The sequence below is a fragment of the Populus alba genome, chromosome 1 (genome assembly GCF_005239225.2).
Source record: "Populus alba chromosome 1, ASM523922v2, whole genome shotgun sequence".
NCBI classification, from domain to species: Eukaryota; Viridiplantae; Streptophyta; class Magnoliopsida; order Malpighiales; family Salicaceae; genus Populus; species Populus alba.
Window position 1 is genome coordinate 48,944,278 of NC_133284.1, and position 72,089 is coordinate 49,016,366.

Below are 72,089 nucleotides of genomic sequence, written 5' to 3' on the forward strand. Positions count from 1 at the left end.
CTCCTCCTGTTCTTCGGTATCTTTTGCAGCAGGTTCCTTCATGGATCATGACTCCCACCATTCACAACAGATGGTGAAGAAGGTTCAAAGGATAAAAGAAATAAATATAAAGTAACCATTGCAGCAGCATGGCATGAAGAGGTGTGCTGGACCCAACGCAGAGTCTACTAGGTGTTCTCTGTTCTGCCCACCAATTCTGACAAGACAAGCACTCGAGATTTTATTCGATTTTATCCTGGTGATTTGAAGTGTGCGATTTGATCGAGAAAAAAACTGAAAAGTATATTATAAAAAATAATAATTAAAAAAATCGTATGGGACAGGGATAAGGAATCGCGGCGATAAACATACAGAGGAGGCAAGATAATAGATATGTAAAACCTTCCCCTTCCACCAACAGGGCATTCCGTAATCTTGCCATCAATTTAAAGAATCGATTAAATTAATTAAATTTTTTTTAAAAATAAACCGGTCTACTAGGCGTTATCTGTTCTGCCCACCAATTCTGACAAGATAAGCACTTGAGGTTTATTTGCTTTATTTTTATCTTTATCAGTTTAACAATTTTATTTTTTAATTATATAATAATATTATAAAATTAAACTAAATATTATGAGAAGTTTGATTAAAACTAAACAACTTTATAAAATAATTCTTGAATGGATAATCTGAAAACAGCAATAATAATTCAAGATTTTTACTGAAACTAGGACCCGTTATGCATGTTGTTGGTTATTAGGCTAGATATGTTCTGTCCATAAGAAATGAATCTGATCTAAATATTTAAAAGAATTATTAAAAAAATTAAAACCATATATATATATATATATATATATATATATATAGATATAGGGGCCCATCAGAGATGGGCCTGGTTAGGTTTCTGGCGTTATCGCGCGATCACACGCGAAAATCTACAAAGCTCGAGCGGAAGACTGGAGAACTTCGTAGATTGATTATAGATCTGACTCCTCTTATAAATGAAGAGCACAAATTCATTGTAAACACAACCTTTCACTTTCAATAGAAAGGAAGTCAGTCAATACGGGCGTCTGCAGCTATGGATTCGATCAAGCCTTTAGCCCCGAGCCGCAGTGTTTCCAAGTCCAAACACAGGAAACGATGGGTACGAACCAAATCTAGTTATATTGCTATGTTTTTCTTAAAAAAAAGATTATTCTTGATGCTTGTTTCTTGACTTGTTGTTGCTATATTTCATGTCATTATCCCCAGAAATTAAAAAATAATTATTATTCTTATACATGTTAAGAAGAACAAAGAGAGGAGGGAAAAGATGGAACGATTGAAAACAGATATGGTAGAGATCGGCGAGGGACAAAAACGCATAAGAGAAGGGCAACGAGAAATAAGACAAAAGTTTGAAGAGATAGAATCTGAATGCCGCAGCCTCAAAGAGGAGACGATGAACATAGCCAAGCAGAGTGATTACAACCAAGTCAGGATCAACCTAATGCTTAGCATCTTGAAAGCCCGTGAAGACAACAACTTTGCCCATGCTGATCACCTCACTGGGCTCCTCCGGTTGGTTAAATTCCCTTCGCCATTTCTTTTCTTAATTTTGGGATTTCGGATTCGATAATTAATCTTGCCAATGCTATTTCATGGAGGGAAACATAAGCTAACGAACTCAAAATAAAAGAATCAAAATGCACTGTTGATAATTATTTTTCTCCCAATCATTGTGTTTCATATTCGTTGTGTTGCCAGCGAGGAAATGGAAAAGCAGGAACAAGGAAAGGCAGGCCTGGTTGGCTGACTAATGATCATGGAAAACAAGGAGCAGTTTGCCTTTGCAGTGACTCCTGATCGTCTTTTCTTAATAAAATGAAATCATCAGTCCTAAATCTAGATATGTATCCTTCTTCCTTGATGAAGTATTCATTTGATTAAGGATTTGCGTTCTCTTTCCGAATTGAATGTTTTGAGTTATAGTACATACTATGTTTCCGATGCCACCGGTTGTTATATAAACGGTATAAGCATTCGGTTGAGTAGAACCTGAGGTAATCGAAGAAGAAGATAGGCAGACATAATTGAACAAAATGCAACAAAAATACCTAAAGCATGGAGGTTAAACAATGCTTTCTGTTAAAGAATCGTAGCAGGCATTGTTTAAGTCTCAAATGCAGAGCCACATGTGCAGAACAAATCGTAAGTCACCTAGCTGCAGAAAAAAAAAACTAAAAGAGCTCATGCCCTTTCACCGCGCAGTTACATTTCAACTATTTTAGCTTGATTTTAGGGGTTAGAAGATGTTTTATATATAATCCATTAGTCATTAACGTTTCTAATGGGGCAAATAAATTGTGTAATTGAGCTCCTGTGAATATTTTTCTTTTTCTCTATCTTTTCTCTCTTCTAGCCTAGAAATTCATGTTATCTCTTTCAAAAACCAATTATATCTTCCAATTTGTTTTTATCTATTTTAGTCTTCATTGTTCTTTGCATTTGCTTTTGCTTTTATAGGGACTTTGCTTAATGAATTTTTTAATGTTTGTCTTCAATGAGCTATTCTCGATCTCATGAGTCATGTTTACTAGATTCAAGGATTAGCCTAAATTATTTTGGTATTTTTATGCTTTTTTATAAAAATTAATTATTTTTTAATTTTATCATTTAACTCATTAGGCCTTAGTTTCATGGAACTTATTAGGCCTTGAGTTTCATTGTTTGTCCCGCTTTTCTTTATGTCCCGTTCATATATTTCAAATTGCGGGTTTTTTTGATTAATCCAGTATAATTCAGGTTTTTTATCAAATTTTTTTTATTTTTTTTTAATTTGAATTTTTTTTGATATAGTCCTTTAATATTAAAGTTATTAAGTCATAAGCTTCGTGGCTTTTATCATATTCATTTCTATGGAGTTTATCATTATCTTATATCTTTTTATCTTAAATTTTTTTCTGATTGTTTTTAAAATTAGTTTTTATTTTCAAATTTTTTATTCTAAGTCACGTTAATCAAGCTACCCTGCTTGACTTGAATTATCATCTCTCGAATATAGTTTTTATCTGCGTAGCCAACTGTGTAGCGTTAGAATATGAAACAGCAATTTTCGTCGTATAATCACAGCATGAAGAGATGTCGGACGGATAAGAAAGAGTGTGATTGCAAAGCAAAAGCAGTGGCGTAGCCGCGTTAGCAAACCAGCGAAGTAGGAAAGAATCTACGTTTAATGGACAGCAAACGTGCTCACAAAGTGTTTGTGGAATTTCTTTCTGTATACTTCCAAAATATGACGAAAGGGATTGAAAAACCCACCTCTCAAGTCATCGATTTTCGAAAGAGAAACCCTTAATTTGTCCTGTTTGAGTTTCAAAACAAAGTGAGATCATGTGTAGCCTTGCTGTGGGGTCATTTCTCTGTGTTCATGGCAACATCATGCAACCAAAAATCTATATCTGGGATTGGCCTTTTATTCTGATAAAAACAGAAAGTTGATTCTGCTGTGAACCTTGGGTCGATTCTCTTGAATACAACAGAAGCCGAGGTTTTCCATATATGATTGGAAGAACGATAATCATGTTGCTTTTGAACAGATCATGGTGAGGAAAAGGCCAAGCGAAGAGTATTTGCAGAAAAACATAAGAGAGATGGATCTTTGGTTACGAAGATGCTCTGATACACATTTATTTATGAGACCTGGGCAAACTATCATGGCTGAAACCAAAAAGAACCACCACCCTGCAAAAAAGTATGAAACCCAGTGAAAGAAAGGCTAGAAAAATTAGAAATAAGAGAGCAGGGAACTCGCAAACGCAGCTAACCATGAAAATAAACAAACTTGTGGTGAAAAAAAGGCAGATAAATCCTCTCTGACACATATCATTTGATAGTTGATATGAAAAGTAGCAAGAAAGAAGCTCAGCACCCCCTTAACAAACCAAAAAACATGGAAAGCGGTGAAAAATTGAAAGGATAGGAGCTTAAGCAACTCGATCATGGCCAAATAAAATAGGAACAGTGTAAACTAAAAGGGAAAGCGAAATAGTATCATCCCGCTTTTCTTGTTGAGAGTCAACACAACTGTTGGTTCCAAAAATATCATAAAACTATCAAATAAAATTATTTAAGTGTATTTAGTGTTAAATAATATATTTATTTTTATTTTATTTATTAAAAGTAAAATATTATTTTTCAGTTTAATTTATATACAATCTCTTTATATTTAGGTTAACTTGAACACTTTAGAATAAACAGAATAATGAGAATTTTAGTCTTCTTCTCTTTTATGTTTATATTTCTTTTATGGAACAAGGTTTAATCCCGAACACAGCTTTCGTGAATTCAAATTTTTTGGAGTGATATTTTGTTTTCTGCTTATGCAAAATCTGGTATTTCTTCTTTTCTTCAGCTTCTGTAATTTGATATTTGCATTTAGTTTCTGCAACTTATGTTGTGTTTTAGAAAATAATCGTATAATTTTGAGAAGATATTTATTTATTTTCTATGATATCTATTCAGTTTCTGTAATTTGGCACTTTGTCTTTTGCTGCTTTTGCATTCTGGTTCTTTTTGTTTGTTAATTATGGTTACCAGAAGAGATTATTCACTTCAGTTTGTGAGTGTGAGGTTGGATGAAAAGAATTATTCATACCGGAGTTATGTAATGAGGAATTTCCTTAAGGGTAAGAAGTTGTGGGGATATGTTAGTGGAACTTACGTTATACCTAAAAATACTAAGGAGAGGGATGTTGTTCTGATAGATACATGGGAAGTAAACAATGAAAATATTATTACTTGGATCAACAATTATGTTTAGCATTCCATAGGTACGCAGTTAGAGAAGTATTAGACAACAAAGGGGGTTTGGGATCATCTGCAAAGGTTATTCACGCAATCAAATTTTACAAAGCAGTATCGGTTAGATAATGACATACAAGCTATTCATTAGAAGAATATGAGTATTCAAGAGTTTTATTATGCTATGATAAATCTTTGGGATCAATTGGCTTTTACAGAATTGATAGAATTAAAGGCATGTGGTGCCTATATTGAGCGTAGAGAGCAACAACGATTGATATAATTTTTAACAGCACTTCACAGTGATTTTAAAATACTTAGAGGTTCAATTCTGCATTGTTCTCCACTGCCTTCTGTTAACTCTGTTGTCAGTGAGTTATTAGTTTAAAAAATATGTCTTTAGTCTTATTCTGAAAAGGGAATTCTTTTTGCTTTGAATCCTTCTAAATTAATAGTACCCTCTAAGTCATTCTCTAATCATTTGAATAAGCCTTACACGAAGGTTGATTCCAACGAGTGTAATTTTTGTAAGCAGAAAGGTCATTGCAAGGCTTAATGTCCCAAGTTGAGACAACAAAATCAAGCTTGGAAGCATGACAGTGAGTTACAATCTAATGCTCATAAACCACCTCATAGTTATAGACCTCCTCACCACAATACTGCAATAGTATCTTCATCAGGCTCTATCACAGATCCTAGTACTTTGGCTGAGCAATTTCAGAAGTTTCTCTCCTTACAACCATAAGCAATGTCCACTTCTCCTTTCATAGGTTAGTTGCCTCATAGTTTCTTAGGTATGTCACGTTCTAAATGAGTCTTAGATTCTGGTGCTTTAAATCATATGTCTCCAGATTCTTTATCTTTGACCTTTGTATCCCCTTAGCCTTCCATTCTTGTTATGACTGCTAATGGCACTCTCATGCCCTTAGTAAGTGTTGGTTCTGTTGTCACACCTCACTTATCTCCTCCCAATGTTTATCTTATTCAAAACCTCAAATTAAATCTTGTTTCTTTGGACCATTTATGTGATTCTGGTGATTATTTAGTCATTTTGTTCTCTCCTTTTTAATGTGTACATGATTTGCATTCTCAGAAGTTGATTAGGACAAGTCGTAGGGAGAATGGACTATGTATATTGGATGAGTTAAAAGTGTCTTTTACCGCTGTTGCTACTACTACTGTTGATTTTTCTTCTTTTCGTTTGAGTCATTCATCTTCTAGTTTTTATTTATGCCATTCTCACCTAGGTCATGTTTTGTCTTCTCATTTGAGATTTTTGGCATCTATAGGAGCTTTATGAAATTTGAAAACCTGTGATATTTCTAATTGTAGTGGATGTAAACTGGTAAAATTTTTTGCTTTACCTTTTAATTGAAGTATTTATGGTTCTTCTTCACCATTTGACTTGATTCATTTTGGACCTTCTCTTGTTGCCACAAAAGAAGGGTCTCAATGTTATGTTTTATTTATTGATGATCATACTCATTATTGTTGGGTTTATTTAATGAAAAATCATTCTAAATTCTTTGAGATATATGCAGCCTTTCAATCTCTTGTCAAAACTCAACATTCTGCTATAATCAAATGATTTAGGTGTGATTTGGGTAGAGAATACGCCTCTAATAAATTTTGTCAGTTGCTTGCCTTAAATGGAACCATCCACCAAATTTCATGTATAGATACTCCTGAGCAAAATGGAGTTACTGAAAGAAAACATAGGCATATTATCAAAAGTACTCGTTCTCTGTTGTTGTTTGCTTTTGTTCTTAGTGAGTTTTGGGGGAGAAATTGTTCTTACTGCTTTAAGTTTGATTAATACAATTTCATCATCTTATAGTTCGAGTTTGTCTTCTTTAAAAAAGTTATATAGGTATATTCCTTATTATTCTCCTTTAGAGTTTTTTATTGTACCTGTTCGTTCTTAGTCCTCATGTAGAATGCAATAAATTGTCCTTTTGATATGCTATTTGTATCTTTCTGGGTTATGGTGAAGATAAAAAGGGGTATCATTGTTTTGATTCAATAACTCAGAAACTTTATGTGTCTTGTCTTGTTGTCTTTCTTGAGCATATACCTTTCTTTTCTATTCCATCAATTACTCATACCTTGACTAGATCTTATATTATTCGTATAGATCCATTTTCTGAGAATTCTGGTAGTTTATCATCTCAGGCTTCTAGTACCTCAAGTACTCCTTTTCATGTTCGATCAATTTGTACTCATCATCATGCAGATACTGACACTTTGCTTTCCAGCACACCTGAAGCTCTATTCTCATCTACAACCCCCTAAGCTTCTTTTGAGATTGTGGACCCACCTTTATGCCAATCTATATGCATTCATAAGTCCATAAAACTACCAGACTTTGCTTTTTCATGTTATTCTTCATCATTTAGTTCATTTTTAGCTTCTATTCATTATCTTTCTGGGCCCTTTTCCTATAAAAAGACAATTATTGATCCTCTTTGACAACAAGCTATGGATGAGGAACTTTTTGCTTTACATAAGATATATACTTGGGATGTGGTTCCTCCTCTATCTCCTGGTAAGGGCATTGTTGGTTGTTGTTGGGTGGATAAAACCATGACTAATTCTAATGGATCTATTGAGCAATACAAAGTTAGGTTGGTTGCAAAAGGATACTCTAAACAGTATGGTATGGATTATAAGGAGATAATTGCCCTTGTTGTAAAAATTGCTACTATTCGTACTCTTATTATAGTAGCTTTGATTTATCAGTGGCATATCTCCTAACTTGATGCTAAAAATGCCTTCTTGAATTGAGATTTTCAAGAAAAAGTTTATATGGTACCCTTTCTTAGTGTTTCACATGACTCTAGGTATGTTTGTAAGCTTAAAAAAGTATTATATAGTCTCAAACAAGCACTTCGTGCTTGGTTTGAGAAATTCTTTGTTATGATCTTGTTTCTTGAATTTGTTTGTAATAGTCATGATTCTGCTCTTTTTATTAAATGCACTGATGCAGGTTGTATCATTTTATCTTTATATATTGATGACATGAGTATTACTAGTGATGACATTGATAATATTTTAGTTTTGAAGATAGAGTTGGCTAGATAGTTTGAAATGAAAGATTTGAGTTATCTTCGATATTTCCTGGGTATTAAGGTAGCTCCCTCATCTAGAGGTTATCTTCTTTCTCAATTAAAATATGTTGCAGATATTCTTGAGCGGGCTAGATTTACTGATAACAAGACTGTAGATACTCCTATTAAGGTTAACGCAAAGTATTCTTCTTCTTCTTCAGATATACCTTTGACATATCCTACTTTATATTGTACTATTATTGGGAGCTTGATATATCTCACCATTACTTGTCTAGATATTACATATGTTGTTCATGTTGTTAGTTAATTTGTTTATTCTCTTACTACTGTTTATTGGACATTTGTTCTTCATATTTTGTGATATCTTTGAGGTATAGTGTTTCAAAGTCTTTTACTTCCATCTTGGAGCTGCGAGTATACTCTAATATTGATTATGGTAGTGATATCACATATCGCAAGTTTGCTACAGGTTTCTGTATCTTTCTAAGTGATTCTTTTATTTCTTGAAAGAGCAAGAAACAATCTATTGTTTCTTAATCTTCAACCGAAGTGGAATATCGTGCTACGACATTTACTACCAAGAAGATTGTTTGGTTTACGTTGGTTACTTATTAATATGAAAGTTTTCCTTTCTCATTTTACTACTATGTATTGTGACAACCAGAGTTCTATTTAGATTGCTCACAATTCGATTTTTCATAAGCGAACTAAGTACATTGAGATTGATTGTCATCTTACTTGTATTATCTCAAGCATGACACCATTACTTTGCCTTTTGTTTATTTTTTCTTGCAAATTGCAGATTTCTTTACTAAGTCACATTCCATTTCTCATTTTTGTTTTCTAATTGGCAAACTTTTAATACTTGTAGATGTGGCATCATGAGTTTGATGAGAGATGTTAAATAATATATTTACTTTTGTTTTATTTATTAAGGGTAGAATAATATTTTTAGTTTAACCTATATATAATCTCTTTATATTTAGGTTAATTTGAACACTTTAGAATAAACAGATTAATAAGAATTTCTACCTTATTCTCTTTTATGTTCATATTTTTTTTGTGTTAATCCGGATTAATTTAACATTTAGAATCTCATTATATAGATTTAAAATTGTTTTTAAAATTTATTACATAATTTTGAATATTTTATTAAAAACTAAATTATCATAAATTATTTAATTATTCAATCTCTAATAATAATCATACAAACTATAATAATAATCCATACGAACTAAACTGAAGAATGTAATGCATAATACAGAAGAACTGTTAGCAAACTGTCTAATCTAACTGCCATTCCTAGAAAAAACATTGCGAGAATTCCAAAATTAAGAGTCAGCCTTCCATAGCCTGAAAAGGCAATCATGAACACATGTTCTGGACAGTGCTTTTAATGCACAACCAAAGCAGCCAGACAGCTAAAAAGGACATAGAAATATACCAAACACATCACTAAGAAAGGGGGAAAAAGGCACAACGGGAAAAGAAGAGAAGCCAGAGCATACAAGCAACAGAGAAGAAAGAGAAAAGGGAGAAACAATGACCAGAGAAGATGCAGACTCAACGAAGCTCCATCACTGTTTGAATCTATATTATTTAACGTTTCAAGAATATTATTAAAAAAAATTAATTTTTTTTATTTTTTCTATTTAAATTAATATTTTTTAGCATTTTCATATCATTTTAATAAATTAATATCAAAAAATAATTTTTTTAAAATAAAAAAAATTATTTTAACATATTTTTAAATAAAAATATTTTAAAAAACAATAATAATAACACGAGCTCATTTAAGTCTTATTCTATAGTGTTTTCACCATTACATTTAGTTTTTTTTTTTAATTTAATAAAAAGGAAGAGCAGCAATATGTATTTTCTTTCCAATGGAGTCCATGGCACTGACAGGACTGTATTCCAAGTTGTGCACTCGTGCTTACTTCTTCCTGTATTGACCCAAAGAGAAAGACCAGCAATATGTGTTTTCTTACAACAATATTTATTTTCATTTTATAACACTAAACCCTCTTGATTTTATGAAAAGTACTTTTTTAAATTTTTTTGTATTTGTTTATCATTAAAAAAATTAGTTAATAAAAAATATTTTTTAGTCAAAGAAAAATTTAGTTTGGTTTTCAAGAAAGTGTTTTTCCTTTTATTTTGGGTGGAAAATATTTTCCATAAGTTATGAAAAATTTAGAAATATCATATTATTTGCTGATTATATTAAATTTGGTCTTTAAATTTTTGATTGCTAAATATTTTATTTTGAATTTTTTAAAAATTTTATCTCTTAGAATTTGATTTAATTTGATTTTTATATTAACTTTGGTCCTTATTTTTGTGTCTGTTATTCTCTTATTATTTTTTTAATTAAAATATTTTATCTATTAAATTTGATCTTCATTTTTTTTTTATTGTTACTTATTTTATTTGAAATAATTTATGAAATTATAATTAATATTATTTTAATTTCATCATCTTTTAATTTTTTTTTATCTGTTAGATTTAATTTCTGTTATTTTGAATGTCATTTATTTTATTTGAGATAATTTATGAAATTATATTATTATTTTTTTCAATTTTATTCTCATTTAAATTTTAAATTTTTAAAATTTATTCATCATTATTTTAATAAACTTGAAAAAAATAAAGCATTAATAAGTTATTTTCCAACTTATTTTCCATAACATAATCAAACACTAGAAAATATTTTTCAACTTATTTATTATAACATTATCAAACATCAAAAAAATAATTCACCTCTCATGAATTATTTAAAAAAAAAAAAATTATAATTTCTAGCAAACAGTATCTATATGAATTGTCGTCCTATCAATGCATGTCATTAACAAAGTTAGCATTGTTTTAAAATATGAGTCAAACCATCCAAAAAGGTTCTCCAAGTGGTCAGTACTGTAGCTCTTACCCTTAGTATTGGTTCATGTGAATCGTAGATCATCTTCTTTGTAATACGATGAACGGTGCCGATTATCCAAATTATCGGCATGTGGAAGCCATTTAAATTTGTCAGGCACTTTCAGGACTGATCTGGTTAATGGCAGACAGATTTTAAAATTCAGTTTGTTCCATCTAGCAGCCCTCGGTTCACCATGTTTAAGTAGATTAGGACACTGAGGTCCCAGAAGTGGGAACCTCTCAAAAGCCCATTTGCAGGGGACCTGAAACGGCAATAGAACCCGAAGCAGCAGCAGCAGCCTGTTCTTTCAACGATCTTAAGTTCTTATGAAGACTGGCGAGCACAGCAGGAGCTAGTGCAATCTTGGTCCCTTCAGACAAAATGGATGGCAACTGCAAAATCATGCTTTTGAATGGTATGTTCTGGAAGAGAAGGCAAGACAAAACTTGACAACCGTAGTGCAAAAACCCTATATGATCGTACTCACACTGTTCATAAAATGCTTGAGCTAAGACCCATGGCGGGCTTTCTTCAACTTGCTCCGACACATTTCCTTTCGATATTGCTTCCTCGTCTCTTCTTCAATTTTCACCGAATCCCCCGCAAGAGGCTTTGTCACCGGCTCACGAAGAACAGGAAGCCCAACAAGACTCGCGATATCTTCAAGAGTAATGGTTGCCTCTCCCCATGGGAAAACAAGAGTATTGGTTTCAGGACACCAGTATTCCAAGAGCCCAAATATTACATCCTCGTGACAACGAAGCTCATATCTAGAACTTATCATTGCATCACATATACGTACCACTTTGGTTCCAAATATGGAACCGTGATTTTTGGCAAGACGGTGGAGTCAGAATATTTTTTCAATCCTGACCTATTAAATAAATATATAATTTTTAATTATTAATTTATATACATGAATTTTTAAAGTTAGTAGTAAAGTCTTAATTCAAATACACTACCTAAAATATTAAAAAAATAAATTTAAAATTACATAAATTGAAGTGAAAGTAAAAATAAATTCACTATTAAAGTTACATCCTTCGATAATTTGTGGAATATAATTTATCTATAATCGAATCTAAATCGATATTATAACAACTCCGCAACCGAGATAAAATAACAATTTCATGTCAATTGAAAAACAAAGAATTATAGAATAGAAAATTAATATAGGATGTTGTAATTATTATAGTTACTCATGTATCTATCAGAATAGAAAAGTAATATAGGATGTTGTAATCATTACAGTTACTGCAGTGTTCTACTGCCTTTATATAAATAGAAAGGTTGGCTAAAGCACAACCTAACACATTCAATTATTCTCAACTTAGTATCAGAGCTATAAAACCCTAAAATAAATTAAACCTACTTTTCTCCCAGCATCCCAACCTCCCTTTTTCAATGGAATAGCCGCCACATACATCTTTAAATTCTGCAGCACCAGCAATCCAGCTTTCTTCTTCTCCAGCAGTGCAGCCCTCTTCTTTTGCAGCGCCTCCTCTGCTGCGTCATAGCCTGGATTCTCCTCTGCCATGGCTTGTGAACGCCTCCTCTTGTAGCCCACGTCTGCTGCCTCTGCTGCCACAAGCATTATCTCCCTTTCTTACACTCATCAAGTCATCTCCCTTAAATTAACAAAAACCAATTATTTATATTGGTGTATGTAGATGCTGTCTTATCTCCTAGGTCAAGGAGTTTTTGGTTTTATTGATGGCTCCAACACATGTCCATCAACACATGTTCTTGCTCATGATGGTATCTCTCTTCAGGTAAATCCGTTTTTTCAAACCTGAAAACAACACAACCAACTCATTCTAAGTGCTCTTCTTTCCTCCCTATCTATGAAAGTTTTGCATCTTGTTGTTGGCTATCAAAGTTCTTGTTCAGCTTGGGGCACTCTTGAGCGAGCTCTCACTTCCACCTCCAACTCTCGTATTATGCAACTTCACAGCTCTCTTCAGGATCTTCGACATGGTGATGAATCAGTAACTCAATTTATGCAAAAAGCGAAGGCTTTATTTGATGAATTGGTCGCTGTTGGTCTGCCAGTTTCACTTGAAGATTTCAATTTATATGTGTTTCGTGGTATTCGGGGAGAGTTTAAGGACTTAGTTACCAGTCTTATTACCAAGGCTAAACCTTTATCATATGCAGATCTTCATAGCCATCTCCTCACACATGAATTTCTTCACAAATCTTCTGCTGCCATACATGCTCCTCTGCTGCCCACACCCAACATTCCATCTTTTGTTCTTGTTACGCAGCGCCAGACTTTTGGTAATTCTGGCCGCAGCAGGGGCCGCTTCAACGGTGGTTGGCGTCCCAACCAGTCCAACAGTAGAGGCAACCGATTTGCTGGCTCCAGACCTGATCACCGCAGCTTCCAAAACTCCTCCTTCGGTGATAATAGGCAGGGCTCCTGGCAGCGCAATAGGGGGTAGAATCCACGCTGCCAACTGTGTTAGAATTTCGGCCATACAACTCCTCATTTCCCTCAATTCCAGCAGCGAGGTTATGGCCAACAACCTACTGCCAACCTGGTGCAGTGCAATCTCTCCTCAACCGGTTCTGTTGATTGGTTTTCGAATACCGATGCCAATCAACACGTCACACCTGATCTTGCCACCTTAACTGCTTCAGAACCGTATCTTGGTAATGATAATTTACATGTTGTTGATGGTAAGGGCCTTCCTATATCTCATCTTAGTCATACAAAAATATATACACCACATCGTTCTTTCACCTTATCTAATGTTCTTCATGTTCGCCTTCCTATATCTCATCTTGGTCATACAAAAATATATACACCACATCGTTCTTTCACCTTATCTAATGTTCTTCATGTTCCTGCAATCACGAAACCTCTGCTCTCTATTCAGAAATTTTGTCTTGATAATAATGTTTATTTTGAATTTCACCCTCGTGTGTTTTATATCAAGGATTTCAACACCCATGAAGTCTTTCTCTCAGGTTAGAGTAAAGATGGTCTCTATGCCCTGACCAAGTCTTCCGTCACGTCAGTTCCTCAAGCCTATTGGTCTCCCTGCACTTCTGCCTCTGCCGATTTATGGCATCGTCGACTAGGTTATCCTACTTCATGTATTTTTCAATTGTTAATCTCGAAAAATATCATTTGTAACAACAAACGTCTTAATTTTCAATGTCAAAGTTGTCCTTTAGGAAAATCATCGCGTTTGTCTTTAGGATTTACGGGTCACAAAACTTCTGCTCCACTTGAATTAATTTTTAGTGATATATGGGGCTCTGCTCCTCTTTTTTCTTCAGATGGCTATCGTTATTTTGTTATCTTTGTTGATGCTTATACTAAATATGTATGGTATTATCCTCTCGTTGCTAAGTCTGATGTTTACTCTGTTTTTCATCAATTTCAGACTCTTGTCGAACGTCAATTTTTATTAAAAACAAAATCTGTTCAAACTGATTGGGGTGGTGAATACCGAAAACTATCCACATTTTTTCAAATCATTGGTATTCATCATCGTCTGATTTGTCCCCACACTGATGAACAAAATGGAACAGTAGAGCGTCATCATAGGGATATTTTGGAAACAGGTCTTACTCTTTTAGGGCAATGTAAAACACCTTTTCGATTATGGAATTATGCTTTTGAAACCTCTGTTTATCTTATAAATCGCATGCCTACTCCTATTTTTGCCCATCGCTCTCCGTTTGATTGTTTATTTCAACGGTCTCCTGATTATCATTTTTTTATGTACATTTGGGTGTCTCTGTTTTCCTTTTCTGCGTCAATACAATAATCACAAATTGGATTTTCGTTCCTCTCCATGTGTGTTTTTTGGATATAGTTCCCTGCATCTTGGTTATCGATGTCTTGAGATTGCATCTCACCGTATTTATATTTCTCGTCATGTCCGCTTCCATGAACATGTGTTTCCATTTGATAATTTTGAACAGATTGCAAAGGTCTCCATCACAACCCCCACCCCACCCACTACTGTTACCCTCCTAAATTTGCTAAACCACCCACCGCCACCCACTTTCATCAGCCACCCAAACAACCCACAACACTCCGCTCTGCCACTCCAAATAGCCACCCGACCACAACCTCCACCCATCCCTTGGCCATCATCCCATGCTTGTTTATCTAACCCTTATGATGCAAGTTCAGATCGTCAATTGGTCTCCTCTCCTCATGGTCTTGGGGCACTTTCTAGTCCCTCCTCTGCTTCGCCCTCCTTGGCCAGCACTCCTGCAGCTTCAGTCTCGGCTTCCAGCCCCTCCTCTGCTGATAGTCCTGTGCTTGAGGCTGCTTCTTTATCATCCTCTCCTGCTGGTCTGCAACTTATGGTTGATTTGTCTTCTTATCAGCTGCCATAGGTCTCCTCGCTACAACCATCTTCCCTTGCGTCTCCATCAACACACATCAGACATCCTATGACTTTTAGACCGCGGCAGCTGAAGTCAGCTAATCTGGTTGCTTCCGCTGCCGCTACTTCTACCTCCACACGGGTACTGTATTCTCCCTCTTCTGAGCCTTTTTCATTCTCTGATGCTGACCGGTATGCAGTTTGGCATAATGCTATGTGTGATGAGATCGCCGCTTTATGCGAAAATCACATCACAAAGAAAGGGGGAAAAAGGCACAACGGAAAAAGAAGAGAAACAGAGCATGCAAGCAACAGGGAAGAAAGAGAAAATGAAGAAACAATGACCAGAGAAGATGCAGAATCAAGGAAGCTCCATCATTGTTTGAATCCATATTCTTTCTTTATTTATTTTTATATTTCAAAAATATTTTTAAAAAAGTTTAATTTTTTTTTTATTTTTTTTACTTTAAATTAATATTTTAAATCATTTTGATACACTGATATAAAAAATAATTTTTTAAAAAATAAAAAAAATATAATTTTAATATATTTTTAAATAAAAAATACTTTAAAAAACTACCATAACCATACTTTTAAACGGTTCATCCAAGTCTTATTCTACAGTGTTTTCACCATTACATTTTTTTTTTAATTTAATAAAAAGGAAGAGCAGCAATATGTATTTTCTTTCCCACGTAGCCATGGCACTGGCACGACTGTATTCCAAGTCGTGCACTTGTGCTTGCTTCTTTCTGCATTGACCCAAAATGTAAGACCAACAATATGTGTTTTCTTGCAGCAATATTTATTTTCATTTTATAACACTAAAAAACTTATTTATTTCATGAAAAGTAATTTTTTAGGAATTATTTTTAATTTTTTTTTATATTTATTTGTCATTAGAAAAATTAATTAACAAAAAATCATTTTCCAGTCAAAGAATAGTTTGGTTTTCAAGAAAATATTTTTTCTTTTATTTTAGGTGAAAAATATTTTTTAAAGTTATGAAAAACTTATAAATATCATATTATATTGTATACTGGAAATAGGCTTTAAACAGAATCATTGTAAACACAACCTTTCAATTTCAAGAGAAAGGAAGTCATTCAATACGGGCGTCTGCAGCTATGGATTCGATCAAGCCTTTAGCCCCGAGCCGCAGTGTTTCCAAGTCCAAACACAGGAAACGATGGGTACGAACCAAATCTAGTTATATTTCTATGTTTTTCTTAAAAAGAGATTATTCTTGAAGCTTGTTTCTTGACTTGTTGTTTCTATATTTCATGTCATTATCCCCAGAAATTAAAAAATTATTATTATTCTTATACATGTTAAGAAGAACAGAGAGCGGAGGGAAACCATGGAACGATTGAAAACAGATATGGTAGAGATCGGCGAGGGACAAAAACGCATAAGAGAAGGGCAACGAGAAATAAGACAAAAGTTTGAAGAGATAGAATCTGAATGCCGCAGCCTCAAAGAGGAGACGATGAACATAGCCAAGCAGAGTGATTACAACCAAGTCAGGATCAACCTAATGCTTAGCATCTTGAAAGCCCGTGAAGACAACAACTTTGCCCATGCTGATCACCTCACTGGGCTCCTCCGGTTGGTTAAATTCCCTTCGCCATTTCTTTTCTTAATTCTTGGGATATCGGATTCGATAATTAATCTTGCTAATGCTATTACAAGGAGGGAAACATAAGCTAACGAACTCAAAATAAAAGAATCAAAATGCACTGTTGATAATTAATCTTCTCTCAATCATTGTGTTTCCTATTCGTTGTGTTGCCAGCGAGGAAATGGAAAAGCAGGAACAAGGAATGGCAGGCCTGGTTGGCTGACCAATGATCATGGAAAACAAGGAGCAGTTTGCCTTTGCAGTGACTCCTGATCGTCTTTTCTTATTAAAATGAAATCATCAGTCCAAAATCGAGATATGTATTGACATTAGTCTTCCCTTGATATCCTTCTTCCTTTGATGAAGTATTCATTTGATTAAGGATTTGCGTTCTGTGTTCCGAGTTGAATGTTCTGGGTTATAGTATATATACTAGGTGAATTGCCGGGCGATGCCGCCGGTTGTTATATAAACGGTATAAGCATTCGGTTGAGTATAACCTGAGGTAATCGAAGAAGAAGAAGATAGGCAGACATAATTAAACAAAATAAAAAAAAATACCAGAAGTATTGAGGTTAAACAATGCAACCACATGCTCTCTGTTAGAGAAACACAAAGTCTTAACTAGCCTGTTTAGCTTCGCAGTATTCGGTTGTTTTTTTTTATTTGGATTTTTAAAATTCATTTTTTATATTAATATATTAATTTTAAAATAAAAAAAAAATTATTACAAAAATTATTTTTTTAGAAAACAACAGTGTGGCATCAATAACAAACAGTCTCCAAAAGTCTCAAATACAAAGCCACGTGTGCATAACAAATTGTAATTAATTTGGAATTTATTTTCTAAATATCACTAATTTAAATGTTATAAATTTCAAAGTAATTTATCTGATTTTTAATTTTATAAGTTTTGAAAATTTAATCAAAATATAAATAAGTTGGTCTAGACATTCATGATTATATATAAAAAAAAAAAAACAAGAAGAAAAGAAAAAATTAAAGAGCTCCAGACTTTTTGACCGTGCATTCTCATTTCACTTTGAATTCCAGTGAAATTGTTATTTTTTCTTTGGAAAAAAAAAAAACTTGTTTAACTTTGTCTCAGGTGTAGAAAGGTGTTTTCAATGGGATTTATTAGCTATCATTATTTTTAATAGGGAGAAGTTAATTTGTTTGCGTTTTAAATAAAGTGTAATGATTTAAACACTTTTAAAAGTAAAGAAAAAAAAAAACTAGTAGGAATAGTTTTATGGTTTTATAGTAAAAGAATCATACTATCATTAAAAAAATACTATAAAACTTGCATTTAAATTAGCAAGAACAGTGGATAGTCATGCTCCACTGTTCATGCTAATTAATTAGCATGAACAGTGGAGCATGACTATCCACTGTTCATGCTAATTTGCATGAAGTGCGCAGGAAGCAGGATTCGTCTGCTTTTCTTTACCCAGCGTTTTGAACGCAAAAACAATGTGGGACCCATGAATAGTAAGTTGCTTTTTATATTTACCAAACGGGTTGCATCTGTGTTTTGTTTAAAACGCAGACGCAACCTCATTACCAAACGCCCACATATGTGCCTACCCTATCAATAGTTAAAAGTTTGCGTCAATGACAATGTTTGAAACGGTAGGTCATACTCTTTATAGTGGTGGGATGCTTGTTCATGAATGAAGTGCGGTTGAACTTCTTATAAACATTTTTCTATTTCTATTTTCTCTCTCTCTCTCTCTCTCTCTCTCCTAGTTTAGAAACTGACACCAACTCTTTTAAAAATCTATTGTGTCCTCTAATTTGTGTTTTTATTATTTTTTTTATCCTTATTTTCATTTGTTTTCATTTGTTTTTACTTTTAATGCATTTTGATCTTTAATTGTTTTGCAATTTCATCCATAAGAATTTTATTTTATTTTAATTTTTATATCAAATTTGATTCTTTTTTTGTTTTTATACTTTTCTAGGTTTATTTTTCAATTTTACCTCTCATTATTTTATTTTATTTAATTTTTGTATTCAATTTTAATCCTTATTTTTTATTGCTACTTTTTTTTATTTTCTTAATTTTTTTCATTTTTAATTTTAGTCCCTCATTGTTTGTTTGTTTGTTTGTTTCATTTAGCTTTTATGCTAGATTTAGTCATTGTTGTTTTGATTGTTATTTATTTAGGCTTTTAATTTTGGATAATTAAGGATTTTGCTTAGTGATTTTTTATTGTTTTTTTATGAGGTAATCTCGATTTTATGAACCAGATCATCATTTTCGAGGATTAATCTGATTTAACTTTTATCTTTCATTTCTTAAAAAAAAACAAAATGATTATTTTTTAATTTCATCATTTGACTTTAGGTTATCAGGTCTAGAGTGTTTTTTTTTTTGCTTTCCTTTATGTGGTGTTATTCCGATGTTATATCTTAGGTTGAGTTTTTTTCGAGTTAACCCAGGTTTATTCAAGTTTTTTTTTTTTAATCTTTTTCAATTTAGTTTTTTTCGATTTAATCTTTTAACATTAAGTCATTGAGTCTTGAATTTGTTTTTCTATGAATTTAACATGTTCTCAAATCTTGAATCTCAAAATTTTTCTTTTTTCTATTTTTTATATTTTTTGAAATTAATTTTTTTATCTCATTATTTGAAGTTATGTTATTAGACATTCAATTTTGTAATATTTTTTATTTTTTTATTGTAAATTATCATGGATAGTTAGTTAGTCAAATTAACTTAGGTTAACAAAGTTTTTTTTTTAATATTTTTTTATTTCACTATCATCTCGAGGTCATTGTTTTTAAAAAATTATTTTTTTTAATCTGGATCTCCCATCATGGGTCGCATGGTAGTCCAACTAATCTGAGTTAAGTTAAAGTTTTTCTCAATGTTTTTATAAATAATTTGTTTTTTAATTTTACCAGGCTCACAACAGTGTAGCGTAAAACTAAAAGTTGTATCATAAGAAGGTTGAGGACATGTGTAGGTCGGCTAATGCTGGCCATAAATAGCCACCATGTCTGTGAAGCTATGCTGGTGTGCTAGTGGACACAAAAACACTTATGCAGAAAAGTGTGCTGAATGTTCTGGTAGTTCCAAAAAGAATCACATAAATAGTTGTGAAATTTAATATTTTAAAGTTGTTTTATGGGAAACATGATATTTCAAAAATATATTTGTTAAATGACTTCACAATTTACGATGATGAGTGAAAAATAAAATAAATACTTTAATTATACATCAAATCTATCATCAAAAAAACTCGACGATGTGAATCTAATAAAATTAAAGAAGTTCACCAAGTAGATCACACTCATTGAAGCCCTAATTATAATATTACTAGTAGCTGATGGGGCGGAATCCGGGACCGGTGATGTACTGATCATTGCTCATCGGAGGGGTAAGCACACTGAGACACAATATTTAACGTGGTTCGGCAAATTGCCTACATCCACGGGAGAGGTTCATTTTATTTAGAGATAGAGAAAGAATACAACACATGGAGGAGGATCACATCCACTCAACTCCCATCTCTCATTGCTACATGGGGCAGCAGCTGCTTAAGGCAGCAGGGCTGCTGATGGCAGCCCTTCTCTTTCTTTCTCTCTTCTTCTCTCTACATGTCTCACAACTCTCACACTTTGCTCTCTAAGATCATGCCTCTTTTATAGGCATCAATGGCAGCTCCTCTTGCTCCTTTGTCATCAATGGTGGCTGCCAAACTCATCTATTCTTCAACAAAGGTGGCTGCCAACTTCTTCTCTTCTTCAACAATGGTGGCTACCAAAGTCAAGGTTGGTGGTTGCCACCAACAAGCCTCCTTCTTTGACAATGTCAACATAATTGGCAATATTCCAACAATCACCCCCTTTGCCATTTATGTGGGCAATTGTCATCTTGCTTCTTCAGCACACACTCTATGGAGCGTTCTGAAATGGGCTCCTTTCATGGCTCTCACACCTTCTCTAAGGTGTCTCCGTTTGTCGTTATGCGACGGTCTAAACTAGGGCTCCTATCATGGCTCATAGTTTGGCACATTTAATTAGGTTAACATGTGCACCTTCTTCTTTTTCATCTCCATCGACCACCATGATGACCTTTAGATGCCTCCTGATCGGGCAATCTCTCTTTAATAATTCACCACTGTCATTTTCGGTCTCAAATCTCAAAGATCGGACCATACCATTGCATCCGGAATGATCAAATTAGTTGGAAACATGTCTTGAATCGTCCAAATCGCACTTCAGACGGCTAAGATTTGATCAAAACAATTCTGGCCTACTCAACGGCTCAGATTCACTATCAGATCCGGTTGCACGTAGGATCAGCTACACTGGATCCTATCCCTCGGCTCGCGGCTCGGCTCGGCTCCAACTCAGCTCGGCTCCACTCGGCTCAGCTTGGCTCGGCTCGCGGCTCGCGACTGATGACATGGCAGGTGGGTCCCGCTATGCTGACATGTTAGTTGACTAGTCAATTGACTTGCTGACTGTGTATGTGATGTCATCCTTGCATCATGATGACGTCATCCTTTGCATGGCACTGTTCATGATACGTCACTGTTCATGTCTATTGTTCACATGGGTCGGGTCAACTCATCCGGGTGAAGAAGACGCGTGGGGCGCGTTGGCGCGCGTGGGTAGACGCCTTGCCGGAGAGTGATGGAGAGTGCGGCCATGTCCGACGTCCGATTTTGACGCCGTTTTCACCAGTGGCTTCGTATTGTCATCCTCTACACGGTGGGATGGTCAAAACACAATTTTGACAACTTTCATTTTTGAGCAAAGATCAAACACCACTTTAAACCAAAAAGCTCTGATACCATTTGATGGGGCGGAATCCGGGACCGGTGATGTACTGATCATTGCTCATCGGAGGGGTAAGCACACTGAGACACAATATTTAACGTGGTTCGGCAAATTGCCTACATCCACGGGAGAGGTTCATTTTATTTAGAGATAGAGAAAGAATACAACACATGGAGGAGGATCACATCCACTCAACTCCCATCTCTCATTGCTACATGGGGCAGCAGCTGCTTAAGGCAGCAGGGCTGCTGATGGCAGCCCTTCTCTTTCTTTCTCTCTTCTTCTCTCTACATGTCTCACAACTCTCACACTTTGCTCTCTAAGATCATGCCTCTTTTATAGGCATCAATGGCAGCTCCTCTTGCTCCTTTGTCATCAATGGTGGCTGCCAAACTCATCTATTCTTCAACAAAGGTGGCTGCCAACTTCTTCTCTTCTTCAACAATGGTGGCTACCAAAGTCAAGGTTGGTGGTTGCCACCAACAAGCCTCCTTCTTTGACAATGTCAACATAATTGGCAATATTCCAACAGTAGCATTATAAAGTTCTGGACAAAATAAATCAAATATAAACAATAAAGATAATCAATGATAATGATAATTGAAGTGGGTCATATATAATAGGCGGAAAACATGGTGAAATCTAGGGTTAAGATTAAAAAAGATGATGGAAGGGAAGATGAAGGTGAAGATGAAGAACAACAATCAGATTAGCGAGAAGAACAGGCATCAAAATTCTGGATGGAGAAGTTCCAGTTTTCCAGACTGCAACAGTAGAAATGATAAGACCACCTGCTAAGAAGGCCAGTAATCTGTCGTGAATGAAGAAATTCATGGATGGTAGCAGCGAGATTTAGCATGAAGCATTTAACTTGTTTTCTCTATTGTAATTCATGTCGCTAGAGGCAATAGAATTGCACTTGCACCTGCTCTTCTTGCCAGCATTTATAAAGATATGACTTTGTTGAAAGGTAATACATGATGGTTTAACAGTTGAGCTTTGGTCATCAATGCAATTAGTTCAGGTTGGGGTTTGGAAGAGGTTCGGTGAACTGCGGCGGCCGGAGCCTAATCTGATTTGGAGTGGGTACCCTAGGTTTGTTTGGTGGAACAAGTTGAAACTGGAAGTTGAGAATGTTTCGTTGGTTCTAGACTCGGATAAAGAGAGTTTTAGCTCTGGAAAACTGGGATTTCCTCAACTTTTATGGAGAAAAAGAAATGTGGGCCGGCGACTGTTGGTTCTAGTTTGAATGACGATTTAATGGCATTTGCTCGACGCGTCAGGATTTCAATGCTGTGTGGAGTTGGCTGTTCAGAACAGTATTTACCTCATAGGGTTGCAATGCAATTCGGAACCGACGAAGATCTTTCTGGGTTGTGTTGGTCAATGCTCTAAGTAACAGACCTGAGATTGCAGAGAGCTTAAAGCTTTTGTTGAGGAGCTTGAGCAGATGATCACACGAATAAAAACAGCAAGATTAAGACAAAAATTGTTAACCTAGCTAGCCTTCTTCGTGAGAACGATTTGCTTGATTTTATTTTATTTGAATTCATGGCTTCTCTTCTGCTGTTGGCATTGCAGCAGGTTCCTATATGGATAACTCACACCATTGACAACAGATGCAGAACAAGGTTAAAAGGATAATAGAAATAAATATATTCATATAGTAACCATGCACTATGGCATCAAGTTATTATCATTTATCACAGTGTGCAGACAAATGCCGTGTACTGCTGGACCCAACGCAGAGTCTTCTAGGCGTTATCTGTTCTGCCCACCCAATCCTGACTAGATAAGCATTTGAGAGTTTTATTTCTTATTTTTTGAAGTTGATTTGATATAAAAAAAAATTTAAGGAAGAGATATTTTCCTTTAAATATTAAGACCAATTTGAAATTTGTAGTTTAACTTACAAATTTTTAATAATTTTTATTAAAAATTATCTTTTATTTGTTTATATAATAGTTTAAATAAAAGCAATTGAAACCAGCAGAATTCAACATTAATTAAATTGATTTAGATTTAGATAACTTTATAAATATCAAATCCAAACAAATCATAATAACTAATTTAAAATCAATCAAATATTAAAAGAGGTTTTTTAATATTAAAATAATGATATATTAAATCAATCTAAACTTTACACTTTAATTTGTAAAACCCGTAACTTGAACCATGAACTCCACTTGAAAAAAAAAAAAAATTAAAGTTATTGTGATCATCAAGCACAAACAACAATAATAATTCAGGATTTTTACTGAAAGTAGAATCCATCATACATGTTGATTATTGAGTTATAATCGGTCCGTACATGAAAAGGAATGAATTTAGCACAGTTATTAAACTCGGTCGACCCGGTGGATGGACTGGTCTGGGTTTGTTAAAAGACCAGCCGGTGCAATAATCCGACAAAACCCAGTCGACCCATGACCCGGATAAAACCTGATGTTTTTTTTTTCAATGTGGTTTTTCTTCTATACTCCCTTTTTATTATTTTTTTAGTTGGTTATTAACACTTTTTAAAGTTCACTATATAAATACTAGAAAAATATTTTATTTTTTCAATGTGGGATTGAAACCTTTTTAGAATATACTTTATGTTCCCAAGAAAAAAGTTATTTTTTTATAATGTGAGATTTCAAGCCCTTTCATATATATACTTTATGTTCATAAGAAAAAAAGTTGTGTTTTTTCAAAGTGAGATATAAAACACTTTAATATATATACTCTATGTTCCTACGAAAAAAGTTTTTTCAATATGTGATTTGAAGCCCTTTTCGTATATATACTCAATATTCACAAGAAAAATGTTATTTTTTTTCAATGCAGGATAAAAAGTTTTTTGGTTTAAATACTTCAACTTAAAAGGATGACATAATATATTTTCAATGTGAGATTTGAAACTCTTTAATATATATATGCACCTATGTTTCCAAGAAAAAAATTAATTTTTTAATGTGGGATTTGAAGTCTTTTCATATATATATCCTATCTTCATAAAAAAAAAAATTATATGTTTTTTAATGTAAGCTTTAAAAATTTTATTATACTCTACGATATTCCAAAAAAAAAAAAAATGTTTTGGATTAATCCAATTAACCTTTCTACCTTTGGAGCTAATTTAATAACTTTGGGATGTAAGGAATATCTAAAATAGTCTTAGAACAACTCACATTTTTTTGCTATCGATTTGAAATGTGAAAGTTGCTCTCTCGTAATGTCTGCTTTTAAAATCAAAAGAATCTAACATTAAATGTGGGGTATTGTTGCCGTTGCATATTTTTATTTTCTGTTTTCTAAAAATAAAAACAGTTTTTTTCATAATTTTCAGGTTTTTTCATTTTGTTTTAATGACCCCAGTTATCGTGTTTGAGTGCATGTTTGAGTGTGATTGTGATTGATTTTCAAAATGTTTTTTTACTCAAAAAAGTATGCTAATAATATTTTTTTTTTTAAATTATTTTTGACATCAACACATCAAAATGATTTGAAAAAAAAATAATTTGAAAACATTAAAAACATATTAATTTAAAAAAAAATAAATTTTTAAAAATACTTATACAGTGCCAAACATGTTATCACCACCTTTATTTTCCCATATTTAGAAGTTATTTTCAAAAACAGAAACCAAAGATACAAAACGGCAAACATGACCATGCCAGGGCTTAAACAAAAGCTCTACAAGACCAATCCACGAGAGTTAGGCTCCGTTTGTTTGCAGGAAAGTGAATTCCTTTTGGAAAGTGAATTCCGGGGAAAGTGAATTCCTGGAAAGTGAATTCCGGGAAAATATTTTCTGATGTTTGGTAGTGTTATGGAAAACAAACTGGAAAACACTTTCCAGTGTTTGGTTGTATTATGGAAAATGAACTGGAAAATAATTTATTAATGAATTAATTTTTTTTTCAAATTTATCTAATATATATATATATATATAAAATATTTAATATAAAATATTTAATCACTTACAATAAAAAAAATGAAATCTAAAATGTATAATGATGAATTTTTTTTTATTATATTCTATATTCATACATAGCTTATTTTATAAAATATAACTATATATATATCATATCATATTATAGAGAAATAAGCTTGTGAAATTTTTTTTACTATTTCATAAAAACTATTTATAATTCCATTACGTACGAAATACATCCGACAAAAAACTATAGTTTTAATAATATTTTTAGCATGTAATAAAATTGGATAAAATATTAAGGTATAAAATTCACTCTAAACTATTTTTTTTTAATATTAAAAAAACAGCACACTTAAAAAAAAAAATCCCATAGGCAAGTGAACAGTGCAAGAGAACTGCACTGTTCACTATTTTTTAGTGAACAATATATGCAATACACTGTTCATGTTAATTGCACTATTCATTGAACAGTGCAATTAACATGAACAGTTAATAAAAAGCATGAAAAAATGGCTGCTTTTCACCTCTGTCCACTGTCGGAAAGTGTTTTCCTTTATTTAAGAAAGGAATTCACTTTCCTTTGTTAACACTAATTCATTTTCCATTGACTGAATTTACTTTCCTTTGACTTTTTTCTTATTGTTTGCCAAACATCGGAAAAGCAGGAAAGTGAATTCCAGGAATTCACTTTCCTGCAATCAAACACAGCCTTAAACTCCATTTAATCAAGATTTGAATGTGCTGGGCAATGAAAGCCCACGATTATATAAAATAATAATAAAAAAAAAAAAATCAAAGAGAGTGGAATGCTTGACTATAACTGTAAAACCAAGCCTAGTCCAATAAATCCATGTAAAAATCCGATAATTCAGAACCTAGATTAAGTGCTAGCTCAGTTGATGATCATGATTTATGACCTAATCAATTTAATTACATTAAAGCTGACCATGAGTTAGTCAAGATTTATCCTAGTTAAAAGAAAAAAAGAAATTCCATAAAATCTTAACCTGAGAATCGAGGTCATTTTCTTCGAGCAAGCAACGAATCTCAAACAAGAAAAAAAAAAAAATACACTAGGTGAAATCATCAGCCCTCAACCTAGATATGTGTTGGAATTCGTCTTCCCTTAATATCCTTCTTCTTTGATGAAGTTTTCATTTGATTAAGGATTTGCGTTCTCTGTTCCGAGTTGAATGTTTTGAGTGACAGTACATACTAGGTGAATTGCCAGGCGATGCCGCCGGTTGTTATATAAACACGATGTAAGCATCGTTGAGTATAAGACAGAATTAAACAAAATGAAAAAAATAATACCAGAAGTATTGAGGTTAAACAATGCAACCACATGCTTTATGTTAGAGAAACGTAAAGTCTTAACTAGCTTGTTTAGATTTGCAGTATTCGGTTGTTTTTTTATTTTGTTTTTTTTAAAATTTATTTTTAATATTAACATATTAATTTTAAAATAAAAAAATTAATTAAAAAATCATTTTTTTACCAAAAAATAATGTGGCTTCAATAACAAACAGTCTGGAAAAGTCTCAAATACGTACAAAGCCACATGTGCATATAACAAATCGTAATTAATTTGAAGGTATCACTCAATTAATCAGGTTTTTAGTTTGCTTTTAAGAGGTTATTAGTTTAAGTTCTATAAATTTTAAAATTTACTAAAGATTTATTTGGTTGTTATTTTTAGGGCCTGAATTTCTAGGAATTAGTCGAGTTATACGTAAACTGACTCGAATATTCATAATTATTAAAATAATAATAATAAATAAAGAAAAAAAGAGCTCCAGACTTTTTGACCTTGCATTCTCATTTCACTTTGAATTCTAGTGAAATTGTTATTTTCTTTTGGAAAACCAAAAATTATTTAACTTTGTCTCAGGTGTAGAAAGGTGTTTTCAATGGGATTTATTAGTTATTATTATTTTTAATAGGGACAAGTTAGTAACAGATCAATTCAGATCATTATGAATATTCGAGTGTTAGTTTTTGCAATCTGTATTTTAAATTGCTTTTCATAAAAAAAAAAAAATATTAAATTAATGTTTTTAAATGTTTTTGGATGGTTTTATATATTGATATAAATAATAAATAAAAAATTATTAAATTTTTTTTAATTAAAAAACACTATACAAAAAACACCATATACACAATTAATTTGTATCATAATTAATATTCGCATCCGCCCAATTCTATGTGGACAGATAAAATCTATTTTATTAATGCATGTAAAGGTAATCAATACAGTTACAAAATGGTTTTCTCAGTATTCTCAAAACGAGTCCCATGGTTCAATTGTAAAGCATATCTACTTTTCTGGCGCTGCTCTTCGACAATCAACGTTTTTCAAGGAAAAATGGTGAAATCTAGGGTTGAGATTAAAAATGAAGATGAGGATGAGGATGAGGATGAGGATGAAGATGAATAACAAGCATGAAAGTTCTGGACGGAGAAATTAATATCGTATTGTAAAGAGAAGTTCCATTTTTCCAGACTGCAACAGTAGAAACGACAAGGACACCTGCTAAGAAGGCCAGTAATCTGTCGTGAATGACGAAATTCATGGATATTGGCAGCGAGATTTGGCATGAAGCGTTTAGCTTGTTTTCTCTTATTGTAATTCATGTCGCTAGAGGTAATAGAATTGCACTTGCACCTGCTATTCTTACCAGCATTTATAGAGATATGACTTTGGTTTTTTTTTTTTTTTTTTTTTGTTAATAGTCGAAATTTTATTAAAAGCAAAAAGCTACAAAGATAATAAGCCTAACTTACATCAGATGAACAAGCAGAGAAAAGGAAAGCACAAAAACTGTTGCATGAAACATGGGATAGTAGCAAAAAGGGAACAAACAAATCAAAAGAAACCAACTCCTCCCGACTAAACATTCTTTATATTAAGCTCTATAGAGTTGGAGTCAAGCCTCAGCCATAAAGCAATACTTTGGCGCACTATGGAGAAACAGATTTGAAGGTTAGGGGCAGCGTCATTAAAAATAACATCATTTCGATGAAGCCAAAGATTCCAAACAATGCATGAGAAAAGAAGTTGTCATGAGAGATTTTGTTGCTTGCCTTTAACCATAGAAGACCATTGGTAGCACATATCATCAACAGATTTTGAAAAAACACTGCAAAAAGCCCCGATTAGAAAGCAGTTTCATCCATATATTCCAAGAGAAGTGGCAGTGAATGAAGAGGTGACTTGAAGATTCCAAGCTTTTATTGCAGAAAACACATCTTGACTCCTGAAGGGAGAGGTAGTCGTGTTGAAATAGGAAATCTCTTATGGTTACTTTATCTTGGACAAGGAGCCAAAGGAAAAGCTGCATTTTTGGTGGGGTTAGTTTTATCCAAACAGAAGATTGGAATGACTTGGCTCCACCGTAGAGTAACTGGTCCATCATTTTGGAGCAAGATTTTACACTAAAGAGCCCATCGTTGTTGAGGGTTCAGATTTTCTTATCCATCTTGTGGCAGAACATTGGCTTGGATTCCAGTAAGGATGATAAAAGTGATAGTTGTTCTTGTTCAAAATGAAAAAGAGGTCTGCGCCATTGTAGGGACCAAAGCCAGATTCCATTGCTACATCTACCCATGTCAGCCACCAAAACAGATTTAGAGGAAGACAAAAGATATAGCCTTGGGAAAGCTGTTTTGAGAGGATAGTCACCAATCCAGTTGTCTAGCCAAAAGGATGTTAAATTGCCATTCCCCACCATGAATTTGCAATGATTTATGAAGACTTGGTGAACGTCAGTTTGAACAATGGACATAATATCTTTCCATATCTTGAATGGTTGGTTATAGAAAATTAGGATCCCATTCTCATAAGATGAATTGTACATTGAAGAGATAATTATTTTCCATAAGCTTGTACCTGGGAAGAGAGTCTCCAAATTCATTTTAGGAGCAGGAGTCCTCCTTGTTTTTTATCGCGCATCAGTAGTCTCCAAAGGGAAAATCACTTGTTTCCTTGTTTCGATATAAAAGAGATATGACTTTGTTGAAAGGGAAAAGCGCAGAGTCAACCTTGTTGGGGATTCCAAAGGGAAAATATGATGGTTTAACAGTTATGATTTGGCCATCGATGCAATTAGTTGAGGTTCGGGTTTGGAAGAGGTTCAAAAAACTGCAGACGAAGCCTAATCTGATGAGGAGTGGGTACCCTAGGTAGGTTGGCTTGGTGGGACAAATTGAAACAGGAAGTTGAGAATGTTTTGTTGGTTCTAGACTCGGGAAAAGAGAGTTTTAGCTCTGGAGAACTGGGATTTCCTCAAGTTTTATGGAGAAATCCCAGTTTTTGGTCAATGCTCTAATTAACAGACCTGAGATTGCTTAGAGCTTAAAGCTTTTCTTGAGCAGATGATCACACGAATAAAAACAGCAAGATTAGGACTAAAATTGTTAACCTAGCCTTCTTCGTGAGAATGATTTGGTTGATTTTGTTTGCTTTGCTAGCTATGGTAGCAACTCAAGCTTGGCTTTGACAAATGAAGCAGATGAAAGTGTTTGGGCTTTAAGCTTTTCATGACCACCCGGCCGGAGATTGAATTCATGGCTTCTCTTCTTCTGTTGGCTCTGCTACTAACATGGTAGTAGAGCTTTCGACTGTCAGGCATGGCGTCAGTATCGCCAAAGAGAGGCTGCCCCCCCTTGAGGTTGAATATGACTCATCGGAAGCTCTTCGATGCCAGTCCTCACATCTTAATGTACAGTCAAATGAGGTGTGCTGGACCCAACGCACAGTCTACTAGGCTTTATCTGTTCTGGCCACCAATTCTGACAAGACAAGCATTTGAGATTTTATTCGATTTTATCCTGTTCATTTGAAGTGTGTGATTTTATATAAAAAAATATCAAGCAGAAATATTTTTGTTTAATATTAAGGACTTGATTTGAAATTTCTAGTTTAACTCGCCAATATATCTAACAGTTTAATAATTTTATTTTTTATTTAATTAGATAATAATTGAAAGGGTGATAACTTTATAAAATAATAAATTATAATAATAAAAAAATAAGATTGCTATGATGAAGAGTCGCCATAATATTTTTCAAATCTAAAGAGAGCAATATATAATTCTTGAAGGGATAATATGAAAACAACGATAATAATTAATGATTTTTATGAAAATTAAATTTATTATATATGCTATTGGTTATTGGAAAAGACCTATTCTACCTATAAAAAATATATTTAAATATTTAAAGGAGTTATTTGAAAAAAATATACAGGCCCACGAGGGGTGGGCTGGTTTAAATTTCTGGCGTTATCGTGCGATTACACGCGAAAATCTACCTAGCTCGAGCGGACGGAAGACGTGATATTGATTATTGATTACAGATCTGAATCCTCTGTATAAATTAACTGCTATTGTGAAGAGCCCTAGTCATTATAAACACAACTTTCACTTTCAATAGAAAGGAAGTCAGTCAATACGGGTGTTTGCAGCTATGGATTCGATCAAGCCTTTAGCCCCGAGCCGCCGCGTTTCCAAGTCCAAACACAGGAAACAATGGGTACGAATCAAATCTAGTTATATTTCTATGTTTTTCTTGTAAAGATTATTCTTAATGCTTGTTTGTTGTTTCTTGACTGGTTGTTGCTATATAACATGTCATTATATCCAGAAATTAAAAATAATAGCTGTTCTTATATATATATATATTAAGAAGAACAGAGAGAGGAGGGAAACGATGGAACGATTGAAAACAGATATGGTAGAGATCGGCGAGGGACAAAAACGCATAAGAGAAGGGCAACGAGAAATAAGACAAAAGTTTGAAGAGATAGAATCTGAATGCCGCAGCCTCAAAGAGGAGACGATGAACATAGCCAAGCAGAGTGATTACAACCAAATCAGGATAAACCTAATGTTTAGCATCTTAAAAGCCCGTGAAGACAACAACTTTACCCATGCTGATCACCTGACTGGGCTCTTCCGGTTGGTTAAATTCCCTTCTCCATTTTTTTTCTTAATTATTGGGATATCGGATTTCATAATTAATCTTGCTAATGCTAGCTATTACAAGGAGGGAAACACAAGTTAACGAACTCAAAATAAAAGAATCAAAATGCACCGTTGATAATTAATCTTCTCTCAATAATTGTGTTTCCTATTCGGTGTCTTGCCAGCGAGGAAATGGAAAGGAAGGAACAAGGAAAGCCAGGCCCGGTTGGCTGACTAATGATCATGGAGAACAACGAGCAGTTTGCCTTAGCAGTGACTCCTGATCGTCTTTTCTTATTAAAATGAAACCATCAGTCCTAATATCCTTCTTCCTTCGATGAAGTTTTCATTTGATAAAGGATTTGTGTTCTCTGTTCCGAATTGAATGTTTTGAGTTGCATTACATTCTAGGTGAATTGCCCGGGCGATGCCGCCGAATAAAAACAGAAAGATTAAGACTAAAATTGTTAACCTAGCTAGCCTTCTTCGTTATAATGATTTGCTTGATTTTATGTTATTTGAATTCACGGGTTCTCTTCTGCTGTTGGCTATGCTACTAACATGGCAGTAAGCATTGCAGCAGGTTCCTAATTAATGGATAACTCCCACCATTTACAACAGATGCAGAACAAGGTTAAAAGGATAAAAGAAATAAATATATTCATATTGTAACCATGCACTCTGGCATGAAGTTATTGTCACAGTGTGCAGACAAATGCTGTGTGCTGCTTCACCCAACGCAGAGTCTACTAGGCATTATCAGTTCTGCTCACTTCAGGGTGTTCAAAATAACCGATTAACTGAGAAAACCGACAAAATCAAAGAGAAAACCGACAATCAAAGAAAAATTAACTGAAAAAACCAAATCAAAATTAAAAACCGATTAAACTGATTTAAAAAACCATAAATGTTAACAGGTCCGGTTCGGTTTCAGTTTTGACCCAAAAATCGAGCCAAACCGAACCGGACCCCTTAAACAATTAAAAAAAAAGACAGTATAAATAGTTAAATTAACCTAATCGGCCTTCCTCCCTAATATCTTATTCTCATCTCAGTTCTCTCACAAAGTCGTCTCCTTCCTTTCCACTTCCAACAGAAACCCAATCTTCCTCAATAATTAATTCACAATCTTCATTTCCCAGAAACCTTATTCATTTAAGCAACAACAGCAAGGTAAATTCCATCTTCTTTGATTTTTTGTTTCATGGGTTTGAAAGTATATTCTAAGTCTATTCCATCTTCATCTTCATATTTTTCAGAAACCGTCTCCATCTTCATCTTTCCTAGAAACCATCTCCATCTTTCAGGCGTCTTCATTTTAGCAACAACAACAAGGTAAATTTCATCTTCATCTTTGATTCTTTGTTTAGTGGGTTTGAAAGTTTATTTTAAGTCTATTCCATCTTCATCTTCATCTTTCCCAAATACCGTCTCCATCTTTCAGGCTTCATCGTTTAATTCCATCTGTTGACTGTTGAAAGGTAAATTTATGTTACATACTTCTTTTATTCTATATATAATGCTTTAGATTTCAAATAATTTGTTGAGTGTTGACTGTTGCTTTACTGCTACCCTTGTGATTTTAAACTTAAATTCATATCTTGTTTTGTTTTGTTGATATTTTGTTTAGTTAACAGAAGCAATACATGCTTTCCATTTTGTTGAATGTTGCATTTCCTCTTCCAGATATAAATATACGTTTCAATTTCATGCTAAATTATTAGTCTTTTGTTTACTGTTGATAAAAGCTCCATATTTTCCTTTGTTGAACATTCTACTACTATACCATTCTGTATTGCTTGCATTTTGTGGGGATTTGGATGTTATTTTAGACTGTGCATATTAGATTCAGTGACTAATGAGTCAATTGCTTGCTTAATTCCAATCTTGGTAATGTTGTCAATGGCTTGTTACGTGTCTTTTCTCTATGTATTGTTGCTTGTAACATTTTCTAGAAATATACATGACAAGAACTGGCACCATATATTGTTATATTTATCAGTGAATTCTATACATGTCCCGAGAAAAAACTGCAAGAGGTTTGTAGATGTTATTCTTCATTTGTGATAGTTTGTAAACATGCTATACCTAAGTAGCAGAACATTTTTTGAATTTCTCTGGACAAACAACTGAATCCATTTATGATATTTTGCTTAACATATAAATGATTGTTACTCAAACTTAACATGAGTGGGTTTATTCCAAGTATCTTTTGTTTACTGCAATGTATTGCAAAATATATCATAGGCTTTTTTTCTTGCTTTTGTATTAACTAGCAGAATAGTAGGCAAGGCAATCTTAGGCTATTTCTGCATGTATTGCATCTGCATGTTTGCAAATGTATCATAGGCTTTTTTCTTACTTTTGCATTAACTGGCAAAATAGTAGGCAAAGCAATCTTAGGTTATTTTCGTATTTATTGCATGTATTGCAAAATGTATCTACATAGCTAAAAATAATTGTTTGATTGATGTTGTTGTTGGTTTCTTAATTTTAGATGGATAATCGAGAAGATCCTACACCAATTGAATCAAATCCTTCAAGTTCGGAACCCAATTCTTTGCCTATTCCAATTCCAGTTCCAGTTGCTACTTCTAGTGCAAATAGCAACACTAAAAGTGAAGGTAATCCAGCCTCTAGATCTAATAAAATAAAAACATCTTAAATTTGGGATCACTTTAAAACACTAGATGGTAATGTTAAGTCTCCTAAGGCTACATGTATGTATTGTGGAAAAGACTATGCATGCCATACTATACTTAATGAGACTAGTAACATGTGGAGTCATCTAGGTGTATGCAAAAAATTTCTTTTTGTGATTGACCAAAAACAAAAAACTTTAGTCTTAAAACCTAAGCCTATAATAAAGAGGGCTAATAATGGAGAGGAAAATCTGGTGACTGTTAAGGTAGTGGGTTATAGTTATGAAGAGTGTAGGCAAGCCGTAGGAAAAATGATTATACTTGATGAGCTACCTTTTAACTTTGTTGAAAACCAAGGATTTAAATAATTTTGTCAAGTAATGCAACCTAGATTTGATGTTCCTTCTTGTTTGATGATTTGGAGAGATTGTTTCAAAATTTATGTAGTTGAGAAGGAAAAATTAAAGAAAGCTCTTAAGGATCAACGTGTATGTTTAACAACTGATGCTTGGACATCAATCCAAAATATTAATTATATGTGTTTGACTGCCCATTGGATTGATGAAGGTTGGAACTTGAATAAAAAAATTATAAACTTTTGTCAAGTTTCTAATCATAAAGGTGAAACGATTAGCTAAGCAATTGAGAGTTGTTTGTTGGAATGGAGAATTGATAACATTTTAACAGTTACAGTAGACAATGCAAGTTCAAATAATTTGACAATAAAATATTTGAAGAGAGTAACAAGTAATTGGGCAACTAATATATTCTCAAATGACTTCGTGCATGTTAAATGTTGTGCACATATTGTTAATCTTATTATTTGTGCGGGATTGAAAGATATTGATGATTCAGTTGTTAAGATTAGGAATGCAGTGAGGTTTGTTGGATCTTCTCCTTCTAGACAACTTGTTTTTAACCAATGTGTAGAGAAGTTGAAAATTAGGAGTAAAAAATCTATTTGCTTGGATGTTGCAACTAGATGGAACTTTACATATATGATGCTAGATGCGACTAATAAATTTGATGTTGTTTTTATGAGGTTAGAAGAAACAAATCCTAGGTATTTGAGTTACTTTGAGATTGATTCAAAAGGAAAACCAAAAAACTTAGGTCCTCCTGCTTTAAAAGATTGGGAAAAGGCTAGATCTTTTGTCAAGTTCTTGAAACTATTTTACACGGTTACATTGAAATTTCATGGCTCGTTGTATGTAACATCTAATTCTTTCTTCCATGAATTGATTTCCATGCACACAAGCATATCTCAACTTTATAGAAGTAAAGATGTTTATGTAAGTAAAATGACCAAGAATATGATGGGAAAGTATAAAAAATATTGGGGGGATCAAGATACACAAAAATTTTTGTTGTATGTGGTTGTTGTGTTAGATCCACGTTTTAAATTGAAGTATGTGAGATTTTTTTTTGGAAGATTGTATGATGTTGAAGAGGCTGATAATTTTATAATTAAGGTTAAAGATGCTTTGCTAACGTTGTTTGAGCATTATATGAATGTTGATGAGAATGTTGAGGTGGTTCATAGTGTTGAAACTAGTATAAATGAAAATGTTAATGTTGATTTAATAGTGGTAAATGATGATATGTTGGATGACTTGGCTTCTGAATTCAAAAAACATTTAAAGGAAGAAAGGGGTGTCCAAAAAAAATGAGGTTGAGAGGTATTTGAGTGATGATTGTGAGGATCCTAATGATTTTAAATTAGATATTTTGGGTTGGTGGAGGTGTAATGCTACAAAATAAAAGATTCTTTCTAAGGTAACACAACATGTGTTAGCTATTCCGATATCTGCAGTTGTTTCTGAAGCAGCTTTCAGTACTGATGGTCATATTTTAGATCCATTTCAAAGCTCTTTATCTCCTTCAACAATGCGAGCATTGGTTTGTTGTCAGAATTGGTTGAGTTTAGCATCAATTCCAATCAACATCAGAAACTTCATGGATTATATTGAAAATTCTGAGATGATTGAGTCAGGTAATTTCTTTTACAAATTCAAATGTAGTTATTTTATAATATCATTTATTTACATATGTTTAATCTAACATTTTAATTTATGTTTTTGTAGAATTTGGTGAAAGTTTAAAAATCTCAACTGATTGTTTGTAAGTTGTATTGATGATGTTGGTGCAATATTGGAATATAATTGTTTTGGGTAATTAATTTACTTTGCCTTATTAATTCCTTTTAAAATTTTGCATTGTAATTTTTTTAATTGTCGAACTGTAATATGTTGCTAATTTGCTAGTGTTTTTTTATAGCAATATCCTTGCTGAATCTTTTGGCTTTTGCTGTTGCTGGAAGTTTTGGAAGCTGTTGTAGTGCTGGTGTCGGATTTTTTTCTTCAACTTATGCCGAATGTTTATGATAATTTATTACTGGTTGCTATTTGCTAATGTAAACTTTTTTAGTGTGAACATCTCTTTTAATTTGAGGTACCCAAATTTGATCATGCATCTTGCATATTGCATTGATTTGAATTTTCATAGCTTATTTCTTTGCATATTAAAGATAGTAAGATAGAACATTTCAAATTTATTGTTATTATAAGCAATTAAGCATTTCAAAAAAATTTCAATATTTTAATTTCATTAAAAAACGTATAACAAAATTAATCAAATTATAACATTTTAAAGAATTTTAATTAAAAAGCCTATAAATTTAGCCCAACAAGAAAATTTAACAGCCCAATTTAATTTAAGCCCATTAAAAAAAAGGTAAAAAAAGCCCATTAATTTAATGATTAGGTCTCCCGGTTTTTTAGCTACAAAAACGGATTCAATCGAACCAAACCGGTATAGTTTGAACCGGAATCCGGTTCGGTTTGGTTTGAATTTTAAAAAATATGAGGTTCTTGGTTAGGTTGGTTTTTATGGTTGAAACCGAACCGAACCGAACCGTGAACAAGCCTTGCCCACCCAATCCTGACTAGATAAGCACTTGGGAGGTTTTTTTTTTTTTTTTTTTTTTTATCCAGTTGATTTGAAGTGTTGTTTTGATATAAAAAAAATTTTAAGGAAGAGATTTTTCCTTTAATATTAAGACCAATTTGATATTTGTAGTTTAACTCACTAAATATATGATTTTTGTTTAATAATTTTATTTTTTAAAAACATCTTTTATTTGTTTATATAATAGTTTAAATAGAAACAATAAAAAGTAGAAGAATTCAACATTAATTAAATATTGTAATGTTTGATTTCGATTGTTATAACTTTATAAATATCAAATTCAAATAAATTAGGATGATTAATTTAAAATTAATTAAATATTAAAAGAGTTTTTATAATAAAATAATAATATATTAAATCAACTTGAACTTTGCGATTTAATTTATAAAACCTATAACTTGAATCATGAACTCCACTTGAAAAAATAAAAATAAAAAATAACGTTGTTACGATGATCAAGAACAAACAACAATAATAATTCAAGATTTTACTGAAAGTAGAATCCATTATACATGTTGATTATTGAGTTATAACCGGTCCTTATATGCAAAGGAATGAAATTATGTTTTACATTATTGGATAAAAAACGTTTTGATTTCAATATTTCAACTTAAAATGATAGTATAGTATTTATTCAATATAGGATTTGAAGCTCTTTAATATATATACTCTATGTTTACAAGAAATATGTTATTTTTTCAATGTAAGATAATTTTTTTTAATTTAAATATTTCAACTTTAAAAAATAATATAATATTTTTAAATGTAGGACAATTATTTTTTAAAATATTCTATTAAACTTTATTATTTGCAATATATATAGCCTATATTCAAATATATATTTTTTTTTTAAGTTTTTCATATAAAATATTAAGAATTTTAAATTTATTTTTACTCAAATTAACTCATAAAACTTAAAACTCAATCTTTTAACCGAGCCAACTAACCGGTCGGATTTGATAATCATATAATTTAGTCCAAAGTAGCTACTAAAAATAGTAACTGCTTTCTTTACCTTTATATATATATATATATATATATATATATATATAGGCCCATGAGGAATGAACTGGTCCAAATTTCTGGCGTTACCGTGCGATTACACGCGAGAAATCTACCAAGCTCGAGCGGGCGGAAAACTTTTGATACCATCGTAGATTGATTACAGATCTGAATCCTCTGTATAAATTAACTAATATTGTGAAGAACCCTTGTCATTGCAAACACAACTTTTCAAAATTATAAGAGCGTATCTACTTTTCTGGCGCTGCTCTTCGACAACCAGCTTTTTTCAAGGAAACCATGGTGAAATCTAGGGTTAAGATTAAAAAAGAAGATGCAAGGGAAGATGAAGTACAGCAATCAGATTAGCGAGAAGAGCAAGCATCAAATTTCTGGATGGAGAATTATCGTATTGTAATGAGAAGTTCCAGCTTTCCGGACTGCAGCTGTAGAAATGACAAGGACACCTGCTAAGAAGGCCAGTAATCTGTCGTGAATGAGGAAATTCATGGATAGTGGCAGCGAGATTTAGCATGAAGCGTTTCAAGGTATATTCTCCCATATACTTGTGATTCCATCAGGAAGCTTGTTTTCTCTATTGTAATTCATGTCGCTAGAGGCAATAGAATTGCACCTGCACCTGCACCTGCTGTTCTTGCCTGTTGGCTCTCTTCTTCTGTTGGCTCTGCTACTAACATGGTAGTAGAGCTTCCGACTGTCAGGCATGGCGTCAGCACCGCCAAAGAGAGGCTGCCCCCCCTTGAAGTTGAATATGACTCCTCGGAAGCTCTTCGATGCCAGTCTTCACATCTTAATGTATTCGCTTCTAACTTGTTTGGGGTCTTTTCAGAATGGATCTTGAGAATGTTCCTCCTCCTGTTCTTCGGTATCTTTTGCAGCAGGTTCCTTCATGGATCATAACTCCCACCATTCTCAACAGATGCAGAAGAAGGTTAAAAGGATAAAAGAAATAAGTATGGCAACCATTGCAGCAGCATGGCATGAAGAGGTGTGCTAGGCGTTATCTGTTCTGCCCACCAATTCTGACAAGCCAAGCAGTCGAGATTTTATTCGATTTTATCCTGTTGATTTGAAGTGTGCGATTTGATCGAGAAAAAAACTGAAAAGTATATTAAAAAAAATAATTAAAAAAATCGTATGGGATAGGGATAAGGAATCGCGGCGATAAACAAACAGAGGAGGCAAGATAATAGATATGTAAAACCTTCCCCTTCCACCAACAGGCTTCTCGTGCAAACAGTCGAAAATGTTAGAAAAGAGAAAGAATAAAAGTGGATTCAACCTCAGCCAAACTCGTACCTGAAGATAGAAGATAGAAGAAAGTGAATTATTCATGAGTATACAGAATACTATTTGCTTCCGTAATCTTGCTACCATGGATTCGATTAAATTAATTAAATTTTTTTAAAAAAATAAACCAGTCTACTAGGCGTTATCTGTTATGCCCACCAATTCTGACAAGACAAGCACTTGAAGTTTATTTGCTTTATCTTTATCAGTTTAATAATTTTATTTTTTTTAATTATGTAATAATAAAAATAAAAATTTATTTGATTAAAACTAAACAACTTTATAAAATAATTCTTGAATGGATAATCTGAAAACAGCAATAATAATTCAAGATTTTTACTGAAACTAGGACCCGTTATGCATGTTGTTGGTTATTAGGCTAGATATGCTCTGTCCATAAGAAATGAATCTGATCTAAATATTTAAAAGAATTATTAAAAAATTAAACCGTATATATATATAGATATAGGGGCCCATCAGAGATGGGCCTGGTTAGGTTTCTGGCGTTATCGTGCGATCACACGCGAAATCTACAAAGCTCGAGCGGAAGACTGGAGAACTTCGTGGATTGATTATAGATCTGACTCCTCTTATAAATGAAGAGCACAAATTCATTGTAAACACAACCTTTCAATTTCAAGAGAAAGGAAGTCATTCAATACGGGCGTCTGCAGCTATGGATTCGATCAAGCCTTTAGCCCCGAGCCGCAGTGTTTCCAAGTCCAAACACAGGAAACGATGGGTACAAACCAAATCTAGTTATATTTCTATGTTTTTCTTAAAAAATAGATTATTCTTGATGCTTGTTTCTTGACTTGTTGTTGCTATATTTCATGTCATTATCCCCGGAAATTAAAAAATTATTATTATTCTTATACATGTTAAGAAGAACAAAGAGAGGAGGGAAAAGATGGAACGATTGAAAACAGATATGGTAGAGATCGGCGAGGGACAAAAACGCATAAGAGAAGGGCAACGAGAAATAAGACAAAAGTTTGAAGAGATAGAATCTGAATGCCGCAGCCTCAAAGAGGAGACGATGAACATAGCCAAGCAGAGTGATTACAACCAAGTCAGGATCAACCTAATGCTTAGCATCTTGAAAGCCCGTGAAGACAACAACTTTGCCAATGCTGATCACCTCACTGAGCTCCTCCGGTTGGTTAAATTCCCTTCTCCATTTCTTTTCTTAATTCTTGGGATATCGGATTCGATAATTAATCTTGCTAATGCTAGCTATTAGAAGGAGGGAAACATAAGTTAACGAACTCAAAATAAAAGAATCAAAATGCACTGTTGATAATTAATCTTCTCTCAATCATTGTGTTTCCTATTCGTTGTGTTGCCAGCGAGGAAATGGAAAAGCAGGAACAAGGAAAGGCAGGCCTGGTTGGCTGACCAATGATCATGGAAAACAAGGAGCAGTTTGCCTTTGCAGTGACTCCTGATCGTCTTTTCTTATTAAAATGAAATCTTCAGTCCTAAATCGAGATATGTATTGACATTAGTCTTCCCTTGATATCCTTCTTCCTTTGATGAAGTATTCATTTGATAAAGGATTTGCGTTCTCTGTTCCGAGTTGAATGTTCTGAGTTATAGTACATACTAGGTGAATTGCCGGGCGATGCCGCCGGTTGTTATATAAACGGTATAAGCATTCGGTTGAGTATAACCTGAGGTAATCGAAGAAGAAGATAGGCAGACATAATTGAACAAAATGAAAAGAATACCTAAAGCATGGAGGCTAAACAATGCTCTCTGTTAAAGAATCGTAGCAGGCATTGTTCAAGTCTCAAATCCAAAGCCACATGTGCAGAACAAATCGTAATTCACCTAGCTGCAGAAAAAAAAAACTAAAAGAGCTCATGCCCTTTCATCGCGCACTTACATTTCACCTATTTTAACTTGATTTTAGGGGTTAGAAGATGTTTTATATATAATCCATTAGTCATTACCGTTTCTAATGGGGTAAATAAATTGTGTAATGACTCAAACACATTTAGAAGTAACAAAATTTAAAACCGGGAAGAAGAGCTTAATGATCTCTTTACTTTGAATGCATAGTAAAAATGCTATATTGCCCATAAGATTAAAAAAAAAAATGATAGAACTTAGGGTATTTAGGTCTTTTCAAAACAGTAGTTCTGTAATTATGCATTTCAACGAGGGGCAATCAAGTCTTTGACTATACATAATAAAAAGATTTTAAAAAAAGTAGGAGGTGCCCACACTATTTGAGTTGTATGTACAATGCATTTTGGAGGTCAAATGTTATTGTCAACAACGACGTTTGAAATGACAGGTCACATCCTCTTTGCAGTGGTGGGATGCTTGTTCAAGAAGGCGGTGCAATTGAGCTCCCATGAATATTTTTCTTTTTTCCTTAGCCCTTTCAATATATCGATTTATTCCAAAAAAAAATATTTTTCTTTTCCTCTATCTTATCTCTCCCTTGACCTAGAAATTCATATCATCTCTTTCAAAAAATCAATTATGTCTTCCGATTTGTTTCTATCTATTTTAGTCTTTATTGTTTTTATTGTTGTTTGCTTTTGCTTTTATAAGGATTTTGTTTAGTGATTTTTTAATGTTTGTCTTTTATGGGCTAATCTCGATCTCATGAATCAGGTCAGTAGATTTAAGGATTAGCCCAAATTATTTTGGTATTTTTGTGCTTTTTTGTAAAAACTAATTATTTTTCAATTTCATCATTTAACTCATTAGGCCTTAGTTTTATGGAACTCATTAGGCCTTGAGTTTCATGATTTTTCCCGCTTTTTTTATGTCCTATTCATATATTTCAGGTTGCGGGTTTTTCCGGTTAACCCATGATTATTCAGGTTTTTTTTTCAAAGTTTTTTTTGTATTTGAATTTTTTTGATCTAGTCCTTTAACATTAAGTTATTGAGTCATGAGCTTCGTGGTTTTTATCATATTTATTTTTTATGAGTTTATTATGATCTTATATTTTTTATCTTAAATTTTTGTCTTATTGTTTTTAAAATTAGTTTTTATTTAAAAATTTGTTATTATAAGTCACGTTAATCAAGCTACCCTGCTTGACTGGAATTATCATCTCTCGAATATAGTTTTTTTCTGCGTAGCCAACTGTGTAGCGTTAGAATATGAAACAGCAATTTTCGTCGTATAATCACAGCATGAAGAGATGTCGGACGGATAAGAAAGAGTGTGATTGCAAAGCAAAAGCAGTGGCGTAGCCGCGTTAGCAAACCAGCAAAGTAGGAAAGAATCTACGTTTAATGGACAGCAGACGTGCTCACAAAGTGTTTGTGGAATTTCTTTCTGTATACTTCCAAAATATGACGAAAGGGATTGAAAAACCCACCTCTCAAGTCATTGGTTTTCGAAAGAGTAACCCTTAATTTGTCCTGTTTGAGTTTCAAAACAAAGTGAGATCATGTGTAGCCTTGCTATGGGATCATTTCTCTGTGTTCATGGCACAATCATGCAACCAAAAATCTATATCTGGGATTGGCCTTTTATTCTGATAAAAACAGAGAGTTGATTCTGCTGTGAACCTTGGGTCGATTCTCTTGAATACAACAGAAGCCGAGGTTTTCCATATATGATTGGAAGAACGATAATCATGTTGCTTTTGAACAGATCATGGTGAGGAAAAGGCCAAGCGAAGAGTATATGCAGAAAAACACAAGAGAGATGGATCTTTGGTTACGAAGATGCTCTGATACACATTTATTTATGAGACTGGGGCAAACTATCGTGGCTGAAACCAAAAAGAACCACCACCCTGCAAAAAAGTATGAAACCCGGTGAAAGAAAGGCTAGAAAAATTAGAAATAAGAGAGGAGGGAACTGGCAAACGCAGCTAACCATGAAAATAAACAAGCTTGTGGGGGAAAAAAGGCAGATAAATCCTCTCTGACACATATCATATGATAGTTGATATGAAAAGTAGCAAGAAAGAAGCTCAGCACCTCCTTAACAAACCAAAAAACATGGAAAGCGGTGAAAAATTGAAAGGATAGGAGCTTAAGCAACTCGATCATGGCCAAATAAAATAGGAACAGTGTAAACTAAAAGGGAAAGCGAAATAGTATCATCCCGCTTTTCTTGTTGAGAGTCAAACAACTGTTGGTTCCAAAAATATCATAAAACTATCAAATAAAATTATTTAAGTGTATTTAGTGTTAAATAATATATTTATTTTTATTTTATTTATTAAAAGTAAAATATTATTTTCAGTTTAATTTATATATAATCTCTTTATATTTAGGTTAACTTGAACACTTTAGAATAAACAGAATAATGAGAATTTTAGTCTTCTTCTCTTTTATGTTTATATCTCTTTTATGGAACAAGGTTTAATCCCGAACACAGCTTTCGTGAATTCAAATTTTTTGGGGTGATATTTTGTTTTCTGCTTATGCAAAATCTGGTATTTCTTCTTTTCTTCAGCTTCTGTAATTTGATATTTGCATTTAGTTTCTGCAACTTATGTTGTGTTTTAGAATAATCGTATAATTTTGAGAAGATATTTATTTATTTTCTATGATATCTATTCAGTTTCTGTAATTTGGCACTTTGTCTTTCGCTGCTTTTGCATTCTGGTTCTTTTTGTTTGTTAATTATGGTTACCAGAAGAGATTATTCACTTCAGTTTGTGAGTGTGAGGTTGGATGGAAAGAATTATTCATACCGGAGTTATGTAATGAGGAATTTCCTTAAGGGTAAGAAGTTGTGGGGATATGTTAGTGGAACTTACGTTATACCTAAAAATACTAAGGAGAGGGATGTTGTTCTGATAGATACATGGGAAGTAAACAATGAAAATATTATTACTTGGATCAACAATTATGTTGAGCATTCCATAGGTACGCAGTTAGAGAAGTATTAGACAACAAAGGGGGTTTGGGATCATCTGCAAAAGTTATTCACGCAATCAAATTTTGCAAAGTAGTATCGGTTAGATAATGACATACAAGCTATTCATTAGAAGAATATGAGTATTCAAGAGTTTTATTATGCTATGATAAATCTTTGGGATCAATTGGCTTTTACAGAATTGATAGAATTAAAGGCATGTGGTGCCTATATTGAGCGTAGAGAGCAACAACGATTGATATAATTTTTAACAGCACTTCACAGTGTTTTTAAAATACTTAAAGGTTCAATTCTGCATTGTTCTCCACTGCCTTCTGTTAACTCTGTTGTCAGTGAGTTATTAGTTTAAAAAATATGTCTTTAGTCTTATTCTGAAAAGGGAATTCTTTTTGCTTTGAATCCTTCTAAATTAATAGTACCCTCTAAGTCATTCTCTAATCATCTGAATAAGCCTTACACGAAGGTTGATTCCAACGAGTGTAATTTTTGTAAGCAGAAAGGTCATTGCAAGGCCCAATGTTCCAAGTTGAGACAACAAAATCAAGCTTGGAAGCATGACAGTCAGTTACAATCTAATGCTCATAAACCACCTTATAGTTATAGACCTCCTCACCACAATACTGCAATAGTATCTTCATCAGGCTCTGTCACAGATCCTAGTACTTTGGCTGAGCAATTTCAGAAGTTTCTCTCCTTACAACCATAAGCAATGTCCACTTCTCCTTTCATAGGTTAGTTGCCTCATAGTTTCTTAGGTATGTCACATTCTAAATGAGTCTTAGATTCTGGTGCTTTAAATCATGTCTCCAGATTCTTTATCTTTGACCTTTGTATCCCCTTCTCCTTCCATTCTTGTTATGACTGTTGATGGCACTCTCATGCCCTTAGTAGGTGTTGGTTCTGTTGTCACACCTCACTTATCTCCTCCCAATGTTTATCTTATTCAAAACCTCAAATTAAATCTTGTTTCTTTGGACCATTTATGTGATTCTGGTGATTATTTAGTCATTTTGTTCTCTCCTTTTTAATGTGTACATGATTTGCATTCTCAGAAGTTGATTAGGACAAGCCGTAGGGAGAATGGACTATGTATATTGGATGAGTTAAAAGTGTCTTTTACCGCTGTTGCTACTACTATTGTTGATTTTTCACCTAGGTTATTGGATGAGTCATTCATCTTCTAGTTTTTATTTATGCCATTCTCACCTAGGTTATGTTTTGTCTTCTCATTTGAGATTTTTGGCATCCATAGGAGCTTTATGAAATTTGAAAACCTGTGATATTTCTAATTGTAGTGGATGTAAACTGGTAAAATTTTTTGCTTTACCTTTTAATTGAAGTATTTATGGTTCTTCTTCACCATTTGACTTGATTCATTTTGGACCTTCTCTTGTTGCCACAAAAGAAGGGTCTCAATGTTATGTTTTATTTATTGATGATCATACTCATTATTGTTAGGTTTATTTAATGAAAAATCATTCTAAATTCTTTGAGATATATGCAGCCTTTCAATCTCTTGTCAAAACTCAACATTCTGCTATAATCAAATGATTTAGGTGTGATTTGGGTAGAGAATACGCCTCTAATAAATTTTGTCAGTTGCTTGCCTTAAATGGAACCATCTACCAAATTTCATGTATAGATACTCCTGAGCAAAATGGAGTTACTGAAAGAAAACATAGGCATATTATCAAAAGTACTCGTTCTCTCTTGTTGTTTGCTTTTGTTCTTAGTGAGTTTTGGGGGAGAAATTGTCCTTACTGCTTTAAGTTTGATTAATACAATTTCATCATCTCATAGTTCGAGTTTGTCTTCTTTAAAAAAGTTATATAGGTATGTTCCTTATTATTCCTCCTTTAGAGTTTTTTATTATACCTGTTCGTTCTTAGTCCTCATGTAGAATGCAATAAATTGTCCTTTTGATCTGCTATTTGTATCTTTCTGGGTTATGGTGAAGATAAAAAGGGGTATCGTTGTTTTGATTCAATAACTCAGAAACTTTATGTGTCTTGTCTTGTTGTCTTTCTTGAGCATATACCTTTCTTTTCTATTCCATCAATTACTCATACCTTGACTAGATCTGATATTATTCGTATAGATCCATTTTCTGAGAATTCTGGTAGTTTATCATCTCAGGCTTCTAGTACCTCAAGTACTCCTTTTCATGTTCGATCAATTTGTACTCATCATCATGCAGATACTGACACTTTGCTTTCCAGCACACCTGAAGCTCTATTCTCATCTACAACCCCCTAAGCTTCTTTTGAGATTGTGGATCCACCTTTATGCCAATCTATATGCATTCATAAGTCCATAAAACTACCAGACTTTGCTTTTTCATGTTATTCTTCATCATTTAGTTCATTTTTAGCTTCTATTCATTATCTTTCTGGGCCCTTTTCCTATAAAAAGACAATTCTTGATCCTCTTTGACAACAAGCTATGGATGAGGAACTTTTTGCTTTACATAAGATATATACTTGGGATGTGGTTCCTCCTCTATCTCCTGGTAAGGGCATTGTTGGTTGTTGTTGGGTGGATAAAATCATGACTAATTCTAATGGATCTATTGAGCAATACAAAGTTAGGTTGGTTGCAAAAGGATACTCTAAACAGTATGGTATGGATTATAAGGAGATAATTGCCCTTGTTGTAAAAATTGCTATTATTCGTACTCTTATTATAGTAGCTTTGATTTATCAGTGGCATATCTCCCAACTTGATGTTAAAAATGCCTTCTTGAATTGAGATTTTCAAGAAAAAGTTTATATGGTACCCTTTCTTAGTGTTTCACATGACTCTAGGTATGTTTGTAAGCTTAAAAAAGTATTATATAGTCTCAAACAAGCACTTTGTGCTTGGTTTGAGAAATTCTTTGTTATGATCTTGTTTCTTGAATTTGTTTGTAATAGTCATGATTCTACTCTTTTTATTAAGTGCACTGATACAGGTTGTATCATTTTATCTTTATATATTGATGACATGAGTATTACTGGTGATGACATTGATAATATTTTAGTTTTGAAGATAGAGTTGGCTAGATAGTTTGAAATGAAGGATTTGAGTTATCTTCGATATTTCCTGGGTATTGAGGCAGCTCCCTCATCTAGAGGTTATCTTCTTTCTCAATTAAAATATGTTGCAGATATTCTTGAGCGGGCTAGATTTACTGATAACAAGACTGTAGATACTCCTATTAAGGTTAACGCAAAGTATTCTTCTTCTTCAGATATACCTTTGACAGATCCTACTTTATACTGTACTATTATTGGGAGCTTGATATATCTCACAATTACTTGTCTAGATATTACATATGTTGTTCATGTTGTTAGTTAGTTTGTTTATTCTCTTACTACTGTTTATTGGACATTTGTTCTTCATATTTTGTGATATCTTTGAGGTATAGTGTTTCAAAGTCTTTTACTTCCATCTTGGAGCTGCGAGTATACTCCAATATTGATTATGGTAGTGATATCACAGATCGCAAGTTTGCTACAGGTTTCTGTATCTTTCTAAGTGATTCTCTTATTTCTTGAAAGAGCAAGAAACAATCTATTGTTTCTTAATTTCAACCGAAGTGGAATATCGTGCTACGACATTTACTACCAAGAAGATTGTTTGGTTTACGTTGGTTACTTATTAATATGAAAGTTTCCCTTTCTCATTCTACTCCTATGTATTGTGACAACCAGAGTTCTATTTAGATTGCTCACAATTCGATTTTTCATAAGCGAACTAAGTACATTGAGATTGATTGTCATCTTACTTGTATTATCTCAAGAATGACACCATTACTTTGCCTTTTGTTTATTTTTTCTTGCAAATTGCAGATTTCTTTACTAAGTCACATTCTATTTCTCATTTTTGTTTTCTAATTGGCAAACTTTTAATACTTGTAGATGTCGCATCATGAGTCTGATGAGAGATGTTAAATAATATATTTACTTTTGTTTTATTTATTAAGGGTAGAATGATATTTTTAGTTTAACCTATATATAATCTCTTTATATTTAGGTTAATTTGAACACTTTAGAATAAACAGATTAATAAGAATTTCTACCTTATTCTCTTTTATGTTCATATTTTTTTTGTGTTAATCCGGATTAATTTAACATTTAGAATCTCATTATATAGATTTAAAATTGTTTTAAAATTTATTACATAATTTTGAATATTTTATTAAAAACTAAATTATCATAAATTATTTAATTATTCAATCTCTAATAATAATCATACAAACTATAATAATAATCCATACGAACTAAACTGAAGAATGTAATGCATAATACAGAAGAACTGTTAGCAAACTGTCTAATCTAACTGCCATTCCTAGAAAAACATTGCGAGAATTCCAAAATTAAGAGTCAGCCTTCCATAGCCTGAAAAGGCAATCATGAACACATGATCTGGACAGTGCTTTTAATGCACAACCAAAGCAGCCAGACAGCTAAAAAGGACATAGAAATATACCAAACACATCACTAAGAAAGGGGGAAAAAGGCACAACGGGAAAAGAAGAGAAGCCAGAGCATACAAGCAACAGAGAAGAAAGAGAAAAGGGAGAAACAATGACCAGAGAAGATGCAGACTCAACGAAGCTCCATCACTGTTTGAATCTATATTATTTAACGTTTCAAGAATATTATTAAAAAAAATTAATTTTTTTTTATTTTTTCTATTTAAATTAATATTTTTTAGCATTTTCATATCATTTTAATAAATTAATATCAAAAATAATTTTTTTAAAATAAAAAAAATTATTTTAACATATTTTTAAATAAAAATATTTTAAAAAAACAATAATAATAACACGAGCTCATTTAAGTCTTATTCTATAGTGTTTTCACCATTACATTTAGTTTTTTTTTTAATTTAATAAAAAGGAAGAGCAGCAATATGTATTTTCTTTCCAATGGAGCCATGGCACTGACAGGACTGTATTCCAAGTTGTGCACTCGTGCTTACTTCTTCCTGTATTGACCCAAAGAGAAAGACCAGCAATATGTGTTTTCTTACAACAATATTTATTTTCATTTTATAACACTAAACCCTCTTGATTTTATGAAAAGTACTTTTTTAAATTTTTTTGTATTTGTTTATCATTAAAAAAATTAGTTAATAAAAAATATTTTTTAGTCAAAGAAAAATTTAGTTTGGTTTTCAAGAAAGTGTTTTTCCTTTTATTTTGGGTGGAAAATATTTTCCATAAATTATGAAAAATTTAGAAATATCATATTATTTGCTGATTATATTAAATTTGGTCTTTAAATTTTTGATTGCTAAATATTTTATTTTGAATTTTTTTAAAATTTTATCTCTTAGAATTTAATTTAATTTGATTTTTATATTAACTTTGGTCCTTATTTTTGTGTCTGTTATTCTCTTATTATTTTTTTAATTAAAATATTTTATCTATTAAATTTGATCTTCATTTTTTTTTTATTGTTACTTATTTTATTTGAAATAATTTATGAAATTATAATTAATATTATTTTAATTTCATCATCTTTTAATTTTTTTTATCTGTTAGATTTAATTTCTGTTATTTTGAATGTCATTTATTTTATTTGAGATAATTTATGAAATTATATTATTATTTTTTTCAATTTTATTCTCATTTAAATTTTAAATTTTTAAAATTTATTCATCATTATTTTAATAAACTTGAAAAAAATAAAGCATTAATAAGTTATTTTCCAACTTATTTTCCATAACATAATCAAACACTAGAAAATATTTTTCAACTTATTTATTATAACATTATCAAACATCAAAAAATAATTCACCTCTCATGAATTTATTTAAAAAAAAAAAATTATAATTTCTAGCAAACAGTATCTATATGAATTGTCGTCCTATCAATGCATGTCATTAACAAAGTTAGCATTGTTTTAAAATATGAGTCAAACCATCCAAAAAGGTTCTCCAAGTGGTCAGTACTGTAGCTCTTACCCTTAGTATTGGTTCATGTGAATCGTAGATCATCTTCTTTGTAATGCGATGAACGGTGCCGATTATCCAAATTATCGGCATGTGGAAGCCATTTAAATTTGTCAGGCACTTTCAGGACTGATCTGGTTATTGGCAGACAGATTTTAAAATTCAGTTTGTTCCATCTAGCAGCCCTCGGCTCACCATGTTTAAGTAGATTAGGACACTGAGGTCCCAGAAGGGAACCTCTCAAAAGCCCATTTGCAGGGGACCTGAAACGGCAATAGAACCCGAAGCAGCAGCAGCAGCCTGTTCTTTCAACGATCTTAAGTTCTTATGAAGACTGGCGAGCACAGCAGGAGCTAGTGCAATCTTGGTCCCTTCAGACAAAATGGATGGCAACTGCAAAATCATGCTTTTGAATGGTATGTTCTGGAAGAGAAGGCAAGACAAAACTTGACAACCGTAGTGCAAAAACCCTATATGATCGTACTCACACTGTTCATAAAATGCTTGAGCTAAGACCCATGGCGGGCTTTCTTCAACTTGCTCCGACACATTTCCTTTCGATATTGCTTCCTCGTCTCTTCTTCAATTTTCACCGAATCCCCCGCAAGAGGCTTTGTCACCGGCTCACGAAGAACAGGAAGCCCAACAAGACTCGCGATATCTTCAAGAGTAATGGTTGCCTCTCCCCATGGGAAAACAAGAGTATTGGTTTCAGGACACCAGTATTCCAAGAGCCCAAATATTACATCCTCGTGACAACGAAGCTCATATCTAGAACTTATCATTGCATCACATATACGTACCACTTTGGTTCCAAATATGGAACCGTGATTTTTGGCAAGACGGTGGAGTCAGAATATTTTTCAATCCTGAGCTATTAAATAAATATATAATTTTTAATTATTAATTTATATACATGAATTTTTAAAGTTAGTAGTAAAGTTTTAATTCAAATACACTACCTAAAATATTAAAAAAATAAATTTAAAATTACATAAATTGAAGTGAAAGTAAAAATAAATTCACTATTAAAGTTACATCCTTCGATAATTTGTGGAATATAATTTATCTATAATCGAATCTAAATTGATATTATAACAACTCCGCAACCGAGATAAAATAACAATCTCATGTCAATTGAAAAACAAAGAATTATAGAATAGAAAATTAATATAGGATGTTGTAATCATTATAGTTACTCATGTATCTATCAGAATAGAAAAGTAATATAGGATGTTGTAATCATTACAGTTACTGCAGTGTTCTACTGCCTTTATATAAATAGAAAGGTTGGCTAAAGCACAACCTAACACATTCAATTATTCTCAACTTAGTATCAGAGCCATAAAACCCTAAAATAAATTAAACCTACTTTTCTCCCAGCATCCCAACCTCCCTTTTTCAATGGAATAGCCGCCACATACATCTTTAAATTCTGCAGCACCAGCAATCCAGCTTTCTTCTTCTCCAGCAGTGCAGCCCTCTTATTTTGCAGCGCCTCCTCTGCTGCGTCATCGCCTGGATTCTCCTCTACCATGGCTTGTGAACGCCTCCTCTTGTAGCCCACGTCTGCTGCCTCTGCTGCCACAAGCATTATCTCCCTTTCTTACACTCATCAAGTCATCTCCCTTAAATTAACAAACACCAATTATTTATATTGGTGTATGTAGATGCTGTCTTATCTCCTAGGTCAAGGAGTTTTTGGTTTTATTGATGGCTCCAACACATGTCCATCAACACATGTTCTTGCTCATGATGGTATCTCTCTTCAGGTAAATCCGTTTTTTCAAACCTGAAAACAACACAACCAACTCATTCTAAGTGCTCTTCTTTCCTCCCTATCTATGAAAGTTTTGCATCTTGTTGTTGGCTATCAAAGTTCTTGTTCAGCTTGGGGCACTCTTGAGCGAGCTCTCACTTCCACCTCCAACTCTCGTATTATGCAACTTCACAACTCTCTTCAGGATCTTCGACATGGTGATGAATCAGTAACTCAATTTATGCAAAAAGCGAAGGCTTTATTTGATGAATTGATCGCTGTTGGTCTGCCAGTTTCACTTGAAGATTTCAATTTATATGTGTTTCGTGGTATTCGGGGAGAGTTTAAGGACTTAGTTACCAGTCTTATTACCAAGGCTAAACCTTTATCATATGCAGATCTTCATAGCCATCTCCTCACACATGAATTTCTTCACAAATCTTCTGCTGCCATACATGCTCCTCTACTGCCCACACCCAACATTCCATCTTTTGTTCTTGTTGTGCAGCGCCAGACTTTTGGTAATTCTGGCCGCAGCAGGGGCCGCTTCAACGGTGGTTGGCGTCCCAACCAGTCCAACAGTAGAGGCAACCGATTTGCTGGCTCCAGACCTGATCACCGCAGCTTCCAAAACTCCTCCTTCGGTGATAATAGGCAGGGCTCCTGGCAGCGCAATAGGGGGTAGAATCCACGCTGCCAACTGTGTTAGAATTTCGGCCATACAACTCCTCATTTCCCTCAATTCCAGCAGCGAGGTTATGGCCAACAACCTACTGCCAACCTGGTGCAGTGCAATCTCTCCTCAACCGGTTCTGTTGATTGGTTTTCGAATACCGATGCCAATCAACACGTCACACCTGATCTTGCCACCTTAACTTCTTCAGAACCGTATCTTGGTAATGATAATTTACATGTTGTTGATGGTAAGGGCCTTCCTATATCTCATCTTGGTCATACAAAAATATATACACCACATCGTTCTTTCACCTTATCTAATGTTCTTCATGTTCCTGCAATCACGAAACCTCTGCTCTCTATTCAGAAATTTTGTCTTGATAATAATGTTTATTTTGAATTTCACCCTCGTGTGTTTTATATCAAGGATTTCAACACCCATGAAGTCTTTCTCTCAGGTTAGAGTAAAGATGGTCTCTATGCCCTGACCAAGTCTTCCGTCACGTCAGTTCCTCAAGCCTATTGGTCTCCCTGCACTTCTGCCTCTGTCGATTTATGGCATCGTCGACTAGGTTATCCTACTTCATGTATTTTTCAATTGTTAATCTCGAAAAATAAGATCATTTGTAACAACAAACGTCTTAATTTTCAATGTCAAAGTTGTCCTTTAGGAAAATCATCGCGTTTGTCTTTAGGATTTACGGGTCACAAAACTTCTGCTCCACTTGAATTAATTTTTAGTGATACATGGGGCTCTGCTCCTCTTTTTTCTTCAGATGGCTATCGTTATTTTGTTATCTTTGTTGATGCTTATACTAAATATGTATGGTATTATCCTCTCGTTGCTAAGTCTGATGTTTACTCTGTTTTTCATCAATTTCAGACTCTTGTCGAACGTCAATTTTTATTAAAAACAAAATCTGTTCAAACTGATTGGGGTGGTGAATACCGAAAACTATCCACATTTTTTCAAATCATTGGTATTCATCATCGTCTGATTTGTCCCCACACTGATGAACAAAATGGAACAGTAGAGCGTCATCATAGGGATATTTTGGAAACAGGTCTTACTCTTTTAGGGCAATGTAAAGCACCTTTTCGATTATGGAATTATGCTTTTGAAACCTCTGTTTATCTTATAAATCGCATGCCTACTCCTATTTTTGCCCATCGCTCTCCGTTTGATTGTTTATTTCAACGGTCTCCTGATTATCATTTTTTTATGTACATTTGGGTGTCTCTGTTTTCCTTTTCTGCGTCAATACAATAATCACAAATTGGATTTTCGTTCCTCTCCATGTGTGTTTTTTTTGATATAGTTCCCTGCATCTTGGTTATCGATGTCTTGAGATTGCATCTCACCGTATTTATATTTCTCGTCATATCCGCTTCCATGAACATGTGTTTCCATTTGATAATTCTGAACAGATTGCAAAGGTCTCCATCACAACCCCCACCCCACCCACTACTGTTACCCTCCTAAATTTGCTAAACCACCCATTGCCACCCACTTTCATCAGCCACCCAAACAACCCACAACACTCCGCTCTGCCACTCCAAATAGCCACCCGACCACAACCTCCACCCATCCCTTGGCCATCATCCCATGTTTGTTTATCTAACCCTTATGATGCAAGTTCAGATCGTCAATTGGTCTCCTCTCCTCATGGTCTTGGGGCACTTTCTAGTCCCTCCTCTGCTTCGCTCTCCTTGGCCAGCACTCCTGCAGCTTCAATCTCGGCTTCCAGCCCCTCCTCTGCTGATAGTCCTGTGCTTGAGGCTGCTTCTTTATCATCCTCTCCCGCTGGTCTGCAACTTATGGTTGATTTGTCTTCTTATCAGCTGCCATAGGTCTCCTCGCTACAACCATCTTCCCTTGCGTCTCCATCAGCACACAACAGACATCCTATGACTTTTAAACCGCGACAGCTGAAGTCAGCTAATCTAGTTGCTTCCGCTGCCGCTACTTCTACCTCCACACGGGTACTGTATTCTCCCTCTTCTGAGCCTTTTTCATTCTCTGATGTTGACCGGTATGCAGTTTGGCATAATGCTATGTGTGATGAGATCGCCGCTTTACGCGAAAATCACATCACAAAGAAAGGGGGAAAAAGGCACAACGGAAAAAGAAGAGAAACAGAGCATGCAAGCAACAGGGAAGAAAGAGAAAATGAAGAAACAATGACCAGAGAAGATGCAGAATCAAGGAAGCTCCATCATTGTTTGAATCCATATTCTTTCTCTATTTATTTTTATATTTCAAAAATATTTTTAAAAAAGTTTAATTTTTTTTTTATTTTTTTTTTACTTTAAATTAATATTTTAAATCATTTTGATACACTGATATAAAAAATAATTTTTAAAAAATAAAAAAAATATAATTTTAATATATTTTTAAATAAAAAATACTTTAAAAAACTACCATAACCATACTTTTAAACGGTTCATCCAAGTCTTATTCTACAGTGTTTTCACCATTACATTTTTTTTTTTAATTTAATAAAAAGGAAGAGCAGCAATATGTATTTTCTTTCCCACGTAGCCATGGCACTGGCACGACTGTATTCCAAGTCGTGCACTTGTGCTTGCTTCTTTCTGCATTGACCCAAAATGTAAGACCAACAATATGTGTTTTCTTGCAGCAATATTTATTTTCATTTTATAACACTAAAACTTATTTATTTCATGAAAAGTAATTTTTTAGGAATTATTTTTAATTTTTTTTTATATTTATTTGTCATTAGAAAAATTAATTAACAAAAAATCATTTTCCAGTCAAAGAATAGTTTGGTTTTCAAGAAAGTATTTTTCTTTTATTTTAGGTGAAAAATATTTTTTAAAGTTATGAAAACTTATAAATATCATATTATATTGTATACTGGAAATAGGCTTTAAACAGAATCATTGTAAACACAACCTTTCAATTTCAAGAGAAAGGAAGTCATTCAATACGGGCGTCTGCAGCTATGGATTCGATCAAGCCTTTAGCCCCGAGCCGCAGTGTTTCCAAGTCCAAACACAGGAAACGATGGGTACGAACCAAATCTAGTTATATTTCTATGTTTTTCTTAAAAAGAGATTATTCTTGAAGCTTGTTTCTTGACTTGTTGTTTCTATATTTCATGTCATTATCCCCAGAAATTAAAAAATAATTATTATTCTTATACATGTTAAGAAGAACAGAGAGAGGAGGGAAACCATGGAACGATTGAAAACAGATATGGTAGAGATCGGCGAGGGACAAAAACGCATAAGAGAAGGGCAACGAGAAATAAGACAAAAGTTTGAAGAGATAGAATCTGAATGCCGCAGGCTCAAAGAGGAGACGATGAACATTGCCAAGCAGAGTGATTACAACCAAATCAGGATAAACCTCACTGGGCTCCTCCGGTTGGTTAAATTCCCTTCGCCATTTATTTTCTTAATTCTTGGGATATCGGATTCGATAATTAATCTTGCTAATGCTAGCTATTACAAGGAGGGAAACATAAGCTAACGAACTCAAAATAAAAGAATCAAAATGCACTGTTGATAATTAATCTTCTCTCAATGATTGTGTTTCCTATTCGTTGTGTTGCCAGCGAGGAAATGGAAAAGCAGGAACAAGGAAAGCCAGGCCCAGTAGGCTGACTAATGATCATGGAGAACAAGGAGCAGTTTGCCTTAGCAGTGACTCCTGATCGTCTTTTCTTATTAAAATGAAACCATCAGTCCTAAATCTAGATGTGCTGACATTAGTCTTCCCTTAATATCCTTCTTCCTTCGATGAAGTTTCCATTTGATTAAGGATTTGCGTTCTCTGTTCGAATTGAATGTTTTGAGTTGCATGACATTCTAGGTGAATTGCCCGGGCGATGCCGCCGGTTGTTATATAAACGATGTAAGCATTCGGTTGAGTATAACCGGCGGTAATCGAAGAAGAAGACAGGCAGACAGAATTAAACAAAAAAAATACCAGAAGTATTGAGGTTAAACAATGCAACCAGATGCTTTATGTTAAAGAAACGTGAAGTCTTAGGTAGCGTTTGGAAACGCGGTTTCAACCGCGTTCTCAAAAAATTCAAAAAATTTTATATTTTTTTGCTAAAATTTAATGCGGTTTGTATTTTTTGGATCGTTTTGATGTGTTGATATTAAAAATAATTTTTTTTTAAAAAAAAAATATTATTGACATGTATTTTAGCACAAAAAGTTATTTGAAAAGCAACAGCTATCACATTGCCAAACACGCACTTAACTAGTCTGTTTAACTTTGCATATCTGTTGTTTTTTGCTTTTTAATATTAATATATTAAACTGATTAAAAAATAAAAAAAATTAATTTTTTTTAAAAACAATGATGTAGCTACAGTACCAAAACAGCACAGAATTTTTTTACCACAGTAGCAATTTAGTGTTTTTTTAGTTCGTCGTTGTTTTTTTCATTTAGCTTTTATGCAAGATTTAGTTATTGTTGTTTTTAATTTTTATTTGTTTTATTTTTAATTTTAAATAATTAGAGATTTTGTTTAGTGAATTTTTACTATTTGTATTTTATGATCATGATCTCATGAATAGAATTACTATTTAGCTTAATTTAACTTTGATGTTTTTTTTATGTTTTTTTTAAATAATTATTTTTTAATTTTATCATTTGATTTTAAATTATTAAACTTGGGTTGTTTTTCATTTTTTTTTATGTGATGTTATTCCAGTATTATATTCTAGGTCAGGAGTTTATCAGGTTAACCCAAGTTTATTCAGGTTTTTTCTTTTAATGTTTTTTCTTTTAAATTTAATCATTCAATATTAAATTATTAAGTTTTGAGATTTGTGTTTTTTTTTTGTTTTAATTCTTTTATGTGAGTTTAACAAGATGTCAAAATCTTGGGTCTCAAAAGATTGATGTTTTTATTTTATCATTTGAAGTTACGTAATAAGGCCTTGAATTTTATGATATTTTTAGTTTCTTATTGTAGGTTATTAAGGGTTATTAGTTAGATAAGTTAATCCAGGTTAATTAATTTTTTTAATATTTTTTTAATTTCACTGTCAAACTAATTGAGTTTTTTTTAATGTTTTTTTTGGGTTTTTTAAAAAAGTTTTTTACCTGTACACTGTGTAGCGTAAATCATAGGTACAAACTAGCTAAAAGTTGTATCGTGAGAAATGCCTAGAACATGTGGAGGTCGGCTAATGCTGGCTATAAATAGCTATGTTTCTTTTTTTTTTGATAGTAAACGAGATAATTATATATTAAATAAGCAGCCCCATCAAGTAAGTGGGGCTGAACGAAAGATAGAATACAATGGGAATATGAAGAAAGAAAAGACCAAAGTGATGAGGGACTTAATTAGTTAGTCCAGTTCATAATACATTCAGGATTTCTAAAAAGATCTGAGCTTGTATAGCTGAAATTTGTAACTGAGGACTTCAACCAGAAAGCCAAACGGTGAAAAGTGAGATCAAAAATCATATCCCAATCAGGAGCCTTGGATTCGAAGATTAAGCGGTTGCGCGCTATCCAAATTGACCAATACAGACCTTTACAGAGGAGTGTAATAGCACGACGCTGAAATTTTCCATTAATCAATCCGGACCATTCCTGCAGATTTTGATTTGGGTCTTTGTGTAGACAACCTGAGCACCCGAACCATTTCAAGAAACGACCCCAAAGAGACCATGTTATAGGACACCAATGGAAAAGATGATTAATTGTCTCGGTTTCCTTGCAGCAGAATGGGCAGTGAGATTCCTCATAATTTATGATTCTCCTCTCAGCTAAAAACTTCTTGTACTCAAACCTCCATGAAGAAGAAGCCAAATGAACACATCCACTTTTGGGGGGCATAACCATTCCATAGCAGAGTAAGGGAGTGATTATTTTCAGTGACCGATAGACTATCAAAGAAGAGGCGACCTGATTGAGCTGAGTACATGCCAGAGCTGTGGAATTTCCATAACTTGCAGTCTGCACCATCTGAGAAAAGGAGACCACGCTGCACCTCTGCGATCAAGCTCTCCCTTTGGCAGATCTCACGAGGCCGAAGGGTTCTTCTCCAGGAAAGGTTTAAAGATGCATCTGTCAAATTGTATATATCTGCAAGGTTGGTGTTTTGCTGCAAGGAGAGGTTATAAAGTCTGGGGAATAAGAGTTGGAGATTGGTTGCAGAGCCGAGCCAAGAGTCAGTCCAAAACCGGATGTTCCTCCCGTCACCCACCTTGAACCCGACATTTGCATGTAAACAAAAACATAGCTATGTTTCTGAATCTACGCAGGTGTGATCGTGGAGACAAAAACACCTGTTCTAAAAAGAATTCTGTTTGTTCTGGTAGTTTTAAAAAGAATCAGATAAATAATTGAGAAATTTAATATTTTAAAGTTGTTTTTATGGGAAACATGATATTTCGAAAAATATTTTTTAAATGACTTCACAATTTACGATGTGAGAGAAAAATAGAAGAAAGAAAAAATAAAAATTTTAAATATAAACCAAAACTTTCGTTACTCAATATCATAATTTTTTTTCTTATAATCTAATAACATTAAAGAAAATCATATTTAAAGTGGATCATATTCTTCTTAAAAAAAAAAAACAAGTAAGCAATTATAAATTAAAGATAGAAAAAAAATTTCAAATAATATTCAAACTCTAATTACAATATTTGATTTTTAAAAAAAATCTTAACGAGATAAATCAAATAATAAGAATAAAAGTGACTAATAATTATTAGAGTTTTTACATGCGATGAGTGACTTGCTTGTTTATGGACATAGAGTGTGGTCCATTTCGATTACTTGATGATATTTTTTTATGTTAATAAATTTATTTCTTTTAAAAAAAATTTTTTTTGGACCTGTTATGATCAAATATTCAGTTTGTCTATGAAGTTTTTGTTCTTTCCTTCTCTTTTTCCTCATTGTTATTTGTGCAGCACATTTAATTTGTTTTTTGAAATGTTATATTTTTTCTTAACAAGAACTATGAATGTCATGTTTTTCCATTGCGATATATATCAATTCTGTTATTTCATCAATTATTTTTAAAGTCATGTTATTTTATTATTTTTTTACTATGACATGCATTAATTGTGCTATTTCATTAATAGTTTTTTTTTTTTTTTCAAAATGTGTTATTTTACTATTTATTTATTTTTAAATAAAAAACTATGTTAATTAGTGAGTGTTTGTTTTCTACAATCTGTTTTTTAAATTGCTTTTCATAAAAAAAATAAATTCAATTAATGCTTTTCAGCTAGAATTAATAATTTTTTTCAATGAGAACTATGACATGTATCAAATGTGTTATTTTATTAATAGTTTAATTTTTTTCAAAATCTGTATTTTACTATATATTTTTTTGAAAAAACTATGTTAATTAGTGAGTGTTTGTTTTTGCATTACAATTTATTTTTAAATTGCTTTTTGTAAAAAAAAAACATTAAATTAATACTTTTAAATGTTTTTGGATGGTTTTATATGTTGATATAAATAATAAATAAATAAATAAAAATTATTTTAAAATATTTTCAATTAAAAAACACTACACGATGTAATACCAAATACACAATTAATTTACATCATAATTAATGTTCGCATCCGCCTAATTCTCTTTGTGGACAAATAAAATCTATTCTATTAATGCATGTAAAGTTAATGAATACAGTTACAGAATGGTTTTCTTAGTATTCTAAAAACAAGTCCCATGTTTCAATTATAAAGCATATCTACTTTTCTGGCGCTGCTCTTCGACAATCAACGTTTTTCAAGGAAAACATGGTGAAATCTAGGGTTAAGATTAAGAAAGAAGATGGAAGGGAAGATGAAGATGAAGATGAAGTACAACAATCAGATTAGCGAGAAGAACAAGCATCAAAGTTCTGGATGGAGAATTATCGTATTGTAACGAGAAGTTCCAGTTTTCCAGACGGCAACAGTAGAAATGACAAGGACACCTTCTAGGCTGCTAGGAAGGCCAGTAATCTGTCGTGAATTGAGGAAATTCATGGATAGTGGCAGCGAGATTTACATGAAGCATTTAGCTTGTTTTCTCCATTGTAATTCACGTCGCTAGAGGTAACAGAATTGCACTTGCACCTGCTGTTCTTGCCAGCATTTATAGAGATATGACTTTGTTGAAAGGGAAAATCGCTGAGTCAACCTTGTTGGGGACTCCAATGGTTTAACAGTTAAGCTTTGGTCATCAATGCAATTGCTTCAGGTTCGGGTTTGGAAGAGGTTCGGTGAACTGCGGCGGCCGGAGCCTAACCTGATTAGGAGTGGGTACCCTAGTAACAACCTTGTTTCTCTACCAACAAGCTTTCCCAAAAACAGCTCCAAGCAGAACGGGGCCTTGTCTTATACAATGTGAATTAAGCGAGCTCCCTGGAAAGCATGGCCTCAAAAGAGACTCTTTCTAGCCACAAAAACTAATTAAATCAAGAAAATTAAAACAAAAATAATTAAAAAAATCAAAGCGTGAAAAGAATTTTAGTTTAATTATTTATTTTTTTTATAAAAATTAAACCTAACTGAAAATAATCACTTCTAGTTAGCAGTCAAAATTCTTTAAAATCCCACTGCAAAGCCAAAAGCTTGCCTCTTACACCCAACCAACACCGGACCAAAACAGCCAAACAACCAAGAGTAAAGAAAATATCTTCGACAAGGTGAATAATATCCGTAACCTGAAGGAATCTGTACCGGAAATGAAGTCAACAAAATGATCCATCTAGGAGATGCTCTGGGTCTTGGTAATTCAGCTCTCTTGAAAAAAATTTCCAGGCTTATCATAAGACAGTACTTAGAAAAGGAGAGGGAAGATTGATAGAAACAACAACGAATAGTAAGTTATCATCCCCAGTTTCTGCAGATAGATCTTTTAATTCTATTATGAATATTCTTCCCTGGAACTCCTGTGGCTTAGGCATGATGAGGAAACAAAGAAGAATCACGAAATTAATAACAAAGTATAAGATTGATATATGTTTCCTGCTGGAGACTAAGCTGGCTAGCTGTTCAATTGGTTTTGTATCTCATATATGGAATAAAAATCATGTGAGTTGGGTTAGTAATGATGCTCATTAAATACCATTTAGTACAAGTTTTTTTTTTTTTTTTTTTAATTGTAAGAATTTGTATAAATCAAAATAGAAACACAGCTAGAAACCAGTAAGTCAGAATATACATGTACATACAACGAACAAAGGGGTCAAGCTCCTTAAACAAGCAAACAACCAAATTAGCACAGCCAATGAGCTAAATGGAACAACAAAAAACTATAAAGTAAACACAGCCACCAAGGCAGTAAAAACTAGCACATAATGCCAAGAACAACTAGAAGCTTCAATTCAGCTAGAGAACATGAACCCACGACTCCAGCTAACCAACGAGCAAGCAACTACCAAACCACGACAGCCAATAACACAACACACTAACCATACGGTCCATACCCATGCAGCCAGCACATGAAAGACCATCAGCAGTCGAGAGGAAAGGCTCTGGAAACCAAAACCCTGCTAGCAGAACAAAAACAAGCAGGCAAGGCAGTAACAAATCCAGTAGTATGGCTGAACAAGAAGAGCAACACAGCTAGAACTATGATAAAACCCAGCTAGAAAATCTGCACAATGAAAAAACCCAGCAACATGTAGGCAATCAAAGAGTTTGATATCAGAACCGCACCAGAAGCTACAACAAACCTAGCAGCGTGTATGCACCACCAGCAACAAAGCTAGTACAACTAGTAGCAAAGCAACAAGCAGGGATCGGTAGAGAGAGAGAGAGAGAGAGAGAGAGAGAGAGAGAGAGAGAGAGAGAGAGAGAGAGAGAGAGAGAGAGAGAGAGAGAGAGAGAGAGAGAGAGAGAGAGAGAGAGAGAGCCAACTAGCACAGAGCAGCTAGCCAGCATACAAGCTAAAAAAGCAACAAGAGAGCAGAACTAGACAACTAGGACTTGAGCTACAAGACCTATTGTTGAATAACAAGTACATAACAATATTGTTGTGGTAAACACAATCAAGCACCTACTACCATATATATCCACCTAATATTAACCACTATCACTTACTGCCACCTAATTTCCACTCACCACTATTTGCTACCTCTCAATTTATATATAAATAAGCTGTTAAGCTTATGTTATTAAGAGTGAGAAAGAGTAGAAAGAAACACAGTAGAGAAAAGAGAGGGTGAGTATTAAGATTGTGAGTTGTGTAATTTGTAAGCTTGTTTTGTAATAAAACCGTGTGTTTTATCCCCTTTATGTGTTTCAAAGTCACCACCAGTGGTTTCTCCCACCAACAATTGGTATCAGAGCTCCATTCGTTAGAAAACAGAAGTGTTTTGGCATATACCAAAATTTTCAAAAACAAGTTTTGATCCTTTCACAGTGTAGATCTCATCCATACGAACTCCCTGGTGCAAGAATCAGCTTCATCGGAGACGGAGGTATCCCACACGCGCCGCCTGAAGATTCTGCACTGTTCGCCCACGCGCAGCCATGTACCTAGAGGTAGACAACGAGTGACGTCCACGCGCGTCATATATTGAGCCGAGCCGAGCCGTTTAAGCCGAGTCCTAGCCGAGCCTCAAGCCGAGCCGTCATCCGCGCCGAGCCGCTTTCCAGCCTTAGCCGAGCTGACAGAATATTTCTGGAATATTCCCGGTTCGACCCCAGCGAACCGCCCGCCGTATAGAATTGGTTTTTTGACCGGTTCACCCCATTTTTAACCCATTTGCGACAAGGTCAGACCGGTTCCCTACTATTTTGAGCATTCCGGATCGATATACAGTGTCCGTTTTTTAAATTCGGCTCCCAGAAAGGTGATATAGTCATTCAAAGAGCAAAATGACTACATAAAGTACACAAACACTAATCCCGAAGCTGACCAAAGACAACTATGATAGTTGGTGCATCAGATTGAAGGCATTTCTTGGCTCACAAGAGTGTATAAATATTGTTCAATATGGTTATGATGAACCAGAGTCCAAAGAAGCAGAAGATGCTCTACAAGAGGCACAAAAGCAAGCCCTGAAAGTCAACAGAAAGAAAGACAACAAAGCAAAGACCATCATCTATCAAGGTCTTAATGAAGATACATTCGAGATCATTGCTTCCGCTGAAACATCAAAAGAAATATAGGAGGCTCTCCAACAAAAATACAAAGGTGCTGACAGAATCAAGAAGATTCGTCTTCAATCTTTGCGAGGTGAATTTGAATTATTACAAATGAAGTCCTTAGAATCTATTTCTGACTATCACATAAGAATTATAATGATAGTAAATCAGATGAGAAGAAATGGAGAAGCCATCACAGATTCTCGAATTACTGAGAAAATTTTGAGATCCTTAGATCCAAAATTTAATTTTGTTGTTGTTGCTATTGAAGAGTCCAAAGAAGTGGACAAGTTGATAATGGATGAGCTTATGAGTTCTTTGCAAGCTCATGAGCAAAAGATTGTAAAGAAAAATGGAGATAAGGCTATTGAGCATGCCTTACAATCAAAGTTGTCTCTCAAGAAGGGTAGGGAGACTTCAACAAGTGGATATACCACTCAAGCAAGAAGTCATCAATCCAAAGGAGGATTTCAGCGATTACAAGGAAAAGGATCTTGGAATACAAGCTTTAGAGGAAGAGGAGGTAGAAACACCACTAGAAGAGGCCGGAGACAACCAACATTTACTCCTAGAGGAAGAGGAGGCGGTTACAATAACCATGACAAGAGAAATATCTAGTGTTATAGTTGCAATCAATTTGGCCACTATAGCACTGAATGTAGAAGGAAAGCTCCATTAGAGGTACGTGAACAAGCCAACTATGCAGAGGAGGATGCCATCATCAGAGGACAAGCTACATTATTAGTCCAACAAGTATTAGGGGAGAATCATGAGAATATTTGGTATCTAGATTCTGGAGCCAACAATCACATGTGTGTCCAACGAGATCTATTTGGTGATCTAGATGAGACCATACAAGGTCTAGTCATATTTGGAGATACCTCAAAAGTTCCAGTAAAAGGTAAAGGCAATATCCCAATCAAGTTGAAGAATGGCGATCATAGCTATATCGCAGATGTTTACTATGTTCCAGCCATAAAGCACAACATGCTGAGTATAGGTCAACTTATAGAGAAAGGCTATACTCTTTACACGAACAATTGTCATCTGATAATCAAAGATTACAATGTGAGATTAATTGCCTATGTGAAGATGTCCAAGAATAGGATGTTTCCTTTAAACATCCAATATGATGCTGCAAAGTGCTTGAGTGCCATCACTAACAATGAAGAGTGGCTCTGGCATCTAAGGCTTGGACATCTGAATTTCACAAGTTTAAAGATGGTTGCAAGCAAGAAGATGGTCAAAGGTATGCCTCACATTGATCATCCAGATGAAGTCTGTGAGAGTTGTGTCCTCAGCAAACATCACAGATCCAGTTTTGCCAAAGAAGTCAACTGGAAAGCAAAGAGGCCATTGGAGTTAGTGCACACAGATGTGTGTGGCCCAATAAAGCTTATGTCGACTGGACAAAATAGGTACTTTCTTACTTTTATTGATGATTTTAGCAGAAAGACGTGGATAAACTTTCTGAAGAGGAAGTCAGAAGTATTCAATTGTTTTAAAGATTTTAAAGCAATTGTTGAGAAGCAAAGTGGCTATAAGATCAGAACTGTGAAATCTGATCAAGGTGGAGAATATACAGCAAATGATTTTGAAGCCTTTTGTACACAACAAGGCATCAGACATCAGACAACACCAGCTTATACACCACAGTTGAACGGTGTAGCTGAGAGGAAGAATCGAATGATTCTTGACATGGCAAGAAGTCTGCTCAAAGCAAAGAAGTTGCCTAAGCAATACTGGGCTGAAGCTGTATCATGTGCAGTATATCTACTGAATCACTGCCCAACTAGAAGTTTGCAAGGTGTCACTCCGGAAGAAGCATGAAGTGGTCACAAACTAAGTGTTACTCATCTTCGAGTCTTTGGTTGTGTGGCATATGCAAAGATCCCAGATGCAAGAAGGACAAAGCTCGATGATAAAAGCGATAAATGCATCTTTGTCGGATATGGTGATAGAAGGATGGGATACAAGCTATATAATCCCATCACAAAGAAGGTAATTATGAGTAGAGATGTTATCTTTGAAGAAGATAAATCTTGGCAATGAAATGATGATCAAGAAGTAGTCAAATGGATCAACACTGATTTGATCCTTGAAGATGAAGAAGTACCAACAGTACTTGCAGAAGAACCGATTATGCTAGCAGATGAACCACAAAGTCCAGTACACATATTCCTTGTATTCAACAGGAGGGACACACCAGAATCATCATCATCAACACCACTATCAGCATCCTTATCAGAAGGACCAAGAAGGATGAGAAATCTTGAAGAGTTGTATGATGCCACTTAAGTCATGAAAAATACAACTCTGTTTTGTTTCTTTGCAGATAGTTACCCACTTAGCTTCAATGAAGCTATCACAGAAGAGAAATGGAGAAAAGCAATGGATGAAGAAATACATGCCATTGAGAAGAATGATACCTGGAAGCTGACTAATCTACCAGAAAACAAGAAAGCAATAGGTGTCAAATGGGTCTACAAGACGAAGAAGAATGCAAAAGGAGAAGTGTAAAGATACAAAGCCATATTAGTGGCTAAAGGCTACAAACAGAGAGAAGGCATTGACTATGGAGAAGTATTTGCTCTAGTAGCCAGGCTAGAGACAATCAGACTGATAATCTCACTAGCTGCACAACATAGATGGAAGATCTATCAACTCGATGTGAAGTTAGCATTTCTGAATGGCTTTCTAGAAGAAGAGATCTATGTTGAACAACCACTTGGATATATTGAAGCTGAAAATGAAGGCAAAGTATACAAGTTGAAGAAAGCTCTTTATGGTTTGAAGCAAGCTCCGCGTGCTTGGAATACTAGAATTGATAGGTATTTTCAAGATAATGGATTTGAAAAATGTCCATATAAACACGCAATATATGTGAAGAAAGAAGCAGATGGCAGCATATTATTTGCGTGCCTATATGTTGATGACTTGATATTCACCGACAACAATCCTACCATGTTTGAAGACTTCAAGAAAAGCATTGTACAGGAGTTTGAGATGACAAACATTAGACTAATGGCACATTTTCTTGGCTTGGAAGTAACGCATAAAGAAGAAGGGATTTTTGTATCCCAAAGCGGTTATGCCAAAGATATTCTTGAAAGGTTCAAGATGGAAAGCTGTAATCTGGTATCAACTCCAGTTAAGAATGGAGTAGAATTGAGGAAGAGTAAAGTTGGAAATGTTGATCTAACTTACTTCAAAAGCTTAGTAGGAAGCTTAAGGTACTTGACATGTACCAGACCAGATATACTCTACGGAGTCTAACTCATCAGCAGATATATGGAGACACTAGACCAGTCTCACTTGAATGCAGCTAAGAGAATTCTTCGCTACATCAAAGGAACAATAAATGAAGGTATGTTTTATACCTCAAGTGAAAACTTCAATCTTATTGGCTACTCGGATAGTGATTGGGGTAGAGATCTGGATGAAAGGAAAAGCACAACAGGATTTGTTTTTTTCATGAGAGATACATCTTTCACATGGTCATCCAAGAAGTAATCAATAGTAACGTTATCAAGCTGTGAAGCTGAGTATGTTGCTGCCAAGTCAGTTGTATGCCATTTGATATGGTTAAGGAATATGCTGAAGTTTTTGGGATTTCCTCAAGAAAGTCCTACAAAGATTTATATTGATAATCGATCAGCGATTGCATTAGCCAAGAATCCAGTGTATCATGAAAGAAGTAAACACATCGATACACGTCATCATTTTATCCGAGAGCATGTGAAGAACAAAGAAGTTGAACCGATATCCTGCAAAACAAATGATCAAGTTGCAGACATCTTTACAAAGCCATTAAAGGGAGAAATATTCATCAGATTGAAGTTTATGCTTGGTATGACATCCCTCGATTGAGTTTAAAGGGGGGATTTGTTGTGGTAAACACAATCAAGCACCTACTACCACCTATATCCACCTAATATCAACCACCACCACCTACTGCCACCTAATTTCCACCCACCACTACCTGCTACCTCTCAATTTATGTATAAATAAGCTATTAAGCTTATGTTATTAAGTTATCCAATAGACTTCATTCAATTACAATACTCAAATCTTCCACTTCGATCCAACCATCCTAGATCATATCCCATCACATCATATAATATTTCATATAGCGATACTTCGTTGTGCTTTCTCAACCTTACATCATCAACAAGTAAAACATAACAATTATATTCTCTTAAAATAAAACATTAACTACATACAAATATAAACTCAAAGGATTCATATTGAAACTAATTATTATGTTAACATGCATCCATCTTTTAAACATGCATAATTATAAATACTAAGTATTATTTTTGAATAGTTTACTAATAGTAGTTCCTTACTCATACTTTCTAAATGTATAAATACCAAAAGCAAATATATTTAGGATACATATATTAAAATCTACATATAATACAAATTACAAATAAAGCAAAAGATATTACATCCCATAAAAAAAAGATTTAAACACAAAACCCGTATTTAACACTCTGCATCACCTCGTGAAATACCTGTATACATAACATTAATAAGAAATAAGGAAGATAACACATTAAAAATGATAAAAAATTATTATGTTCACAATTCTTTAAAATATATCAAATTGTCTATCATCACTAACTTACTACATATATCAACATTAATAACCCATTCATAATTTATTAATCCTATACTTATAGGACCTCAGTAACCAACACTCATTGCTTAATTTTCAATATGGTCATTCATAATTTTACCTCAAACCCGGCTAACCCTCTTCGATATCCAACAATCTAACCGATAATTTCATACATATTACCCAACATCCGTCTATTCTTTATCATAGCTAATCTAACCGGTAATTCCATATGAATTACCCAACATCCAACTATTCTCTTTCAATAACAAATATAAGTGGTAATTCCATACGAATTACCCAACATCCTAATTATAATACCAGCAAGTTTCTTCTTTTACTTTTTCCATATCAATATGTCATAAACAACTCATAGCTAATAATGAAACTTAGAATTTTAAAAGAAAGTGATGAATCACCTACTGCCTGCTTGTGATGGCCCAGCTCCTCCTGCTTGATGCCCTACACCTGAAACAACTCCTGAATCAATCAAATTGCATTATATTATTAATCCATTAATATTTATCCTATGTGCCTAAATTTGAGGCACCTAATATCTTTTATTTAATTAGGTTTTGCACCAAACTTTTCATTCATTTGTCACCACATTTTCAACATCTAGTTTTAATCAATTTTCTTCTTTTAACTCACTTAAAGAATTCTTCCATGAACTATTCCTACCATTTATTTATTCCTTCTTTTCACATTCTTATGATGTTTCTTCATTTGCTCATATTTTAAATACTTCAAATAAGATAAAGAACATCATTTCTCAAACATAAAACAATCAAAGCCTCATTCCTTTATTTCCTCATCCTTAGTTACAAGTTCATTTCTTCAAACATATTCAATGTCTTTCTTAATTACTATTTACATTCACTATTTCTATACTATTCTCCTCAATTCCATCATGTTTACTACTTTTATCAAAACCCCTAAATTCTCATAAGAACCCTAATTTAAAGAGTCAAGAATATAAGAAATTAAATCAAATTTAATTGTCATTGTTTGATAACTTACTCAAATAAACTCAAAAACACTTCATTTAAGTAAGAATCTTAATTTTTCATGCTTATCAATCTAAGTTCTCCCAACTTCTCTTCTCCTCCTAGTGTGGCCAAATTCCCTATCTTAATTCCTCATTCCTTCACTTGATTCTTCCTTAGATTAATGTTTTATAAGTTGAACTTTCAAGTTTACAAGGTCATTCTCTTAATTTTCTTATTTTTTTCATTACTCTTCTCTCTTTCTCTCATGTTATGTTCTATTATGTTCTTTATTTTCATATTTTGCTTCTACCCAGTCGACAGCTTATAAAAGAAAAGGAGAGCTTATTTGTTTTATTTTTAATAGCAAATAACCATTTTACCCTTAATAAGTCTTTTTGCTTCTATTTGACGATCCTTATTTTTTGCTAGCACTACCAAGCTTTGTTCATCCTAAAATTTTAGCAAGATTTTATTCAATATATTTTAAGGTTTCTCATAAAACTTCAGCTCAATCTGATAGTCGGATTGAAATTATATTCAATAATGTAAAACTAGTCAAATTGTGAATTTTCATCAAATTTTTGAATTTATCCAAATGTTTTGAAATTTTAACCCAATCTACAACATCATATTAAAAGGCTCCACACAAACTTTCAGAATTTTCTAATCACCCGATCGAGATTTGTGATTTGTTTTTGTTTTACATGAAACTAGTTAATTTATGATTTTTTTGCCTAGAGGTTTTATAACACCGGTGACTTCTAGATGAAGTCTGATCTTTCTCCATGGATGGTAAAGAGGTAATACACACAGGAGGGAGAAGCACTAGAAGGACTTGTAATAGAGAGGCCCCTTTTAGAATTTGGAAGAGGAGGATAGTTGGTACTCAGTCCTGGGTTGAGGTTGCCTGAATCCAGGTAAAAACCTCTAGGTTTCTCTGGTAGCTCGATCTGGAGCTACCAGAGAAACCTTCATTGCGATCACAAGTAGCTGACAAGGGAGGTGAATGTATAGTAGGATTGTTCTTCTACATGGCTCTCTTCCTACGCTTGGAAGAAACCTTAGCCCAGTGAGATGGACCAGCGAGATCGGCGAAAACCACCCTAGTTCAAGGACGGGTGAAGGTGTGAGAAGAGGACATGGGGTCTTGTTGAATAGGAGAGCGGTTGCGAGATTGTGCACTAGACGTGCGCGAAGCAGACTCTTGGCGGGAGACTTGAAGTTTGAAGTCGCCCTAAACAGACCTAAGAATCAAAGATTTGTTCTTTGATTTTGCCATAAGTGACTGTTAAGAATTGTGTTGCTGTGTTTTGTGCAGGTGAAGGGATGCACAATCAAGAACAACAATGCTGGTATTGAAGAACACGAATTACACACAAGGTGTTTGATAAAATGTCTCAGTGAGTATTTCATTAACTGCATGTCTTTAAATACAACAAACATCCCTAGTTATCAGCCACTAACTGTAGTGGACAATTTGATGTCACTAGCCACTAACTGTAGTGGAGAATATGCTGCCACTAATCTCAGCAACAACATCAGAAAAACAAGGGATTTACTTTAACAAAATCAAAACAGAAATGAAAGAAAAGAAAAGAAACAATACTTGATTAAACAACATGAAACACTAGAGTTAAAAATGTCAATTGTCTAACACTCCTCCTTGACATTTTGACGACAAATTCCAATCATTTGTCTTAATGTCTCAAATCTCTCTTTAGGTAGTGGTTTGGTAAATATATCTGCAAGTTGTTCTTCGGAAGAACAATGAATCAGCATCACTTCATTAGATTGTTGAACTTCTCTTATAAAATGAAACTTGATTTTGATATGCTTTGTACGTCCATGAAAGACTGGATTCTTTGAAATTGATACTGCAGAACTGTTATCACACATGATTTTAGTAGCTTCAACCTGTTCATGTCCCAAATCCTTTAACATTTTCCTCAACCAAATTGCTTGGTTGACAGCAGCGGCAGCAGCAATGTACTCTGCTTCTGCAGTGGATTGAGCTGTTGTCTCTTGCTTCTTTGAACTCCAGGTGAAGACACCTGAATTGAGTGAGAATAAATACCCTGAAGTGCTTCTTGAATCATCAACACAGCCTCCCCAGTCACTGTCAGTATAGCCTTTTAGTTCCACAACCCTTCTGATGATCTTGGACAGAAAATACCAAGATCAATGGTACCTTTGATGTATCTAAGTATCCTTTTTGCTGCAATGAAATGAGTCTCCCTTGGAGAATGCATGAACCTTGAAAGAATACTCACAGCAAATAATATGTCAGGTCTACTTGCTGTAAGATATTGAAGGCTGCCAATTAAGCCTCTATACAAACTTTCATCCACTTTTTCAGATTCATCATCCTTGCTAAGCTTGATACTTGTTGTCATAAGAGTCCCCACTGGTTTACAATCCTCCATTTTGAATCTTTTTAGGATGTCTGAAGCATACTTCTTTTGGCATGTAAAAATGCCATTGCTGGATTGCATCACTTCCATTCCAAGGAAGTAATTCATCATTCCAAGGTCAGACATCTCAAACATCTTCTTCATTTCATCTTTGAACTCTTGGATCATTCCAAGTTCACTTCCTGTGATAAGCATATCATCTACGTAAATAGATACAATTAGAAAATGGTTACCACATGATTTCACATACAAAGTTGCTTCATTTTGGCTTCTGCTGAACCCAAGTTGAAGCAGATGTGTGTCCATTCTGTCATACCAAGCTCGGGGAGCTTGTTTCAACCCATACAAGGCCTTCTTAAGTAGATACACATGATCTTCTTTATCTTTAACAGCATACCCATCGGGTT

General features: G+C 33.8%; 2 protein-coding genes and 3 long non-coding RNA genes across 8 annotated transcripts in view; all 5 read left to right on the forward strand.

The window, feature by feature from the left end:
* The first annotated feature begins 888 nt into the window (after positions 1-888).
* On the forward strand, positions 889-1,911 carry LOC118040966 (uncharacterized). Of its 2 annotated transcripts, none has more exons than XM_035048052.2 (3): positions 889-1,126; positions 1,271-1,542; positions 1,729-1,911. In XM_035048052.2, the coding sequence occupies exons 1-3, from the start codon at positions 1,061-1,063 to the stop codon at positions 1,775-1,777; spliced, it is 387 nt and encodes a 128-aa protein (XP_034903943.1). In that variant the 5' UTR covers positions 889-1,060; the 3' UTR covers positions 1,778-1,911. The 2 variants fall into 2 exon arrangements, 1 of the variants encoding a protein (XP_034903943.1); XR_012170776.1 differs by having other exon boundaries at positions 900-1,126; positions 1,274-1,542.
* Positions 1,912-16,164: 14,253 nt separating this feature from the next.
* Positions 16,165-17,134, forward strand: LOC140954318 (uncharacterized). 3 transcript variants are annotated; one of them, XM_073412191.1, is made up of 3 exons: positions 16,165-16,297; positions 16,441-16,712; positions 16,900-17,134. In XM_073412191.1, exons 1-3 carry the CDS (start codon positions 16,232-16,234, stop codon positions 16,946-16,948), a joined length of 387 nt encoding a protein of 128 aa, XP_073268292.1. In that variant the 5' UTR covers positions 16,165-16,231; the 3' UTR covers positions 16,949-17,134. The 3 variants fall into 3 exon arrangements, 1 of the variants encoding a protein (XP_073268292.1); XR_012171080.1 differs by having other exon boundaries at positions 16,169-16,297; positions 16,444-16,712; XR_012171081.1 differs by having other exon boundaries at positions 16,172-16,297; positions 16,449-16,712.
* Positions 17,135-30,692: 13,558 nt separating this feature from the next.
* LOC118040968 (uncharacterized) lies at positions 30,693-31,762 on the forward strand. The gene is made up of 3 exons (XR_012171082.1): positions 30,693-30,973; positions 31,127-31,398; positions 31,590-31,762. It is a non-coding gene; the product is annotated as an uncharacterized lncRNA (long non-coding RNA).
* Positions 31,763-39,870: 8,108 nt separating this feature from the next.
* Positions 39,871-40,882, forward strand: LOC118040969 (uncharacterized). The gene is made up of 3 exons (XR_012171120.1): positions 39,871-40,068; positions 40,216-40,484; positions 40,676-40,882. It is a non-coding gene; the product is annotated as an uncharacterized lncRNA (long non-coding RNA).
* A 29,678-nt stretch (positions 40,883-70,560) lies between these two features.
* The window catches only part of LOC140956050 (uncharacterized), a 4,652-nt gene continuing 3,123 nt past the window's right edge, over positions 70,561-72,089 (forward strand). Inside the window, exon 1 of the long non-coding RNA XR_012171019.1 lies at positions 70,561-70,671. This is a non-coding gene — a long non-coding RNA (uncharacterized lncRNA). The remainder of the gene's footprint in view (positions 70,672-72,089) is intronic.

Excerpts from the sequence above, each read along its gene's own strand:
- LOC118040966 (XM_035048052.2), top strand. The coding sequence starts at position 1,061 with ATGGATTCGATCAAGCCTTTAGCCCCGAGCCGCAGTGTTTCCAAGTCC. Across the intron at positions 1,127-1,270 it reads CCAAACACAGGAAACGATGG|AAGAACAAAGAGAGGAGGGA; the intron begins GTACGAACCAAA and ends ATACATGTTAAG. Across the intron at positions 1,543-1,728 it reads CACCTCACTGGGCTCCTCCG|CGAGGAAATGGAAAAGCAGG; the intron begins GTTGGTTAAATT and ends TTGTGTTGCCAG.
- LOC140954318 (XM_073412191.1), top strand. The coding sequence starts at position 16,232 with ATGGATTCGATCAAGCCTTTAGCCCCGAGCCGCAGTGTTTCCAAGTCC. Across the intron at positions 16,298-16,440 it reads CCAAACACAGGAAACGATGG|AAGAACAGAGAGCGGAGGGA; the intron begins GTACGAACCAAA and ends ATACATGTTAAG. Across the intron at positions 16,713-16,899 it reads CACCTCACTGGGCTCCTCCG|CGAGGAAATGGAAAAGCAGG; the intron begins GTTGGTTAAATT and ends TTGTGTTGCCAG.